The sequence below is a fragment of the Diceros bicornis genome, chromosome 6 (assembly GCF_020826845.1).
Source record: "Diceros bicornis minor isolate mBicDic1 chromosome 6, mDicBic1.mat.cur, whole genome shotgun sequence".
Classification (NCBI taxonomy): Eukaryota; Metazoa; Chordata; class Mammalia; order Perissodactyla; family Rhinocerotidae; genus Diceros; species Diceros bicornis.
This window is the reverse complement of record NC_080745.1, coordinates 7555883-7627971: the sequence shown is the minus strand read 5'-3', so window position 1 is coordinate 7627971 and position 72089 is coordinate 7555883.

Below are 72089 nucleotides of genomic sequence, written 5' to 3'. Positions count from 1 at the left end.
ACCATAAAGATAGTATTTAAAGCCATGCTAGTAGATGAAATCACCTCAGAAAAAATACAGAGAGAGAGAAGAAGTCTCAAGTTGAAACCCTGGATCATGCCAATGTTTCTAAGTCATAAAGAAGAGGAGGACGCAGCAAAGGAGCTTGGGAAGCAGTGGCCAGTGAAGCAGAAGGCAGGCTGAGGAGTTTAGGAAGGGAGGTGAAGGTCTGGAAGCCAAAGAAAGAAAGTGTTTGAAAGCAGAGAAGGTGATCAGCTGTGTCAAATGCTGCTCATAAGTCAAATAAGATGAGGACTGAGAAAGTTGGCTATAGTGTAACAAAGTGGAAATCATTGATAACCTGGGTGAGAACAGTTTCAGAGGAGGGGTGGATATGAGGGCCCAACTAGAATAGATTTTAGAGAGAAGGGGGGAGAAGAATTTAAGGTAATACAGACAGATATCACTTTGCAGGAGTTTTATTCTAAAGGAGAAGAGACAGGTGGGGCAATAGCTAAAGAGAGAGGCGCCCAAGAAAGTGTACAGTAGCGTGCACGTATGCTGACGAGAAATAGAGCAGGGAAGAAAGCAATGGGGGCACAGAAGAAAGAAGAACCTCTGCAGGGAATGGCATCTGGTGTGCAAGAGGAGAGGCTGACCTTTGGGAAGATTGTGCAAAGATCATTGACAGTAACAGGAATAAAATCCAGGTGTGCGACACAGACCCTTGTGGGTAGAAGCGGAGGTGGAAACTGTGGAAGCTCTTCTGGCTGCTCTTTTCTTGTGAAATAGGAGGCAATGTATCCGCTGAGAGTGAAGATGAGGACACGTGTGCGAATTCTTTTGTTCCCTACAATGTAATAATTTTGTAAATGCTCTGCGGGTGCTTGAAAAAGAATGTATTCTCTAAGTGTTTTCTCCACAATGTCCTATATATATCTATTTTAGCAAGTTTGCTGAGCATGTCTTATCATATATATATTTACAACTTTCTTTTGTCTCATTCATTATTCTTTACATCTGTAAAATGGGGATAATAATACATGTCGTAGAATATTGTTGTGAGGTGTGAAGTTAATTTAAATGAAAATGTATAAAAATATCTAAAATTTGGGTTGTGTGAAATAAATGAGATTTTTACTTTCTTTTTTTTTTTGCCATTGAAATCAAGAGGAGGCCTCTGCCTTAGTAAAATTCATCTTTTCTTATAAAATCTCCAGTCTGGGCTCTTGTGAGCAAATGAGGACTCACCCTGGTTCTTAATTAGTGATGCACACCAGGCTAGTTATAATTAAATGCATACTCCTCATCACTTGCGGGTTAAGCACATGGTTCATGGAGTCTGACAGGAGGAGAAGCTTTATGAATGGTGCTCTCAAGTGTAATCTGTTTCACCACATAAATTTATTGCTGGTAACAAGTTGCTCCTGGCAACATAAATATAGGTTAGAAAGAAATGAGAGGGCAAACAGTTCAGTGTATAGCATGTGCCATGGCTGACACAATCAGAGGGTGACAGCCTGGCAGGAATCTATACTTGTGCCACTGGAGTGCCATAACTTCTGATGCTAGCTTTGTCTCTCATAAATTATGTCATTCATAATATGTGATTGGGTGATTGACTTTTTTACTCATGAACAATGACCTTGCTCTTGAAATAAGGGTCCTAAGGTACAGAAGATGAATTCCCAATTCTCAGATGCATTCTAGAAAGATTGTCATCAGGTCCTCTCCCTACACCTGAAATTTAGAAGTGCTTCAGAGAACTCCCATCCTCCAGCTCAAATTTGCTTGAGAACTAGAAATTGAAGAGGAAAAATGCATGTGGCAGAGATACTTTCCCTTCTTCCTGTAGGTAATATGAGCATGAAGAGGAGGGGATCAGAAGAGGTCCCTTTTCCTGAGAGTGAGGATGTGCTGAAGAATCTCTGCAGTTGTAGGTGACATTTAAAAGAGGAGGAAACATTTAAGCATTATCTGTCCAATAAAACAGAAGAGTAATTGAACCAAAGCTTTATTTTACAATCTTATGTCAAGAGCATGCATGAGAGGAGATCTGGACATTCCACTAAGGTTCTCTTTCTGGATGGTAGGCAAGGAACTGGCATATAATCCACCCTTATGGAAACCTCAAAGTGACTCATACTCCCTCCAAAACATTATGCCCTTTTTTGTCTAATGTGAAGTTTGGGTTTTCTATCTATTCAAAGCATAGATGGTGATGCATACTAGTCTTAGAAAAAGGGATAGTCAAGATCCAAATCTGCCTCAGGTACTTGACACCAGGTAATAAATTTCAATCACTGTAAAACACATCTAATAAGATTAGATTCAAAACCAGAAAAAGACTGGAGATAGGATTTATGTAGATGGTGTACATGCTAGGTGGAACTGACGAATATGACATGTCTCAAATGATGGTGGGCAAATTCTGCCAGCTCTTGGAGAACATTCTTTCTGTATGCTTCTGTTGTATCTTTGTGGCACCTCAGCTGTATTCCAGGAGCATTATTTTGATTACTTAGCACATTTTTTATCTGACTTCTAGACTAAGTCTGGGAGAAAGGATCATTAAAAACATCTTTGACTGAAGACTTCCAGTCTCAGCTCTGATTTGTAAGGAGCTTGGAAGTCATCACTCCCATCCTTGTAAGAAAAAAGCTGAGCAAACTGAAAACCAATGACCTTTTTAGAGGCATCAGAGAACTGAGGTTGCAGGGCAGATCACAACCCTGAAATCTAGAGAGACAGTCTCACGCAGCAAGACACAGCTGAAATCTGCTTATCTAGAGCGCAAGGAGCTGGAGCCATAAACTGGTAGGAACACTTAAATGTTAGTTTTAGTGAATTGCTGGATGCTGAGTGTAAACTAACGTAAGAGTGAGAAACTCCTGGGGACTGTGGTCTTAGGAGGGGCTTGTGGGCTTTATTTCCAGGAACTTCCTGGTATTCTCACGGTGAAGATCTAGAGAAGATCCCCTCCTGGATCTGACATGGATAGGGGAAGAGTAATCAGTGTGAAATAAGCCCAGAGCATTCTCCATAACAAAGGGGTACTCTGCAGGGGAAAACCCTCCGTAGAACCTTATCCCACCTGGCTGAAGGGCATTTACCCTACTCTGTCCTCTCTAACCTTCATAGGCACCCAACAGGGAAGAGGGGAAAGACACACTTGCAAAGATCACAGCCCAGGGACATAAGCCCACTAAGAGATGGAGTTTAAATCATAAAGTTATAGAATACTTCCTCCCCCTACACACAACCACCACCACAACAAGGCCCTCGCATATTTACAGTGGATTATAGCCAAAAAGCTGCGAAGTGCAAACTAGTTAAAGAGAGTTCTCAGGGAAGTCCAAAGATAACAGGGGAGACAAAAATAAGGACACTAGGGGAATTTGAATTCTCCAGTGCCTACAGCTAGAGGAAACACTAACCACAGACTAACTCTTAAACAGATTAGTTGGAAACTTCAAGACCCATCTTTCAGTAGTTGATAGTTCAAGTGGCAGAAAATCACTAATGATATAGTTGATCTGAACAGCAATATCAATCAACAAGATCTAGTTGATATTTATAAAATAGTATATCCAACGATAGAAGAATACACATTTTTTCCAGGCTCACATAGAACGTTTACTAAGATGGACCACATTCAAAGTAGAAAAACACACCTTAATAAAATTTTGAAAATTTTATTAGGATAAAATATCTACAAAATATGCTCACAGACCACAAGGAAATTAAACTAGAAATCAATAACAGAAAGATAACTGTGAAATCCCCAATGAAACAGCACATTTATAAATAACACAAGACAAGAAAGAAATCTCAAGAGAAACTTAAAAAAGTATTTTGAGCCAAATGTAAGTGACAATGCAACTTATCAAAATTTGTAGGATGTAGCAAAAGCAATGTTTAGCAATTAACTGCATACATAGGGAAAAAAAGAAAGATTTAAAATCAATATCTTAAACTTCCATTTTAGAAAAGTAGAGAAAGAAGACAATTTAAGCATAAAGTAAACAGATGAAGAGAAATAATAAATATTATAAGAGAAATCAATGAAATTGAAAACAGGAAAACAATAGAGAAATACAATAAAACCAAAAGCTGATCCTTTGAAAATATCAATAAAATTGATAAACTTTAGCCAGGCTAACCAGGAAACAAAGAGAGAAAACACAATTACCAATATCAGAAATTAAAGAAGCATCATTATTACTGATCCTTTGAGCATCAAAATGCTAGTAAAGGGATAGCATGAACAACATTTGCCCATAAATTTGATAATTAGATTAAATGAACCAATTCCTGGAAAGATACAAGCTACCAAAACTCTAGCAAAGACAAATAAATATTTGAATAGGCTTCTATCTATTAAATAAGTCAAATCAATGAATAACCTTCCAAAAAAGAAAGCACCAGGCCCAGATTATTTCACTTGTGATTTCTATTGAATTTTTCTGGAAGAGAACAATAACATTTCTTCACAATGTTGTCCAGATAATAGAAGCAAAGGCAACACTTTCTAACTCATCAGTGAGGTCAGGGGATTATCCTAACATCAAAACCAGATAAAAGTATTACACGAAAAGAAAATACAAACAATTATTTCTCACAAACATTGACATGAAAATCTTTAACAAAATATTTCCAATAGAATCCAACAGTATTTAAAAATAATTATATACCATATCGAAGTGAAATTTATTACAGGCATGCAAAACTGGTTCAATATTAAAAAAATAAGTTGATATAATGCACCATATCAAAAGGCTAAAATCATGTGATTTAACAAGATATCAAAAAAAGGATCACATCGATTCACAATGAAAACTCTCAGTAGAGTAGGAATAGAGGGGAGCTTCCTCAACTTGATAACAAACATCTACAAAACACCTACAGCTAGCACAGACTTAATCAAGAGAAACTGGGTGCTTTCTTCATAAGATCAGGACCAAGGCAAAGCTAACCTCCTTCATCACTCTTTTTCAACACTGTGCTAAATGTCCCAGCTACAAGAAAAGGAAGTAAAAGTTATATAGACAGGGAAGGAAGTTAAAAAAAAGTCTTTGTTTACAGATGGCATGATTATCTTTGTAGAAAATTCCAAAGAATCAGCCAAAAAATCCTTGGAAATAATAAGTGACTATAGCAAAGTCACCAGATACATCATTAATTTACAAAAGTCTATTGCTTTCTCGTATACCTGTAATGAAAACCTGGAATTAGAAATTAATAAAAAATATCAATATCATTTAAAAGGGCATGAAACAATGAAATATACAGAAATAAATCTCACAAAACAGGTATAAAATCTATATTCAGAAAACCACAAAACAATGACAGAAAAATCAAAGAAAATCAAAATAAATGGAGAGATAATCTGTGTTCATGGATTGGAAGACTCAGTATTGTTAACCGTTCAGTTCTTCCCAAGTTGATCTACAAAGCAATCTCAACCAATGTCCTGTGAGCTACATTTTAGGTATTGGCCGACTAAAGTTTAGGCCTAAACTAAATTTTAAAAGTTTATTCTAAAGTTATTCTAAAGTTTATAAAGAAAGGCAAAAGACCTAGAATTGCCAACACAATACTAAAGTTGGAGGAATCACACTACCTGATTTCAAGACTTGCCCTGAAGCTACAGTAACTGAGTTGGTGTGGTACTGGCAAAAGATAGACACACAGATGAATGGAATTAAACACAGAGCCACAAATAGAGCCACACAGATACAGCAAACTAATCTTTGACAAAGGACAAAAGCAATTCAACAAAGAAAGGATAGTGTTTTTATGACTATCTATTGCTAGAATAGTTGGACTTCCAAATGAAAAAAGCAAACAAAACATTAACCTTGACACAAACCTTATATCTTCCATAATAATTAACTTAAAATATATTATAGGCATAAATACAAAACGTAAATATAAAACTTTTAGAAAAATATCACAGGATAAAATCTAGGTGACATTGTGTTTGGCAATGAGTTTTTAGATTAAAGACCAGAAGCATGATATATAAAATTAAAAAAAAAAAACTGATAAGTTGGACTTTATTAAAATTCAATACTTCTACTCAGAGAAGTTCATCATTAAGGGAATGAAACAACAAGTTACAGATAGGGAGAAAATATTTGCAAAACACATATCTGGTAAAGAACTTAAGTCCAAAATATACAAAGCGCTCTTAAAACTCAACAATAAGAAAACAAACCACCCCATTTAAAAAAATGGGCAAAAGATATGAACAGACACCTCACCAAAAAAGACATACAGATGTCAAATAACTAGATGAAAAGATTCTCAATATAATTTGTCGTTAGAGAATTGCAAATGAAACAATAATGAGATACGACTACACATCTATTAGAATGACTAAAATCCAAAAATCTAACAATACCAATTGCTGACAAGGATGAGGAGCAACAGGAACTCTCATTCATTCTGGTGGAAATGCAAAATGATACAGCAACTTTGAAAGATAGTTTGGCGGTCGCTTACATAGCAAAACACAGTACTGCCATCTGATCCACTAATTGCACTCCTTGATATTTACACAGCTGATCTGAAAAAGTATGCACACACAAAAACCTACACGTAAATGTTTATAATAGCTTTATTATAATTGCCAAAAAGTAGAAACAACCAAGATACCCTTCAAGTGATGAATAGAAAAACTGTTGTACATCCATATAGCGGAATATTATGCAACAACAAAAAAATGAGCTATCAAGGTACAAAAAGACATGGATCAACCTTTAATGTACATTGCTAAGTGAAAAAAGCCAGTCTGAATTAGCTACATACTGTATGTTTCCAATTCTATCACATTTTGGAAAACACAAAACTATGGAGACAGCAATATCAGTGGTTGCTAGACATCTGGGGGTAGGAGAGTTGAATAGGTGAAACCCAGTGGATTTTTTAGGGCAATGAAACTACTCTGTATGGTACTGTAATTATGGATACCTGATGTCATGCATTTATGAAAATCCATAGGACTATATAGTGCAAAGTGTGAACCTTAATGTATGCAAATTTGAAAAAATGATTTAGGACATCAGGGAGAATTTGACAAAATAATCCAACTGTGTTACACATTTGTGAAACAATCTCCCTGAAGAAGGTGTATGTGGGAGGGAGTTGCTGATCTAAGTAACTTTGGAAATGAGTGGAGTCTATAAAACTGCAGGCAAACGTACTGCTCATAAACACTGTACTCTAGCTGATAAAGTTGTTCTTACAAGGGTATGGGTTAACAATCTTGTTTTGTTACATGTGTGCACTGGAATTGAACAATTAAGTAGGTGGATGGATAAGGTGGGAGCCAGGATTTTCACTGTTGCAATAGCAGTCTACGGATAAGCAAGGGGGCAGGCTAGACTGATCCATTTGGTAATAGATTAGAGTTACAAATGTCAGTATGAATTTATGTCTAGATTAATATGGGTACAAAGTTACAAACAAAAATTTTATAGATATGAATATATACACAAGTTAGTATATGCAAATATATTTCCTTACTCTGTCAGCTGAGAGTTCCTTGTTGCAATGACTCCCCAGCATACCTAATGCTCAGATCTTGGTTTCTAAAACCACTGCCCAATAAAAGGAATCAAGGATCATTGGATAAATGGTTGATTCTGGCACTGAGGAAGGGAATACACAGGATAAGCCTGGAATATTTTGTAGTGCCAGAATGTAAGGAAGTGTTCAAAAAGAAAAAAAAATCCACAATGATAGGGATTTTCCAAAGGACGCAGGAGCCATATTAAAGAGTTCCCACTGGAAAAACTAGAACAATTTGAGCAACAAAATTTAAAAATAGTGTGGGATATAACCCAAAGTATAAACTATATATCCATGAGTCTATATTGGTATAAATGATTAAGTAAATAAATGGAAGAAAAGAGACAAATTTCTCATTCCAAAAAAGTCCCAAATAATTGATGTAAATATGACACCCTCTAGGAGATGGAATATAGCTCCCCATTTCTTCAGTGTGGATTGTGCATAGTGGCATCCCTCCAAAGAGCACAATGTGAAAAGGGAACAAAAAGAGTGGCTTTACAGAGAAGAAACCTGACAAACACTCTTTCAAGCTAGGTGATCAAATGTAACGTCAATATCAACAAGTTGTATTGATAATATGTACTCTTGATGTGATGGGATGAAAATGGCGCTTTACGCCTGTGGTCTTATTCACAACAAACCATGACACCCACCTAATCATGAGAAAAGCATCAGGCAAATCCCAACAGAGGGACATACTGAAAAATATCTGATCAGTAGTTCTCAAAATTTTCAAGGTAGCTAAAGGCAAGGAAAGTCTGAAAACCTGTCACAGTCTAGAGGAGCCTGAGGAGACGTGACAACTCAACGTAACGTGATATGTTGGACGGGGAATAGAAAAAGGGCATTAGGTAAAAACTAAGGAAATATGAATAACGTAGGGATTTTAGTTAATAATCACGTATCAGTATTGGCTCATTAATTGTAACACACCATACTAATGTAATACGTTAATGACAGAAGAAACTGGGCGCAGGTCACGTGAAACCTTTCTGCACTATCGTCTCAATTTTTCTGTAAATCTAAAATTCTTTGAAAAGACAAAGTCTATAGAAAATGAAATGTAACCGATTTCCACAGCAACATAAAATGTTAAGCACTCAAAATATTTCAGTATCAAAGGAGTTTGTTGTAATTTCTGACCAACAGGTTTTACAGAACACATATATAACATGTTTGGAGAAATGAAGTAGAACACATTCTAATAAATATGTCCAGAATTCATTGTATTTTTGAAAATCAAAATACGTAGAGGAAAGGTTTAAAAAAGAGGTTTTGAATCCTATGCATTTTTTTTTTAAAGAGAGAAATGAAGATTAATAAGAGCAGCTTGTTAAAACAACCGGTATATATTTTATACAGAGAGAGAGAGAAATAAAAGATAAATAAGCCTTTTTGATAACTGAGCTCCTAATTTCCTAATTCGTACCAAGGCCATGCTCGATATTTGCCTATCTTACTTCAGAGACTTGGAATTACTAGGCTCAGGGCTAGAAAGTCCCAGAAATGGGCTTTTCAGAAAGTCTGTCTTACCATAAAGCTTTTTCATTGTTGTTTTTGCTGCATCTCCTTTCCTTCCAAGGAGTATTAGAGAAATTGACCTAGATTCTGCCACTTACTGGCAGCTTAACCCTGATCAACATAGTTTCATGGCTGTTAGTGGAGAAAAGTATTTTGTGTCCTTCTACCACATAAGCTTACTTTGAGGATGAAATGAATATATATATATATATATATATATATATATATGTATGTATATGATGATCAGCAAGAACAGAATCTATCTTTGGAATCTCTCTGATTACTATTTTTCTTGAACTTCTAATCTAATTAGAATGATCTAGAAGCTGTGACCTAAAACATTGTTTCAAAATATTATTCAAATCATGGCATACCTAGAGCTAGTACTCCAGGCGCCTTAGGATAAATGCACAAGACTCCGTTGTCCTGAGGTTAGGTATAGCCTGGCTGCCCCGGGCCAAGCCCAAGTGTACCTAGACAATATCTGGGCACACCTGAGAGCCATCTCAGGTTTCCAGCATGTTGAGGCATGCTGGATAGAGAACTGCACCCTTCAACACCTTGACATTTCACTGCCCCCTGGCCTTTCATCAGTCCATTCTCTTTCCCTAGAATGTCCTCCTCCACTCAAGAGCTATCAATTTAATGTCCAGAACTCAAATCCAATTTTCACTTTTCTTTGTTTCTTCCTGAATACTTAGCCATGCGTGCTTTCTCCCTTTTCTAAATTTCCATAGTACTCTCAAATATCTCACTAATTAGCCCTCATATCTTGACTTTAGTTTTTATTTTTCTCTTTATACATATTTTTATTTTTCCCAACTAAATGAAATTCCTAGAGGAAAAGAAAGATGGTGCTTATACATCTTTGAGTTGTTCACAGGGCCTCGCCTCTAGCAGATACAAAAAATTTTTTGAGAATGTTATTTTAAATATAATGTCACTACCTTAAACTTGTAGCTGTGTGTGAAGAATACCTCAATGGATCCCAGCATCATTACCTGTAAACGGAAACATCTGGCCTATGTATCGCATATGTAGATGCCAACTGGCCCTCAGCCCTGCTCCAATAAACATCACAAGGTACCTTTTTTTCTTATCTCTGCCTGCTGAAAACTTTTAGTGTACATGAGTGATCAAAGTTTTTCCAGTATGACTTTTATCAGAACAGGTGATTTTGATAATATGTGATTTTGATTTCATGGGTGAGAGATGAACCATATGCCATAACATGTCACAAAATTGTCTTCATGTAGCAGATCAGGTAGGAAGGCCATGGCAAGTTACAGATTAGATAAAGTTATGACAAAATGGAAAGAGCAGTATGGGATATGCTTGCGACATATGTTTGTGCTTCTTTCCAAGGTCAAAAAAAAGAAAAGAAAATAGGGGAAAGCCATGGCATTTAGGAACTGGAATGTGGAAATCAGCCTTCATTAGAATGACAATCTGAAACTTCTTTGTTGACATACAAAAGAAAAAAATTAGCATTTGCAGCATGAAATGGTATTAAGACTAAACCAGATGTTACATTCATATTTAAAGTTGTGAAGTCTTCCTAGCAGTGACAGTTCATTAGCAAACAAAGTAAAATAAACAATATGATAATGTTGGAATGTTGGGTTTGCTGCCAACAAAGGTGAAACATAATCTCAAAGAAAATCACCCAGAATAAGGAAACCAGAGAAGACTGTCATTGGTATTTAACTGAGGAAATCTAGATAGATCAAATGCAGATATGGCTCCAAGGAGAATGTTCCCTAAATTCATGAAGGCAATCCAAATACAAGTGTTGTTTGTTTTCCCATATGGATGATTGGAGAATTTTTTTAAAGGCCTGGGACTCTAAATGAACCTTTACAAGCAATTAAAATTAAAGAGTGCATCTATGAGCAGAGTCAAAACACCACAATACTTTGTTTATATATCGCACGTGTTTTTTGACTATATATACTATCTGAACACACCTGGGGCAACGTGGCCTAGTGGGAAAGATGTGGACTTGGTGTCAAACCTCATTCCAAATCATGATATAAAATGTAATAATAAGATAAAATCAAGCCTCAGTGTTCTCATGCTTAAAATGGAAATAATAATTATCTTCTAGAGTAGAATGAAAGTGTCTGAAAATGATTCAACATATGAAATGTGTCAAGCCAGGTGCCTGGTACCCAACAGACATTAAGTCTTAGCCACTATTTTATTGTTTTCAGTATGAAATCATAGCCAAAGAAAGAATAGTAAAAGAACCAGTTTAGCAGACAAAGAGATGGAAACATAAAACACTTCCAAGCTGCCCTAATCACTTGATGATATCCCACTGGGAATAGCTCCTCGGAAGCTAGAGAGTCCTCAAGGGACGAAAGCTGGGTTATGTTATTTTGTGAACCAAAGCCCCACTTTGTGTGTGTTGTATTGGAAATAGTTGTCAGCATTGTGCTACATACAATATTGAATGCTTAGCAAACAAGTGTTTTAATATTCAGGATAAAATCCCCCTTATTCATGGGGCTGGTACATGAATCTGGGGGAGATTAGTGAGAGGCAAACCTGACGGTAATTGTCATGCTGTTATTCAGAATTCCCCTCTCCCCTCTAGGACTTAGTTATGTTGTCAGGTTCATCATGCCTGGCTCCCTCTACTGTTAGGTAAAGTTGTTTCTCAGGAGACTCCCCAATCTTTTACGGAAATGGACGCTTACCTGGCTTTCCCCTCCCTGAGTTCAACTGATAAATAAGAGATTAATTTAAAGTTTCTCTTTTGATCCTCCACACCAAGAATATGGTAGTCATAAAGCTTCATGTAATTAACATAATATAACAACATAGAAAGCCTAAACTGTCATATATACAAAAAGGATCATAATTATGCTAATAGTTAATATTTATTGAGTACTTACTAAATGTGGGACCCTATTCTAAATACTACATTTGTGTTAACTTATTTTAACCTCCTAACAATCCCAGGAGGTAGGTATCTTTCCTATTCCTATTTTGTACGCAGGACACAGAGATGGTAGTGTAAGTGATGACAGCAGGATTCTGATCAAGCCAATCAGACTTCGGAACCTGCCCTTTTAGCTATGTTATGCTCCAGTCATAGCATAACCCTTCAACACGCCGTGGTAGAAAGAGTGGAGCTCACCAAAGACCCCTTCTGCTCCTGTGCATCCTTAGACCTCTCGCAGTTCAGTGGAGCCATGCAACTGGCTCCAGCAAACTGGCAGCGGCAGAAGTGTTGGACATCGCTTCCAGGTGAAAGCATGGACTAGCTGATGCATCATCTTCTGGCAACGTCTTCCCCTATCCCACCATCTGGGCAGGCCGGGTGTTCCAGACAGAGCGGCAATAAGAAGGTAGGCCTTTCAGTCCCAGTCTTGAGTGGCTGCCTGGAGCTGAGACACACTCCTTCCGGTACACAGCACATATTAGACATGTGGCAGAATTGAAAAATTATTTGAATAAAACAGCACAAGCTTTATTATTATCTTTCTGTCTACTTATCTGTCAGTCAACTTTGCATCTGCAAAATCTTATAAATATCCATGGAATATCATCTGACCACAATGAAAAAATGAGTAAATGAATACCAAAGGACAACTTCACTGGCTCAATGAGAAAAACTCTTAGAGACTTAAAACCAAAAGCAAAAAACTTAATCTCAAGGATGTTGCCTGTTAAAGAGAAAGTAGAAACAAGTTGGACACAGGATTTTAGACTAGCATAAGAATAAGACTATTCTGGATCTGTCTTCCAGGTCTCTAATATTTTCTCACACATTCTCTATCCACAACATGAAAATTGTTTTGACTTTATATATCAGATCACTAATTTGATCTAAATTCAATCTATCATTATATATCTTTATCGATTTCAAAATTTTGATATTAATTTTTATAATTCTACAGAATGGTATTATATTTTGTGAATTTAATACCCTCTGTAATTTTTCTGAGGATGCTAATCAGAATTATTTAAAATTTCATTTATTCTTTGCAGAATTTCTTGTGCCCTCCATAGTCAAGTGTTAGTTTGCTCATTTTGGTTCTTCTCTTTCATTTACATTTCTTTTAAATATCAATTGATCCGTGATTGATTTTTCACTAATCAAATATCATCTGATTTATATTATCTAGAAATTCTTCAACTTTTTTTTTTTGGTCTTCTAGTATAACTTCTTCTATTTTTGACACAATTGTGAATTGGTGCTTTTTCCAGTAACATTTTTGTGATCCAGTGTGATTTTGGGAGAAAACAAAGTTAAACTTGTATGCTTAGTTTACCTTCTTGATCTAGAATTCTGCTTTTGACTCCTTGGGGGTGAAATTGATCCTATTTTGTAGCATAAGATTATACCCAACTGATTGATGATTCCAGCCCATTGGGCTAGACCTCAGGCTTGGATCACTCAATCATCATCTCTAACAGGTTAACTGCTAGATTCTAGTGAAAGGAGAGCACCCACCTATTCAGTTTAGTGACCCCACCCTGCAAATGTACCAGGATGCATTTCTCTCTGACATGACACATACATTTTCCTATAGAACTGAATAAATACTTATACAGTTAATGCTACTGCAGCAGCTCAGATTTTAATTTGAATTTTTTTTAATATCTGTCTTCATTGTGTATAATTGATTGAGAAAAATGACATTCTGATTGTGCCCTTTTTCTTGTTTTATAAATATTCATTTCTTCCCGGTGATATGAAAAACGTTGAAATGAAAGTTTCAGGTTTCCCTGGGGAAAGAAAAGAATGAAAATTTTCAATTACTGTGCTACTTATCACAAAAGCAATTTCATTTGCCTGATGGCTTCATTGCCTGGTGTCAGGATAATGCCAAGTAGAGTGCTTTGCTAGCTTACCGCCACCCACAGAGCTAGACAAAATATTGCTTTTCATGTACTTTACAAAAATAGTAGCTATTAATTGTGCTGCTCAACCATAAACTGATCAAGCTGAAGAAAACAAGAAATGTGGCATTTACAATTTAGGAAGCTACTTCCCTCAGATTTCCCATCATTAATTCACAGTTTGAATCTTGGACTTAGGAATATTTACCAAATTCTTTTAAGTCTCCTGATTTACTGAATGTTTACTTATTGCATGTCAATGAAGTAAAGTTCTAAAGAGGTTTGAGGCCACTGACTGAGATTTACTACATCATTATAACTTAATGTTGTGTTTTTCTACTCTAGTTTAATGTATTAAAAGCTAAAATAAGAATTGATATTCAATTTTTAACAATCACTGGACATAATCATAGACAGTTTTCTTCAACAAGCTTTTATTGGTGCTTATGCTATGCCAGGCACTGTTGCAGGCACTGTGGAATACAAAATGGTAGTTTCAGAGTTGTGTGTATAAATTTTAAAAACAAGACGAGAGTTTACAGTACAAGGAGTCTAATGGCAAAATTTTCTAGCAAAGTAGACTGAGACTAGACTGAAAACTCTTGAATGTGAGGCTGCGGGATGTGGATGTAGAAGAAGCCATTGTAGACATGACCCAGGAGAGCAGCAGGATAGCTTATGCTCTAGAAATGTTATTTGGGTCACAATTCTAATGATGCCCAGGTATGGGATGTAACTGGATGCAGGGGCAGCAGAAGTGCAGCTGCTACAGTGGGCACAGGACTTAAATAGTGACCACATGGATGGAAAGCAGAAAGGGATGATCACAAACATAGAGGCAATCAAGTTTTGTAACTGATTACTGGGCAAAAGAGGCACCGATGAGCAGATTATTGTTTGGAATCCTAGCAATACCTGTGACGTCTCTTGGGAAGTCCTTTCCTTCAAAACTTTTATCATCACTTGTCAGTTGACATTCACCCTTCAATACTAAGAGCTGGTTTTCCATGTGATGGAAGAGAAAAGTAGATAAGTACGGTGGTAATCTTAATAAGAAATCCTAAAAATAATTAGAGTGTGGTAGTTCAAAGCACACATTTCGAAATCCCTATTAAAATTCTGGCTCTGCCACTACAAGTCATATGACCTTAGGTGAGTTACTTGATCTTTCTAGCCTCAGTTTCTTCACTTTTTGAGAGGAAGATATGCGGGCCAGCACTGTAGAGTTGTTTTTAAATTTAACTGAAATATTATACTGAAACACTTAAGGCAGATTCTGCAAATAATCTTCAAAATTTTAGTCATTGTTATGTAGACAAATGAATTTCAAAGACATTTTATGATATCCTATCTTCAATTCAACTCATGCAGAATTGCAATATATAAAATAGATCAAAGTAAAACTTAGTATCTAATTATCTTGTAAGTTCAGCATGTTTGATATTTTTTCTTATTAGTAAATAAATTACTAGGGACAAATCCTAATCCATATAGATTCTACTATACTAATATTTGGTGTAGTCCATTTTGTTTCATGAAGCTTTTATTGAAGTTTTTAAAAATAAATAAAATATTGATAAACAAATTAGATAAAATTCCAATAAAATGTTTTCAGAATGCTGGAAGAATCTCTAAGGAATTCTAACGTTCTCTGGAAGAAAATTTAAAAAATAAACAAAATATGAATGTAGTACAAGCCTGGCCACCCTCATTTTGCAAATGGGAAACACCATGAGAAAGAAGAAATGACTTGCTCAAATTCACCTAGCCCGCCACCGGCAAAGCCAAGACTTGTTCTCTCTGTGCCTGGAAACAAGTAGAGCAGAGTAGCAGGATAACTTCAGATAACTAGGACGCACTGCTTCAAGCAGCACCTTCTCTGCATTGTCAGCTTTGCTCTCCAGACCTCTCAGCTGCTACTCCCCCCGTTTCATTTTCTTAGTAAAGCCCCGGAGGCAACTATGAGTGATGTGAGCAAAACCCACAACAACAGAAGCTCCCAAAAGGCAGGATTTTTGTCTATCTGTTCACTACTGAATCTCCAGTGCCTACAACAGAGTCTGGCTCATTACCAAGTTCACATGTGTGTGGAATGAATGCCCGTTCTATAGACCACGACTGGGACTAGTGGGTGGATATGATTTCAATGACAATAATAATGATGATAAAGATAATGATATTAATTAATAAATATTTACTATCTGCCAGGTAATATTTAAGCATTTTATATATAATAACATTTAATCATCTCAGCAGACCTACTGGGTAGGTGCTGTTGTTATCTGCATTTTACAATGAGAAGTTTAAGGAATGTAGAATTTAAATCACTTTTAAAATTTGCACAATAAATGAGTGCCAGACCCAGTATTTGAACTAAAGAGTTTGGCTCCAGAGTTCACTCCCGAAACCACTAGAAAATGGTTGTTTTCATCGCTACAAGATGAAGTCTGGAGCTTCATTTTCCCTCTGCCAGTTTTTCTTTTTTTCCAAATGAGACTATGCACGTGGTTTTATATAGATATGACCAGAGGCCAGAGGAAGAAGACTGTCCTCTTTTAGAGTAGGTGCCGGTCCCCGGAGGAGGGCTTGGTGAGCCCTTCAGGACTGCTACCAGTTGTGGGCGAGGGATGACCTGAAGTGGGTGATTATCTGGCTGTGGTGGTTTTAAGCAAATTACCACAAATCATTTGATGCTTCTCCCTCCTGGAGATGGAGCTGTATTGTGCTCACCTTGTATGTGGACTGGACTTGGTGACTCACATCTGATGAATAGAATACAGCAGACTGAGGGGATGTCACTTAAGAGGTAATTTATAAAAAGTCTATGCTCATGACTTGGGCTCTCTCTTGGTTCCCTTGCTCCGGCGGAAGTGAGCTGCCGTGTTGTCAGTAGCCCTGTGGAGAGACCTACATGCGGAGGAACTTAGGTATTCAGTCAACAGCCAGTGAGGAACTGGGCCTGCCTGCAACCACTGAGTGAGCCTGGCAGCAGGTCTTCCAGCTCCGCGTGACCGCAGGCCAGGCCAACAGCTTAAGCACGACCCAGAAGGGGCCCTGAGCCAGAACTATCCATCTAAGCTGCTCTCGGACTCCTAACCCACAGAAACAGTGAGGTAATCAACGCTGTATTAAGATGCTAAGATTTGGAGTAATTTTTACACATCTATAGATAACTAATATACTGACCTAAGTTATCCAGAGAAGGTAATGTGTAACATTGAAAGAGGCATTGAAAGAAGACAAATTCTTTGTAATATTGATTCTTTTTACCTCCTTGGTAAGTTTAGTCTAGATCATAAAGTATGAACATTCACTTCTTAGAAGGGGTCCTTATTAGGCTGCTGTTACATAAAGACCCTAAAAGGGTCTTTATCCATGCCCCATTCAGAGTTTGATATATGTTCATAAGAAGCCTTTTCTACTCCATTTACTGTATTTATTAAAAAACTGAGAAGCCCAAACCATGCTCATCTTAGTAATTATTTTCCCATTGAGCCATTAATAAAGCAAAAAAGTACTTGCTGTGGTCTGGGAGAAGACTAATTGATAGGGGGAAAAGAAATAAACAAATTAGAGTTGGTAATTCTATTTTGATAAAATGTCCTAATGCTAAAATCACGTTGTGAAGCTGGGTCATATAATTTCTGAAGGATGCTTTTTAGTGTACATTGCACATTAAAATGCATTTGTATGTGCATTTTAATTTGATGAAAGGTGACACCTTCCCATTCAAAATGCCAAGCAGTGGTTGACAAAGAGTTCAAGAGGGACTGAAACAAAGCAAAAGGAAAAAGCGTGTGTAAAAAATGTTGATCTCCCGTCAGAACACCCTGGGACCATATTCAGCAACTCTCACTAAGGTACCAACATCAGTGTCTGCCCTAAAACCATATGTTAGGCATTATGCATTCTGTGTATGCAGCCATAGAGAGAGCTTTTAAAATCTTAAAAATATTGTATCCCAAAGTGTACTGGCAAATTTAGGTCCTCGTTGATGGTAGCAGAAAGAAGAGAAAGTGTTTCTTTTTCTGTGATTCCATTTGCACGTGATGATAGTGATAGCTATGAAGGCTGTGAAAAATGAAAAATCATTGATATCAGGATGTTTTTGAAAGCAGAGTTGACAGGCTCGTGGATCATATGCGGAGTGTGAGACAGAGGGAAGAACCAAAGTTGAAATCAAAGTTTGGCCTGAGGAGCAAGACAATCAGTAGTGCTAGTAACTGTAATTGAGAAGACAGCAGATTAACAGGTTAGGAGGTAGCGATAGCGATGGGTAGTGAGTCAGCAGTTCTGTTAAACTTTTATTGTTTATTTATACCTATGTAGAGATGCCAAGTGTGCAGTTGGATTTACATATCCAGAATTCAAGGGAGAAGTCATCTTTGAAAATATAAATTTGGGTAGCATCAAATTATAGTTGTGGTAGCCAGCCTCCAAACCGGCCCCAAACGATGACTGCTTCCTGGTATTCATGGCCTTGTCTGGTCTCTTCCCTCATCTGTCAGGGTTGGTCTGTGTGACTAACAGAATATGCAAAGGGTCATATGTCACTTCTGAGATTAGGTTATTATGTTAGTCAGGGTTCTCCAGAGAAACAGAAGAAAGAGAGAGATTCATTTAAGAGATTGGCTTACGCAATTATAGAGGCTGGCAAGTCCAAAATCCAAAGAGTGAGCCAGCAAGCTGGAGACTCAGGGAGGAGCCGGTGTTGCAGTTCAAGTCCGGAGGCTGTCTGCTGGCAGAATTCCTTCTTGCTCAGGAAAGGTGAAACTTTTTGTTCTATTCACGCCTTCAACTGACTGGATGAGGCCCACCCACATTATGGAGAGCTATCTGATTTACTCAAAGTGCATCAATTTAAGTGTTAATCTCATCCCAAAACACCCTCATCCAAAAATGTTAATCTCATCCAAAAAATCTGCGATAATGTTTGATCACATATCTGGACCCTGTAGCCCAGGCAATTTGACACGTGAAGTTAATTATCACAGTTATAAAAGATATATGGCTTTTTCCTTGCTCTCTCTTGGATCACTTTCTTTTGGGGAAGCCAGCTGTCATGTTATGAAGATGCTCAGGCAGCCCTGTGGAGAAGTGCACGCGGTGAGGAACACAGCCTTCTGCCCATAAGTGAGCCATCTTGGGAGCAAGTCCTTCAGCCCTAGTCAAACCCTCAGATGACCTCAGCTGTAGTCACGATCTTGACTACAACCTCCTGAAAGAGCCTAACTAAAATCACCCAGCTAGGCTGCTCCTGGACTCCTAACCCTCAGGACATGTGTAATATAAAAAGTGTTGTTTTCAAGCTGCAAAATTTGGGGGTAATTTGTTATGCAGTGATTGATAATTGATACCGATTTTCGTGCCAGAAGTCTTTAAGTATTAACAAACACTTTAAAATGTGGGAGTGGTTTTAGAACAAGTCAGTGAGTGGAAGCGAGGAGGACCTTGATGACAGTGTTAGTAAAAACTTGAAGAGCCTTGAGGAAATTTTGTAGAAACATGGTCCTTGAGGAGGCTATGACTGATGAAAGTGAGGAAAATCTTCTTGCAAACTGGAGCAAAGGAGATCCTTTTACGTTGTGTCAGAATGTTTAGTGACACCATTCCCCACATGAATGAGAAAAGTAGAAAAGTACCTAATGAATTCAGTGATGTAGCTGAGGAGGTTTCCAGCCAGAGTGTTAGAGGTACCACTTGTTTTCATCTTGCTACTCACAGAAAAATGCGAAATAAGAGAAACAGACTAAAAGAAGGACTGTTAAACATGAAGGAGCTGGGATTTAATGGTGTTGAAAATTCTCAGGTTTTCCAGTGGGAAATGATGCTAAAATTAAGAAATGGCTTCTAAACAATGGTCAAATCCAGGGTGCTGCTAGGAAAACACGAACTGAAGATAAAGCCCAGGGTGTGACAGGAAGATCTTTTGTTAAGACTTTAGAAAAAACGAAAGTGGTGCATCAGATTATCATGCAGTCAGAGGACAGGTCCTCTAAAGGCTGTAAGAGTGTAGCTCAGCGACACTCTTGCTAAGATGATAGAGCTTCTAAGAAGCTTAAGAACATTGTTCTTCAGCTGGCTCAGCGCAAACCCAAGGTAGAGAAGAGCGGTCTCAAAGAGGTGTGGCGATATGACTTTTGCCTATTGTGTGGGGCAGATAACTTATCTTTTTAGTTTCACGGGGTCTGCAGATTTAGGGAGAAATTGCACTTGAGGAGATGTATTAGAGGAGTTAAATTCTAAGAGCTTCTTTTGTACCAGAGCCTGATCCCTGCCCCCTGGTATTCACACTCTTGTTCAGACATCTCCACACATCGTGTTGAGGTTAGTCTGTGTGAACAGTAGAAAATGGCAAAAGTCTTGATATGTCCCTTCCAAGGCTATGTTATATGACACCGTGGCTTCTGCCTAGTTCTCGTGGAATACTTTCTCTGGGGAAATCAGGTGTCATGTTGTGAGGACACTGTGGCAGCATTGTGGAGTGGTCCTTGTCAAGAGGAATAGAGGCCTTCTTCCACCATCCAGGAAGAAACTGAGGCCTCTGTCCAACAACCACCTGAAAAAGCCATCTGGGAAGCAGAACTTCCAACTTTATCTGAGGTTATCGGGAGGTTATCTGAAAACTTTAGTCAAGCTTTAGGATAACCTCCACCATAGCTCACAGCTAGACTGCAACTTCATGAAAGACCTTGAATCAAAACCATCCACTTAAGCCACTGATGAATTCTTGACCCTCAGAAACTGTGTGAGATAATAAATGTTTGTTGTTTTAAGCTGTGAAATTTGGGGTAATTTGTTACGTTGCAATAGGTAACTAATACAATGATGTTTAAAGTCCTTGGTCTGGGGAGATGCCCTAGAAAGTGAAGGTAGATAGAGAAGCCGTGTTGTCAGGGAACCACTGCCTGAGGCATGCTGGTGTTTAAGTATCAGGAGCAGGAGGAGAAGACACAGCTATATGACTTCGGCAAATTACTGGCATTTATTTTCCCAATCCATCAACTGGAGATAGAACAGCCTACAGTGATGTGGGTGAAGATTAATGAGATAACGTTTGTGATGTGTACATTATAGTGTCTGCAACATTAGAGAGTCTCATTGGTGTTTTCCTTCTTCCTTATACCCTACTTACCATAGTTTCAGGTTTCCATTCTCATTAACAGGACAGGATCTCAGATGTTCAGATGAGCATTTTGATGTGTGTAAAAATTTCAGAATTATTTTCAAATTAGGTTGACTGTGCTCTGTTTAGATATTTTCCTTTCTCTTTAAATTGGTGCATTCCAAAACTCATTTTCAAAGGTCAGGAGAAGAATCTTATCAAAATATGCATCTACACATTTAGAATTATATGCAAGAAATATTGCTGGAGAAAGGGCATATTAAGGACTTAGCTACAGAATGATTTAAGTTTTACTTTTAGTATTATTCATGTTCATTATCATTTTGAGTATCTGACTGCTGAGAAATTTCTGTTCAATAGTATATTTTTTCTGGGTATAACGTCCTGAGAATTTCTTTAAGCATTGAGAAGTTAGAAGGTATCTATTGAAAGCAGATGGGTAGAAAATGTATTTTCCTCAGAAATTATTTAATGTCACATTTAGAAGTACTGTACAGCTGAAATTTGAGATTAGCCATCAGGCTTCTGACAATTTTCCTCCTTATCTTCCAGTCAAATATTTCGAAAAGACTTAACAATCTTGCATTTTATAGCTTACTGGCAAAATTAGATTCTTGTTGATGGGAGGAGAATGCAAAGAAATTATTTATTTTTGTTTGACTGTCTTAGAATTTTGGAATGAAGTTTCCATAAAACTGTTTCTTATATTGCTGTGAAATAAACATTATGGCCAGGTTACAAATTCCATTTTAGATGATGATGCTTATATTTTCAAAAAAGTGGTCTCAAAAAATAGTTAAATATCTTTTGATACAAGCATGCATAGAGAGGGAAATGTATCCTTGTCAGGGTGGCATCCTGAGTCTTACGTGGAGACTGTGTCAGCCCCGCCAGCAGGGCGCATTTGCACTGCTGACATGGATGTTGGAATTACTTTTATTATTCTTTTTGCCTGTTGGTTTTCTAATTCGTTCTCTTCTACTCTTAACTGGTACTTTAAGCATATGGAAAATATATTATGATCATTCACTTTTTGCTTCCTAAAATATAAATTTCATTGTTAGAAAAAAACGTTGAATGAGGAAGAGAATGAATATCTTTTCAATGTTTCTACCTGACCTGGATCTAGTTCCCTGAAAACAGACACTGAGATGATTTGTGTTGCAGAAGTTTATTATAGATTTTCCATGAAAGTCCCTGTAGAGGGGAGGGAAACAAGACTGGGCAGAAAGAGAGGTGGAACTGTGAAGCAGAGGCATTCTAGGGCTGGATTTGACCTTCGTTTTTGTCCCAATGCCCCTTCATTGACTAGTCGTTGGGCGCAGGCTGCTCCCGAAGAGGTGAGTGTAAGCCTGTAAGCTAGTAGAGTGATGGAATCTGTTTGGACTGCTTCAAGAGAGCCAAATGCTAAATATCCAAGAATTGTGCAAGCTGGTTATTAAACCGTTGAAACCTGGAAATCAGCCATCGTGGGAATATTTACTTCAAGGCTTGATTTTGGAGCACCAATTTTCCAACCACAATACTGGGTATATCTTCGGGCAAAGTGGTTTCCTTCAGGAGAAAGTAATATCCAGAGAGGTACTCAGCTGTGAGCCATTTGCAGGCAATAATCCTAGAAGCCAGGGGAATGAGTGTCCCCAACATAGAAGGGGAGATTTGGGCAGTGTAGCATGACATACACTACAGTTCACACTATTTATCACCCAGATTCATTTGCTTTGTATAGTAAGTTCACCCCATCTGAGAAAGATTCCTCCAGACTTCCAGGTGGTCTCTTTTCCTTGGGTAACTTAGGAAGATGAAGATTAGTTAGTAGACCTTGAAGCCACACATTACGCTAATCGTCTTCCTTCCTCTCTCTTTTACAATCTGTTGTATGTTCCCCTTATGCATGACTAGCACATCTGCTGGTCTAGGTGGCATAATTGATGGGGTGAGCCTTGTCTTCATAACTGAGAACTCTTTTCAAGTATGGCTGCTATATTTATCCATTCACCATCAAAACTGGGTAATGGAGTGCCAAATGACTCCCAAATAGATCACCTGGTTGCTAAATTTATTTATTCCTGCCTCCATAAACCCCACTACCTACTGATGGTCAGAGTGAATTACCCGTGGCAGAATGTTGACTCCTTTCCTTGTTTCTGGTCTCTTAGCACAAAGGACCCAAAGTGAGTAGGCAGAAGCCTGAAAATGAAATTGAATGGGGCTCTAACTATGTCCCCTAGTGGAAGTGTTATCCCTCTGGGAACTAGAAGCTCTAGATCTTCATAGTCTAAAGTAATAGAGAATGGAAGTACAAATTTCCTACATGGGTTATTGCAAGTGACTAATTATTTTCTGTCCCCTCAGTTCCTGGATTCATCTATTCTACTTTTTGGAGACCTCACACGCAGCCATCTCCAAGCTGGTACCCTAACCGTCAGGGCAGCAGCTTTGGGGTTGTATCATATGTAATATGACACCCACCATCATGTGTCCACTGACATATCCCTTTTGGTGTGAGTTTGATCCCTCGGTCTATTGTGTTGTTATGAAGGATTCTGTTTTGGTGCATCAGATATTCTGAATATCTTTGGAGAGTGTGCTAGCTGAGGTCCTGGGGGCAAGAAAGGAAAATCCATACCCAGAATACGCGTATGCTGATTCCAGTCAAGATCAATAGCCGTCTTCTGAGATAGGAGAGATCCAATGTAATAAACTCATAACCAAAAAGTCTTCTTGATGGATAATATCTTATTAGAGTATAATGTTGGTTTGTGTTGTGGCAGGTTCAACATTCAGCAGAGGCTGAATGTAGCTATGTCAGTCTTAGTGACAGGGAACACATGCTATTGGGACAACGTGTAGCTTCTATTGCTAACATAATGGCTACTCCACTTGTGAGCTCCTTGCATTAGGAAAGGGGTGGTGGATGACAAGTGCTGACTGATGCCAAAATGTTGAGTGGCTCTGACTACACGGTAGTTCAGTACTTATTTCATTGAGTACGTTTTCTGGTGGGCATTGATGTACAATACAAAATCTTCAAACATTGTGACCGCTTCCACTGGTGCATCCATATGCCTCTTTCCCAGATTTCTTTGTCCTCAGTCTTCCAGCTTCGTCCTTCTAGGCCCACAGAAATCCAGCCAGTCATTTGCCATTGCTCATTAGTCCATTTGCATTCTTATCTTGGACTGCTTCCCTTTTTACACAGAAGGGATAACCAGATGTCTGAAGCTTGGCCTTTTTCTTCCTCCATTGGCTGGTCAAAATGAATTCCCTCATGTGTTCACAGGTGTGAGCTGAAGGAGAAGCATAAGTGTAACATTAGCAAATGATATGGAAGTCTGGGCTATCTGCGCATGCAGCTATGCCATCTTACTTATGTCTGGACACACCACTCTCATATTACAATGAATTGCTGTTGGACTAGTCCAACTTATGACTTCATGAGTCTGACAGAACACAACTATTGCCACATTGTTAAATGATGCCCACGATCAAACACGCTATCAGGGTGCGGTAGCAGACCAGCAGCTGTTTGTCAAATAGTATATAATTCTCCACTGCAGGCAGGAAGTTGCTAGAGATCCTGGGGATCTAATTGTAATTTTTATATTAGGGAATTTAATAAATGCCGCCTGGCACCTTTACCATCAAAGTGGTATCCTTTAGGTAATATGTATTTTCTAAGTAACATGGGCCAAGTGGGATAGTTGGACTGCAGCTCTTTTGTGCACTGGGCCTACTAAGACCTGGTAGCCTTCCAAGCATCGTGTTTGTTTCTCAGTGGCGAGAGGTACAATAACATAATCTGTCCTTTACTAAGGAGGGGATATCATGATGTGCCTCAAACCTCTCGACCTTTAAAAACTTCACTGAGGGCCGGCCCGGTGGTGTAAGCAGTTAAATGTGTGCGCTCCACTGCGGCGGCCTGGGGTTCACCGGTTCGGATCCTGGGTGCGCACCAACGCACTGCTGGTCAAGCCATGCTGTGACGGCGTCCCATATAAAGTGGAGGAAGATGGGCACGGATGTTAGCCCAGGGCCAGTCTTCCTCAGCAAAAAAAGAGGAGGATTGGCAGATGGGCTGATCTCCTCACACACACAAAAAAACTTCACTGATATGGCATGCTCCTGAAATGTTTCTAATTTATCTCTGACTCTCTGGAGCACACGAGACACACAAATGTCACCAATATACTTAGTACTTTGTGCATATCTTATCTGATTAATATGATACTATCAATGAAGTCAGCCACCAGAATGTTCTGCAGAATGTCCAGATGATCTAGGTCTCTTCAGACTATATTAAGACAGAGGGTGGGAGAGTTAACATACACTTAGGACAAGACTGTAATGTACTGTTTCCATTCCACATTCATGTGAACTACTTCTGATCCTCTACCATTAAACAGCAATTTGATGGAAATTTGATGCATCCGTTAGTCATGTCCCTGTGACTGTGTGCATCAGTTCTGGAAAAGTAGCTGAGTTGAGATTACTATTTAGTTGTGCTTTGAATAGTGCATCGTCAGTGAGCACAATCCATCTGGTTTTTGTAGGGGCCAGAATGGTGAATTAAATGGCACTCTTGCAGGGACCACCACATGTGCAACATTTAAGTCATTAAAATTGTCACTAACCTCTACCTACTCGTATGTGTAACTGGTTTTTTTTAATCCTTTATTTTGATATAATTTTAAATTTACAGAAGAGTTGGAAAATGGTATAGAAAGTTGTCATTACATTTACCTAGTTTACATAACCATGTGTATTGGAGGGCCAGCAGCTGGTGTATTAAGTTAAGAACATACAGATTATGACCTGCTGAATAAGGAGGCACAACCGCTAAGGCGGCATCGGCAGGGAGCTCCTTCAGCATCTGGGCTCCTACTTTGGGGAAGTGAAAACCCCAGGGTCATTTTGATTGAAGACACAGTTTCAATACACTCACACAAAAGACAAAGGAAGTAAAGTCACAAGATCTATTACTTACAGATCCCAGAACGGGGGTGAGGGGAGGGTGTACCTGTAATGAGACAGGAGCAGGGCAGTCCTCTGTCCCAGGTCACAAGCAAGCAGGAGGTAGAGAGCAAAGTAGCAAGCACCTGTCACTCATAAGGTGGTTGAAGGAGAGGTTACTAACTTTTCTTGGGCTCAACTCTAAGCGGTTATTTTAAAAGGTACCCTGGGAAAAGCAAAGCAGGAACTTGTGGCAGGAATCCTAAGCTCAGGTCCTTATTTAAATGTCCAGACTCTGGGTGTGAGCAGGGTTGTCATACTGTGAAATGCCTAGGTGGTAACTCAAAACAGCTGTTTTCTCATTACACCATGTTAATATTTTTCATAGCCATTAATCAAACTAAGAAATTAACATCGATACAATACTATTGTTCAACTACAGACTTTATTCAGATTTCACCAGACCTTTAAATAATGTCCTTTTTTATTGTTGTTGTTCCAAAACCCAATCCACCATAACACATTGGATTTAGTGTCATGTCACCTTATGCAAAGTGAAACCACAAGGAGGTGCATGCATGCCAAATAGAATAGTTAAAATTGGAAAAAAAAAAGCTGACAATGTCAAGTGTTGGCAAGAATGTAGAGCAACTGGAATTCCTACACAACCCTGGTGGAAATGCAAAATGGTACAACAACTTTGGAAGAAAGTTTGGCAGTTTCTTATGAAGATAAGCACATTATCAAGCCATATACCTCCTAGAAATATGAAAATACCTGACCACACAAAACCTATACTGGAATGTTTATAGCAGCCTTATTCATAATAGCCCATAATTCAAATGTCCATTAACTAGTTAATGGATAAACAAACAGTGGCACATCAATATAATAAAATACTGCTCAGTAATAAAAAAAAATAACAAACTACTAATACATGCATAAACAGGGGCGACTCTCAAAAGCTTTACACAAAAAGTACATATTATACAAGTCTGTTTAGATAGCATTCTGGAAAAGACCAAACTATTGGAACAGACATCAGAACAGTGGTTATATAAGCCAGAGGTTGGGGAAGGGGATTGACTGTGAAAGAGAGGAGGAAATTTTGGGAGGTGATGGAAAAATTTTATACTTTTACTATGATTGTGGTGTTTATATGACTGTATATATTTGCCAAACTTATCAAATTAAAACTGAGCACAAAGGTCAATTTTATGATGTAAATTATAACATAATAAACCTGACCCAAAATAAAGAAGAAAGAAAAAAAAGATGTTGTCATCCGCACCTATTGGTTAGATTTTCATCCCTTAAAATTAGAATATTTCATAAGAAAGCATAATAAGTCTTAAGAAATTAACAATCAGAACACAGCAAAACTGATTGGTCAAAAGCACAAGTTCATTCTGCTTCTCTGTCTCCCTGAGGACTACACAGACTTCTCATTAAGGTTTCCCAGGAAGCTCGTGTTCTTAGAACCAAGAATTCTAATAAGTCTTTTGCTCATGGAGGACTCAAAAGTGGCTACTAAATTGTTTTGTTAGTCAGATTTTATCCAGCTCTAAGCATTGTAGTGAAGATTTGTTAAGGCTAAGACTACTGCCCTCCTGTTCACTGTTGATCCTATTGTCAGCTGAAAGACGCTCTAAGTTCCCCCATCACTGCATAGAGTGAGCCTCCCTATCCTTACTACCCCTTGCCTGAGGCACTGAGCAAAATGGTACTTCTAAATTACAGTGACAGAAGTCCCGAAGAAGCTGGCTGCTTTATGGGGCAGTGCTCAAATGTGCCTACTGACACTGAAGTTTGAGGTATCACCTAGTATCCTCAAACAAATACTAAATCAAAAATTATTTCCTAGGGGGCGTCCAACTGCTACCTGACATTCTTTCTATGCAAGAGGCCATGCTTGTAGATGAACACCATCTGAAAGGTAATTAGAAGTTTTAAAGTCAAATGGCACATATAAGGGATTTTACAGTGTGAAATTCTGAAAGTTTTTTGATAAATAAGAAAAAAGAGATTAAAATGAACACTAATAACATAAAATGTGACTCTCATTTGAGATATGAACATTCTTGAAGGGCCAGGCTTGGACATTATTGATGTTTCATGGTGATTGCAATGTGAAGAAACTATGGGTTTCTTGGTCTTTATAGAGGAGTTAATTCCTGAAAAACTGGAAGGGAATCTCTCTGTGTTAAATTTAAGCATATTTTAATTGAGTAAAATCGCATACTGTAGTAGCTAAGAGTTTGAGATTTGGTGTGTGGCAGACCTTGATTGAAATCTTAACTCTACCATTTTCCAGTGTGACCTTGGATGAGTCATATAAGCTCTCTAAATCTCTATTATTCCCTCTGAAAATAGGGAAGACAAATATTATCTCACAATGTAAGTTAAAGATAGCATAAAACATACGCATCACATCTGGCATGGTGCTGGCTCATAGCAAATGCTGTAGAATTCAAATTTTTATAATCATCAACAATACTATCATTTTAAAATTTTACTGAAAGCCAGAAGAATGTGTCCACTCAGTTTTCAGACGTACATCTGGTGGGTCTGAATATTTGTGTTTGTTAGTAAGTGTGGATGTGTATGGATGTTTTGCATTCATAAGTAAATCTTCATCTGCATCGCCTAGATCTACTAAATGAAAAAGACTGCATCTAAGCAAGAACAAACATCAGAATATTGAGACTACAGAAAATGATATGTTCATACTATAAATATTTGATTCATAATTTATTAAAATCAATATAAAAGAGCATGAATGAATTATTTTCACACCAATAAATTAAGAGAACACAAAATAAAAATGTGAACTGTTAAAATAGCTAGGGGTACTGCTGAATCACAAGAAAATATATTTTCTATTTATTTCTCCCAGTCTATCATGTATTCAAACTACTAGCCTGCAAATGGTTATCAAAAACAGGTCCCCATGTATCATCAGTAGAAATTAGAGAAAGGTTCTAAAGGGCAATTTTCTTTCTTTCTTTTTTATTACTGTGTTTCCTTTAGCAAAATGTGAATTGTGAGTATTTAATTTTGTGTTGCCATTTGAAATGATGCTTTGAAAATTACTAGACTTACATGGTAGATATAAGAGGAAATCTCCCAATTAAAATCTATGTTATAGGATAAAAGTACAAACAAAGCATCTAAACACGTCTTCCTACTCTACCCCCATTCAACTGCACTTACAGTTAAAGGAGAAAATTTATGTCATTGTACATGCCAAGACTTCACACACTTTCCCTATATATCGCAGACATCTAATAGAGGGATAACTTTAACCCAGTGGCTAATTTACACCTTTAACTTACCAGGAATTAAATAGAGGAGATTCTCAAAGAATCTTGGTATGGTTTTTAATCTAGAGAGACAAGAGGTAAAAGAGAAGGCAGGTGGGAAGAATAGCCCTTGAAATCCTACTTGGCGCTGCTGGTGGGTGACACTGGCGAGTCTTGACTTTAGGGTAGCGTGGGGTTCGAGCTGCATCCTCAGCTGCAGGAAGCAATCCTAGAGTGGAGATTCTCTCTCGCGTTGTGGCAGCAATTGATCAGAAGAAATGAAGAGACGCTGTGTTCCTGATCAAGCAAAAACGTCACATAGACAAATCATCCCAGCTCAGAGACTTTTCCACAAGAAAAACAAAGTATAGGTGAATGCCCTACCCGGGCTGCCCACACGGCCTGCTCCCTCAGCACAGCGTTTCTGGACCTCAGAACTCCTCACCGTGTAGATTGACATCAACCAGCTGTTGAGCTTAAGGTCTCATCAAAGGATAGTATCAGAAACCAAGCAGTACTGAGAAAAAAAATAAAGGAAATGAATCCACCTAATTTACAGGCAAAGACCTAGGTGATCTGGATGGATATCCCATCCCCTTATTCAGAGAGATCATGTAAACAAAAACTGTCATAAGACCCATGGAAAAGTCCACATCAATAAGGAAGGAGAAAAATGTAACTAGCAAGATTCAGAAGAGTACATATGTGTATATGCATCTCTATTCCCATATCCATATCTATGTATATTTTTATGTAATGTATATATATGTATTATATATATATAATGTATCTATATATCTAATTACAAAAATTGCTTGCCTTATTCAGATTTTGTGTGCTGACGAGATTTGTTAAACTAGACTTTATTAGAGAAGGGTATGAATCACAATTTTAAGATTACTAATAAAAGGTACAGAGACACATGCATATTAGCATCAGACAAGATGCGTCTGGATGGCATCCCAATGGGATCTCATTAGTCATTAGAGAAGGCCAGCAGCTAGCTCTCGTGAGGAAGTAACGTCATGCATGTGTTTGTGTGCACATGTGTGTATGTGTCTATACGAATCACTACTGTTTATTGCCCAAGTCAGTAATTTGTGATTGCCTACAAACTGTAAAAGTAGATCTGAACACTGTTTTCTCCTCGACTTGTTCCCTGTTGTGGTTGAGACATATTTTAGGACAAGATATGGTTTCACCACAGGTGCCTCTTGCAGTTAGGATTTTTCTTGTGGAGATTCAAGAAAGCATTGCCCCTGACAACTGACTTTGGGACATTTTTTAGTTTCTGTTTGAAAAACAGTACAAAAAGGCCAAGTGGCCACACATGTGAGCCCCTCTCCACTGTTGTGTCCACCACATAGGGATTTTCTCAAAGCAAAATGTAAAAATGGCCAATACTTTTAAAGTAGGGCTGGCAAACTTTTTCTGTAAAGGACCAGATTGTAAATACTTTAGGCTTTGTGGGCTATATAGTTTGTCACAAGTTATCAACCCTGCCGCTGTAGGGCAAATGCAACCAATGAGCGTTGTGGTGTGACAAAAACAGGCAGCAGTCCAGATTTGTCCCTCAGGCCATAGTTTTCCAACCCTGATTTAGCGAGTATATGGACCTTACGGTACTAACTAAAAAAAAAAAAGGTAAAATAAAAGTCACAAATTTTTATGGAATTGAAGATTTTTATACTGGAGCAGATGAAGGGAAAATTTAGATGATTAAAGAAAAGAGTACTATAATCCAGTAATTGGATTAACTTAATTTTTCTTTAGAATCACTTCAGAATTGACACTTTGGGGAAGACAGCCACATTCCAGCAAGAAGGCCAACTAAGTTCTCCTGTAACAAAACTTAAAAATGCTGAATAAATTGTACTTCTTAAAATACATAAGAAAGCATTCCAAAACCAGGGGGAGGGAGAGAGAGAGAAGAGAATTTCCAGTTGCTAAAAACATAGAGAAAACAGAAAATAAAATATTAGGCATGTGACCTGATATTACAGCTGGGGCTTGTGTTGTGTTGTGTGTGTGTGTGTGTGTGTGTGTGTGTGTGTGTGTGTTAGAGGAATAGTTTGAGAAGTACCATTACTAGAAATTGGAAAATTGTTTTTCCTTTTTTTAATGCTGAGGTTTGAAAAAGTATGAAATATTTCAAACATACCAGTAGACAATAATAAAATGGCACAAGGTACATCATTGAAGTGGATGCTGTGATACACGACACAGATTTGCCTTGCAGGACCGCGGCAATGCACACATCCCCCCAACAGCAGACAGTGGTCGCAGCCAAGGGCTCAGAGCCGTGCATTGCTGCAGGAATTGCTCTTGGCTGAAGCAAACTGCCCTGCCCAAACTTTCACCTCCTTCCCAGAGTCAGCCTAAAGCCTATCACTGGTCAGGGCAGAGGTCCTAACACTCAACACCCTGGTCTCAATTTGGGAAATCTCTGAAGAGTCGTCCTAGCCCCAGAGTTGCCTGTGGGATCTGACGGTGCCCCGTTGTAACTGAATTGCAGTTCAGTTTTTCCCTCTGCCCAATCCTTCTTCCTTCATTTTTATGAATTGTTCTCAAGTGTCCACAAACTGCTGTCTCAACTTCTATTTCCAGGGAACAGGACCTAAGACAATCATCACCCAGCTTTATAAATTAGCATTATTTCTTATTTGTTTCAGATACTATTTTTATTGTCTTTGAGGAATTAAATATCATAGACACAATTAGAAACCCTTCCCTCTCATTATCTCTAGGGAAATCCATGATCTTTAATTCAGCATTTATAATTCCCATGAACATTTTTGTATTTTACTATATATTTATGAATCCATAAACGTTATACAGTGATTTTTGCAGGTATTTAAACTCTATATATGATACCACAGAATACATTCTGCAACTTGGTTTTTGTTTGTATCAGAATTATTTTTTGAGATTTATATCTGCTGATATAATTAGCTCTTTAAAATATTATCTAAAACAAATATGTCAAAATATTAAGAGTTGATAAATTTCAAATGAAGGTGCATTTTTGTCTGGTATATTGTTTCCTGTATATTTATTTATATTGAATGCTTCAGGATTAAACATTTTTATAAAGTAAACTAGTTTAATTAGAAGAAAAATAATAACACAGAAATCTGTTGTGTCCCTCCTCCACTCCTGTCTAGTCAGTAGAGTCCAAATTGTATTGCCCAAAGTCTTTGCAATGTGACTCAAATCCACATCCCTAGCTCCCTCTGCTGCTACACGCTGGCCTGCTCTCTTGCTCTGGCAATCAATTTCAAAGGCATGTTCCACAGAAGGGTAGTCCTGACAAATTTTCTATAAAAAAGGTACTCTTTGGTCAAATAATCTGTTAATAATGCCTGCTATAGACCTCTCTTGGATGTACATTTGCTTCTCCATATTAAGGGCAGCAAGAAATTCTGCAGTAAATAAAACTATTCAATTTTTAGCTAACTGGTATTTCCCAGTTTTGATTTTTCCATAAAATTTTTTGCTTACCAACTAGAAGGACATGCAACTATGACATGGAACTATCTACTGGGGCTTTGGGGGAAAAAAAGGAGGAGGATTGGCAATAGATGTTAGCTCAGGGCTGGTCTTCCTCAGCAAAAAGAGGAGGATTAGCGTGGATGTTAGCTCAGGGCTGATCTTCCCCACAAAAAAAAAAAAATTTTTTTGCTTACAGAATTCCTAATGAATTTCCCATAGAACCAGTGTACCATGGACATGTTTCACAATCACCAGTCTAGCTATAGTCTCTCTGTTCACTGTCTATCCTCAAACATATCATGAATTATTGTGTCTCCATGTTTTGCCCTATCAGTTACTCATGTTGAGTATATTTTTTTCATCCACGCAATACAATGCTTCTTGTTCTTCTAAAGCAATTTAATATGTCACCTCTACTGTGTGCACTACCCAAGGCACTCCCTTGTCCACTAGAGAAGATCCTAATTAGTTAGAATCTCAATTCGTTGAATGCTGGGTCAGTATTTGTCCTGTTCACTCTTAGTGACTGACTAGTACCTAGAACAAAGATGGAATTCAATAAATACATGTTTAGTCCCTGGTAGGTGGATAGGTGGATAAACACATGGTCTCATAGAATTAATGCAAAAATATTATATTATGTTAAATCATTTGTTTATACATCTCTCCCACTAGGCTGCAAGTTCCTCAATGGCAGGAATTGTGGCTGATTCATGATTGCGTCTACAGTGATAAACACCATGCCTGTCATGTAACAGATGCTCAAGAAATGCTATTTGAAATTCTGGGGAAAAAATGTAGAAGGAACTGAAAAAGTTGATGTGGAAGTCAAGTTTAAAATATTCTTCCAAAAATATAATGGAGGAGGAAGTGAAAATTATCAGGTTAGGTCGTTTAGCCTATTTCGAAGTAAACAGTATAAATTATCTTTAACTCTTTCATGCAATTTTCTTCATTTCCCATCCTCTCATTTTTATATTAAGAGAGCAGCTCTTAAAGATAACTTAATCAGGGGGTCCAAGTGCCAAGTGTCAGAAGACATGTTATGAAAAACGCTGAGTATGTACAACTTATAAGCAGCTTCCAAGGTGTGTAACCAGCTGGCATGGCACCAGGATCCCATTACCTCGGAAGCACAGTGTATTGAGGCCATGGATGACTTCTTCCAGAGAGGTGAAAATCCCATAGTCCAATATTGAGGAGGAGCTAATAAGTTTAGAAATTTTGTAATTGGCTAACCTGTGATGGTTCAGATTGTCATTATTCTTGTTTACTGGTCCTAGTCAAAAGTATCTTGGTTGAAATATTCTGTGTAATTACCTCAGCTTCATCATGATTGATAATTCTTTCTTCTTACCCAATTATTTCACTCATCACATTTAAATCTGGAATTCTCTATTGTGTAGCAAATACATTCTCTTGTATCTTCAATATCTTCCTTGTATCTTCAATATCTTCCTTGAATTGCCCCTCTAACTCCATGCTTTTAGAAAAGATCTTCCACGAAGATGCCATTCTTCTCCCATTCTCTCAAATAGATCACATGCATATCGCACATCTGAAATAATTCAGAGTAGACAAGTGAGTTTGGCATCTTCGTCCACTGTGCCATTTTTCTGGACCCCTTTTTTCCTCACATTATGTAATATTCTCTGCCACTTGAGGTTCATGCCAGCCTACCAGAGCAGCAACTGCCTCTCTCTATTGCAGCCATCTATTCACTCCAGTTCACTTCGCTTGGTCTTTTCTTCCTCCATCCCTGCCCCTCCATCCAGAAGCTGGAGTAGGAACTCTTCCAATGTGCTGTCATAGAACCTTATAATTTCCCAAGAGTAAATCAGCACATGATTCTGAGTTTACTTATGTGTATTCCTCAGTAGATTATGGCTCCCTGAGAGTAATCATTGTCCTTTTTTCTTTCGTTATTGTACTCTAGTATGTGGCACAATGCCTGCCCCCGAATTTTATTCTACTAAATATTTGTTGAAGAACTGGACGATTATAGGGTATAACAGGGCAAGAAGATCCAGGGCTCCATTTCAAACACATCATTAAAGTTGTTAATATTTTCCACCAATGATCCTCAAGTCTCCATACAGCTCTCTAATTACCACTGGTTGTTGTGTTTGCTGGGCTTTCCTCATATTTCTCAGACAGCTCATCATAGTACATGATTCTATTTTTTTTTTTTTTAACTAATTTCCTGAATCCTGGTTCAAGTTCTATACTCTATCTCAGGTGAATTATAGTATTCAGAATGCTAGTTGAGGGAGCATAGTTAGGTGGGTAACTGTTAATTCATCTTAGAGAAGACATGAAACCAAGTAATCTAGAAACTTTTTGCTGCCCCAGACCACTATGGGGAGACCTTCAAAGTTGTTACCTACTAACCCCACCAATCCAGTATATCATCACATCCCAACTCCAATTCTTGAGCACCTATACCATGAGTGCACAGGTCACTTCACCTTAAACTTATATTTGTAGGGTGTTTGGGTTCTAATTTGGTGCTAGATAGATAATAAACAAAGATAGTCCCGTATTAAGAACTTTGGTTCATAAAGACTGTTTGGTATCTTCCTCAATCTCATTTCTCCTGTGAGATCCTTTAAAATCCACATAACTTCTGAGATCATCCATGTTACTTTCTATAAACTTCAAACTCTTACACTAACTCCCAATTTACCCCGCTGTGTTCCCCACATCTGCTTATTGAATGCTGAATAATCTCTCTGTAAAGTCACCAGAGTCCCCATTGAAGTTTACTGTTGAAAAAGTCAACTCACTGAAACATCCCTTCCTCTCAACAGCCTATAGATCTAAAACCATATTCTCCTTATTTAAATCTTACTTTGATTTTGATGGCCCTAGATTAGGCTGAATTTCAGTTAAAATTCTATAATTAAGCATTAACTCTTGTTTATAATTTTTTCCTAAGCTGCTATGAATCAATTTAATCAAATTAAGCACTCTTAATCTGAAGCTGTTCAAATAAAGAAAAATTATAAAGACACAAGGAGTTTTACCCTCTAGTCCTTTCTATGCACTATCAACACTTGCTCCCTCTGAAGATATGGCAATAAGTGTTTCAATTCTCTTGACTTATCCCTGACCACACTGGGTCTATCCACTCATTTATCCTGGAGAAAACAAAAGAAGAAAGTAGGGTCTCAGTTTCTTTTCCAAATAAGCAGTTTTCACACCCATCTTCACAGCTGTACCTTGCTATGTGCAGCTTCCTGGCTGGACAATGGCCATTCACCATTGCCTTCAACCACTGTGCTGGATAGAGTTGATAGTTTCTATTGTGTGGTCCAAGGGGAAGAACTGTTTGCTACTCCATTGCAATATCTTCCTTTATTTTCCAACTCTGGCAGACAGAGTCTAGAGTCTCTTTAGCTTAGTTCCTTTATCACCATCTTAAGAGGGCATTTATGAATGACAGCCTCATTTGTCATCAATTGATTGAAATATTTTGTTTACAATGCCATCTGTATATGGAACACCTTTTTGCTCTCTACACGGTATTTGGCAACGCATAATATTACAGTATATATCTTTCTATACGTATCACATGAGAGAACAGTGGATATACTGAGAAACCATTCTAGCTAATAAACTTGTCCCTTTACACTCCCTGAGCCACAGATCATATTTACTTCAATCCTTTCCTGAATTACTTGGCTCTTGCTTTTTACATTCAGATGGACCCTCCTCTGGATCTCAATGGACTCAGTCACATATTCACATTTTGTTCTACCCCCTGAAATACCAAATGCTGTTCTGTAACATTGCTCCCTGAACAACTTGTTCTCTGATTCCCAGAATACCAACACAGTGACGTTTCAGAGCTGGCTACGGTATAAATATGCACCACTTATATTCTTAAAGAGCACCGCTTGTGAAATAAGGGCTTTAAATCATTGTCAGGGGAAAGGAGCTGCTATTTCAAAGCCAAACATTTGACTACTTACTACATTTAATCGTTCTATATAGCTCATGAGATGACAAAAGCGTCTATGGTAATATAAAGATGTTGATGTTTTTTAAAACCTATGTGATAAAAATGTACCTGCACAAGTCATAAAAGGAACAAACCAAAAAAGGAAAATTCTAATAGGAAGACCTTGGGCATAGGCATATATGGAGTGTGGTAAGTTTCATGCATGGCATCCCAACATAGAGAGTAAGGTCAGTGTTTTTTTGTATGACGCCAGATTAACTTGAACTCAGATCTGGTTTTGAATTCTAGCTAACTGATTAATTATGTGACCTTTGGAAAAACTTTAACTTTCTCAACCTATAAAATAAGAAGTGGTTAGTTGGTAAAACTTGTAACAGAGTTTGTATGGCTTTCAAATAAAACATTCTGTGAACGAATTTAACAGAGTAGTTAGCACAAGTCATATGATCAATCGTCATTAGCTTTCTATAATACATTAACTACGAGAAGAAAATCCTTGAATATATTTCTTAGAAGGCATCCTTATTAGAGAATGAGTCATTTAAAAGATAAAATAAGCATTTGGGAAATATAAGCAGAGACAAATGCATTTATGAAAATTACCCCTACAAATAAAGCACATTTTTCATAAGCCAGTGTAAAGGGAAATGAATTTCAAGCTCTTCCTACAAAATAGTCATTTATTCAGAAGCTATGGAGTAGTAGAACCAGCAAAACACATGGACTAGGAAGCTTGAACAAGTCCTAGACCTTCTCTGAGCCTCAATGCCTTACATATAAAATGTTGAACTCACTGTTGTCTTGAATGGGAATGAAAGATATCAAATAAAAGTTTGGTACAAACCATAGAGTACTACGCAATACATGGTACCATTCAGTCAATCCATCACCAAGCACTTAGTAAGTGCCTCCTGAAAGTTTTATTCTAGGCTTAGATTGCTGAGGATTTCAGCAAAAATCCTACCAGAATAAAAGTTCTGTGATTTCAACCTACATTGTGCATCGGGATACACGATTAATGGAAAGTTAAATAAAAGTGTAATAACTAGTGTTTATTAACCTAGCTAAATAACAGACTGACAGGTGGCACTTCAGAAGAAGGGCAGTCACTCAAGGCTGGAGTGTGTAGAGGTGTCCCTATTAGATGTTTAAACATGAAAAACTGCTCATAGTGGGCTATAGATAAAACGCCTTTTCATCTGGGATTTTTTCTTGAGTAATTCGTATTTTGCAACCTTCATTTTTTGTCTAAGCCACACTTCACCTAGAGTGAAAATGATTTTGTATAGACAGTTTTAACAATCTCGTAGTGCTTAAACAACTTTGCTTTTTCCAAATTAAAAAAAAACAACAACAACAAAAAAAACACACATTATTCAGAAGTTCCAAGAGAGAAGTCAAGATGGCAGCATAGGCAGACTCTGAAATCACCTCCTCCCATGGATACGGCAGACTTACAACTACTCTTGGAAAAATTACCCCTGAAAGAGAACTGAGAACTGCGTAAGAGGAACCCCTGCAACAAATGACAATCCTAATTGAAGTGGAAGAGGCAAGAATTCCCTTCTGGAGAGAAAAAAAATGTCTCCTTCACAAGCCGCAGTGCTTCACAACCACTCAGGAGCAACCCAAAGGTACGCAGCCTTTCCTGGAGGAGTGGGGCCCTGAGCCAGGGAGCGCTCCCACTATAGGCATTTTTCGGACCCAGCACAACCGAGACGAGTGTCATAATATATGGCTCTGCTGGCTACTAACAACACTGGGCAATACCCCCAGAAAAGCTGGGACACAAAGAAATTAAAGCAGGCTCTTAAAGGGCCCACACGTAAGTTCACCTGTTTTGGACAGCAACCTAAAATCACCAGAAAGAAAGGTGCACAGTGCTTTGGTGAAAAGAGACTCACCTAACAGGCTCTGGGTGCATCTCAGTGAGAGGTGAGACCTCTCCAGGGACTGGGACATTCACGGTGGCCTTTGTTGTGACCTAGTATGTGTGCTGACACAGACACTGGCAGACGCCATTGGAGTTCTCCCTGCAGCCTGCTAGCCCAGGATCTGCCCCCCTCAAGAAAGCACCAATTTAATCCATCTCAGCAAAGGAAAGAAGCCGGCCCTAGGGACTGGACTCACCCAACAACAAGCCCTCAAGCAACTTGTGGTCCTGCTAAGCAAGCTGCCTGGATTCTTTGCAGCATGGCAAGTGGGTCCACCTCTGTGGAGCAGGGCATGCACGAGGAGCAGGTGGAGAGTGTGGGGCATTGGTGGAGTGTGTGGTACTCCTTCCTTGGAGCAACTGGGCCCACTTCAGGGGGTCAGGGCACATGCATGGGGCAGGACTCTATTGACTGTATGTGTGGCCCTATGGGCAGTGGGGCTTGTCAGCTGCAGAAGACTTGTGCTTCACAAACAGCCACATAGAGATCAGCACCACCTTCCAAAGCCTGAAACAATTGGGTGCTCCCATGCCTGGGGCCAGCCCCACCCAGCTGCAATCCTCAGAGAGCTGACAAGAGCCTTATAGGCCAGAGGCCTCCAGCAATTGTCAGCCCCTGAGCCTAACAACGAGCCACGCTGGGGGCCTGCTGACATAGTAGAAAAGCTGCAAGAGGAATGTGCTATTAGACCTTCCAGCCAACTGTGCTGGGCCTCCCCACACCCAATAAAGTGACTGAAGGGCCGACAACAACTACACATAGCTGAGCATTACAAGCAGCTGGACAGGGGCACAGCTCAGCCTCCCTGGGCACCTACAGCAAGAACAACCCTGCCACAATAGAAGGAAACATGTAGGCCACACGGGGGTCACTCCTGGAACATTGGGAACTAGTGACAAGACGGAAGCACACTGTCGGGACTCATAAGGCATCTCTTATATATGGTCACCGCTCCAAGATCAGGAGACGTAGCTGACCTACCTAATACTTAGACACAAGCACAGGGAAAGAAGTAAAATGAGGAGGCAAAGGAATATGTTCCAAATAAGGGAACAGGGCAAAACCCCAGAAAAGGAGCTAAATGAAACAGAAATGAGCAATCTACCTGACAGAGAGTTAAAACAAAGAGTCATAAAGATGCTCACTGATCTTTGGAGAAGAATGGATGAACTCTGGGAGAACATCAACAAGGAAATCAAAGATACAAAAAAGAACCAATCATAAATGAAGAATATAATTGTTTAAAGGAAAAATTCTCTAGAGGGACTTAAAAGCAGAGAAGAGGATACAGATGAATGGATCAGTGAGCTGGATGAAAGACTAGAGAAAATCACCCAAGCTGAACAGGTAAAAGAAAAAAGAATTAAAAAGAGTGAGGACAGTCTAAGGGACCTCTGGAACAACATCAACCACACTAACATCAGTGTTATAGGTGTCCCAGAAGGAGAAAAGAGAGACAAAGGGGCAGAGAATCTATTTGAAGAAGAAATAATGGCTGAAAACTTTCCTAAACTAAGGAAGGAAACAGGCCTCTAGGTACCAGAAGCACAGAGAGCATCAAACAAGAGAAATCCAAAGAGGCCCACACCAAGACACATCATAATTAAAATGTCCAGAATTAAAGATAAAGATAATTCTAAAAGCCGCAAGAGGAAAACAAGAAGTTACATACAAAGGAAACCCCATAAGGTTATCAGCACACTTCTCAGCAGAAACCTTACAGGCTAGAAGAGAGTGGCATGGTATATTTAAAGTGCTAAAAAGAAAAAAACTAACAGCCAAGAATACTCTACCTGGCAAGGTTAGCATTCAGAATGGAAGGAGAGATAAAGAGTTTCCCAGACAAGCAAAATTTAAGGGAGTTCAAAGCCAAGAAACCAGTCCTACAAGAATGCTAATGAGGCTTATTTAAGTGGGAAAGAGAAGACCACAAACAGGAAAAATTATCTACTTCCATGATAATAGGGTAATGGATACAAATACACAAAAAAGAGATTAGATAAGATGTAAAAAACATAAAATGTGAGAGGAGGGGTGTAAAAGAGTAGAGCTTTCAGATAGAGGTCAAACAAAAGAGACTATCAACTTAATATAGATTGCTATATATGAGTGTTACTATATATGAACCTCATGGTAATCAAAAACCAGAAACCTATAATAAACACACAAAAAACTAAGAGAAAGGAACCCAAACATAATACTAAGGAAAAGCATCAAACGACAAGGGAAGAGAGCCAGAGAAGAAGAAAAGAAGAGAGAAGAACTACCAAAACATCCAGAAAAAAGTAAAAAAAAAAATGGCAGTAAGTACATACTAATCAATAGCTACTTTAAATGTCAATGGACTAAATGATCCAAGTAAAAGGCATAGGGTGGCTGATTGGATAAAAAAAAAAAACAACACCCTTATATATGCTGCTTACAAGAGACACACTTCAGACCTAAAGACACTCAGAAACTGAAAGTGAAGGGATGGAAAAAGATACTCCTTGCAAATGGCAATGAAAAGAAAGCTGGGGTAGAAATACTCAGACAAAATAGACTTAAAAACAAAAACTGTAACAAGAGACAAAGAGGGGCACTACATAATGATCAAAGGAACAACCCCACAAGAGGATATAACACTTGTAAATATCTATGCACCCAACATGGGAGCACCTAAATATATAAAGCAATTATTAACAGACATAAAAGGAGAAATAGTTAGTAACACGCTAATAGTAGGGGATTTCAACACTCCACTTACACCAATGGATAGATCATCCAAACAGAAGATCAATAAGGAAACATTGGTCTTAAATGACACCCAAGACCAGATGGACTTAGTAGATAGATACAGAACATTCCATCCAAAAACAAAAGAGTACACATTCTTTTCAAATGCACATGGAACATTCTCCAGGATTGATCACATATTAGGCCACACAGCATGTCTCCATAAATTTAAGAAGATTGAAATAATACCAAGCATCTTTTCTGGCCACAATGGTGTGAAACTAGAAATCAACTATAGGGAGAAAATCAGGAATGCCACAAACATGTGGAGATTAAACAAAATGCTACTGAACAAGGATTGGGTCAAGGAAGAAATCAAAGGAGAAATCAAAAAATACCTGGCGACAAATGAAATTGAAAAGATGACATTCCAGAATGTATGGGATACAGCAAAAGTGGTTCCGAGAGGGAGGTTTATAGCAATACAGGCCTATCTCAACAAACAAGAAAAATCTCAAATAAACAATCTTACAGTGCACCTAAAGGAACTGGAAAAAGAAGAACAAACAAAGCCCAAAATCAGTAGAAGGAGGGAAGTAATAAAAATCAGTGCAGAAATAAAGGAAATAGAGACTTAAAAAAAATAGAAAAAATTAATGAAACCAAGAGCTGGTTCTTTGAAAAGATAAACAGAATTGACAAGCCTTTAGCTAGACTCACCAAGAAAAAAAGAGAGAAGCCTCAAATAAGTAAAATCAGAAATTAAAGAGGAGAAATTCCAATGGGCAACTCAGAAATACAAAAGATTACAAGAGAATACTACAACAAGCTATATGCCAACAAATTGGGTAATCTAGAAGAAATGGATAAATTCTTAGAATCATACAACCTTCCAAAACTGAATCAAGAAGAAACAGAGAATTTGAAGAGACCAATCACCAGTAAGGAGATCAAAACAGTCATCAAAAACCTCCCCCAAAACAGAAGTCCAGGACCAGATGTCTTCCCTGGTGAATTCTACCAAACATTCAAAGAACACTTAATACCTATCCTTCTAAAACTCAAACTCTTCCAAAAAATTGAAGAGGAGGGGAAGCTTCCTAACTCATTCTATGAAGCCAACATTACCCTGATACCAAAACCAGACAAGGACAACACAAAAAAAGAAAATTACAGGCCAATATCACTGGTGAACATCAATGCAAAAAACCTCAACAAAATAATAGCAAATCACATATGACAATACACTAAGAGGATCATACAGCATGATCAAGCGGGATTTATTCCAGGGATGCACGGATGGTTCAACATCCACAAATCAATCAACATGATACACTACATTATAAAATGAAAAATAAATATCACACGATCATCTCAATAGATGCAGAGACAGCATTTGATAAGATACTATATCCATTTACGATAAAAACTCTGAATAAAATGGGTATAGAAGGAAAGTACCTCAACATAATCAAGGCTGTATATGACAAGCCCATAGTGAATATCATCCTCAATGGTGAAAGACTGAAAGCCATCCCTCTAAGAACAGGAACCAGACAAGGATGCCCACTTTCACCACTCCTATTTAACATAGTATTGGAAGTCCTAGCCAGAGCAATCAGGCAAGAAAAAGCAATAAAAGGGATTCAAATTGGAAAGGAAGAAGTGAAACTGTCACTATTTGCAGATGACATGATTTTATATATAGAAAACCCTAAAGAATCCACCAAAAAACTATTAGAAATAATAAATGAATACAGCAAAGTTGCAGAATACAAAATCAACATACAAAAATCAGTTGCACTTCTATACACTAACAACGAAGCAGCAGAAAGAGAAATTAAGAATACAATCCCATTTACAATTGGAACAAAAACAATCAAATACATAGGAATAAACTTAACCAAAGAGACGGAAGATCTGTGCACTGAAAACTATAAGACATTGCTGAAAGAAATTGAAGAGACACAAAGAAATGGAAAGATATTCCGTGCTCTTGGATTGGAAGAATTAACATAGTTAAGATGTCCTTACTTCCTAAAACAATCTACAGATTCAATGCAATCCCTATCAAAGTCCCAACAACATTTTTCATGGAAATAGAACAAAGAATCCTAAAATTTATATGGAACAACAAAAGACCACGAATAGCCAAAGGAATCTTGAGCAAAAAGAACAAAGCTGGAGGTATCACACTCCCTGATTTCAAAATATACTACAAAGCTATAGTAACAAAAACAGCATGGTACTGGCACAAAAACAGACACACAGATCAATGGAACAGAATCGAGCGCCCAGAAATAAACCCACATGTCTATGGACTGCTAATTTTCAACACAGGAACCAAGAACACACAATGGAGAAAGGAAAGACCCTTCAACAAATGGTGTTGGGAAAACTGGACAGCCACATGCAAAAAAAAAAAAAAATGAAAGTAGACCATTATCTTACACCATACACAAAAATGAACTCAAAATGGATGACAGACTTGAATGTAAGACTTGAAACCATGAAACTTCTAGAAGAAAACATAGGCAGTACTCTCTTCAACACTGGACTTAGCAACATATTTTCAAGTACCCTGTCTGACCACGCAAGGGAAACCATAGAAAAAATAAACAAGGGGCCGGCCCCATGGCGTAGTTGTTAAGTGCGTGTGCTCTGCTGCTGGCAGCCTGGGGTTCGGATCCGGGCACGCACCAAGGCATCGCTTGTCGGGCCATGCTGTGGCGGCATCCCATATAAAGTGGAGGAACATGGGCACAAATGTTAGCCCAGGGCCAGTCTTCCTCAGCAAAAGGAGGAGTATTGGCATGGATGTTAGCTCAGGGCTGATCTTCCTCACAAAAAAAAAAAAGAAAAAAGAAACAAATAGGATTACATCAAACTCAAAAGCTCCCGCACAGCAAAGGAAACCATCAAGAAAGCAAAAAGTCAACCTAACAATTGGAAGAAGATTTTGCAAACCATATATCTGATAAGGGGTTAATCTCCAAAATATGTAAAGAACTCATACATCTCAGCAATAAAAGAAACTAACAACCCAATTAAAAATGCCAAAAGACCTGAACAGACATTTCTCCAAAGAAGATATACAGATGGCCAACAGACACATGAAAAGATGTTCAACATCATTATCTATCAGGGAAGTGTAAATCAGAACTACAATGAGATATTACCTCATACTTGTTCAGAAGGGCTATAATTAACAAGACAGGAAACAACGAGTATGGGAGAGGATGTGGAGAGAAGGGAACTCTCATACACTGCTGGTGGGAGTGCAAACTGGTGCAGCCACTATGTAAGGTGGTATGGAGAGTCCTCAAAAAATTAAAGATAGAACCACCATATGATCCAGCTATTCCACTCCCGCGTGTTTATACAAAGAACATGAAAACATGAACTCATAGAGACACATGCACCCCTGTGTTCATTGCAGCACTATTCACAATAGCCAAGAATTGGAAGCAACCTAAGTGCCCATCGAGGGACGAATGGATAAAGAAGCTGTGGTATATATACACAATGGAACACTACTCAGCCATAAGAGATGATGAAATCCAGCCATTTGTGACAACATAGATGGACATTGAGGGTATTATGCTAAGCAAAATAAGTCAGTGGGAGAAGGTCAAATACTGTATGATCTCACGAATAAGTAGAAGATAAAAACAACAACAAACAAACACATAGAGACAGAGACTGGATTGTGGTTACCAGAGGGGAAGCGGGGAGGGAGGAGGATGAAAGGGATGATTAGGCACATGTGTGTGGTGATGGATTGTAATTAGTATTTGGGTGGTGAACATGATGTACTCTGCAGAAATAGAAGTATAATGATGCACACCTGAAATTTATACAATGTTATAAACCAATGTGACCACAAGAACAACAAAAAAAGAAATGTATTATGGATGATAGGTGAAAGACATAGATCATTTCCATAGATATTGAAAGGCCTTTGATAAATTTAGTATCTATTTTTGATTAAAAAACAATAAAATGAGGATACATGGATGTTCTTTAAACATGATGAAATATAGCTTTCTCAAGCCCAAATTCATTTTTTTACCAATGAAATATTAGAAGCATTCTCATTAGAATTCTAAGACAAGGATGGCCACTGTTACCATTTTTATGATATCGTTTTGAAAGTATTAGCCATCGTAGACAAATGAAAGAAATTAGACATATGAAAATGAGAAAAGGAATAATAATTTTCACTATTTACCACTTATGTGAATGTATACTTGGAAAATCTATGATTCAACTGATAGAAGTGGTTACAATAAAGAAATTCATATAGATTTCTAGATACAAAATCCATATGTAGAAATCAATAACTGTCCTATTTACAATCAACAACAAAAATTAATGGAAAAATATCCCATTTAGAGTAATTTAAAAAGTGATATAATACCTCAATCAACTTAACAAAAACATACTCTCTGGATATGAAGAATATTTTAAAACTTTTCTTTAAAAAAATTTTTCTTTGTTGAGGTCACATTGGTTTATAACATTATACACATTTTCGGCGTATGCCATTCTATTTTGACTTCTGTGTAGATCGCATCATGTTCACTATCACAAGTCTAGTTGCCATCCGTCACCATACACAGATGGCCCTTTACTCCTTTCACCATCTTTCCACTCACTTCCCCTCTGGTAACCACCAATCTGTTCTCTGTATCTATGTGTTTGTTTGTTGAAACATTCTTGAAAGGCTCAAAGAAAGACTGGAACATATAGAAAGTAATTACTGTAATTTGGGATGGGAAGACTCATATTATTACAAATGTCAATTCTCCCTAACTTAATGTGACTCCAGTAATAATAGTTGATTTTTTTAAACTGAACAAACATAAACTAAATTTCATATGGAAAAATAAATAAGAAAATAACCAGAAAAAATATGAAAAAGATAAGTAACATGAGGGGTACCTAATTAGCATATTAAAATATATTGTAAAACCAGACGTTAAAAGAGTATGATACAAAGTCATAAATGGAAATAAATTAATGGAAGAAGTAAAACCAAATACATACAAAATATTAGTATTAGATAAAGGTAGAATTTTAAATAAATGAGGAAATGAAGAATTAAAGGTGGGTTTTTTTTAGTTCAAAGTAATCATCTAGAGAAAAAAAGATTTATATATAACTAACATCTTATACAAACATAAGTTTCAGATGAATCAAAGATGCAAATGTAAAAAAATCATCTGAAAGTGTGCTTAAAGGCAAAGGATACTGTACAGGGGAAAATGTTTTATAATACAGGAGTGGGAGAGGCCTGTCCAATTATGACAACAAAACCCAGAAGACTTAAAAACTTGATGTTTTATTACATTAAAAACAAATTAATTAATGCAAAAACATAAGAAAATCAAAGCATAAATTATCAACTGCAAAGCATTTCACAAATCATATTACAAAGAGTTAATTGCCTAATTATGAAAAGAATTTCTATTAATCAATAAGAAAAAATGAACAACTAAATGGAAAAATGGACAAAATTTAACGTTTCACTGAAAGTAAAATTTAAGCGCCTTAATCTCAATGATAATACAAGAAAAGTAAAGGAAAGACTCAAAAATGATGGGACTCTGTTAAAAGGCCACAAGGACTAGCATGAAGAAGCTCCAAAAAGCCAAATCTGGGCTATTTGAGCAACCAAATAAATAATGGAAACAATGACTTGCTAACCTTAAAATATTACAAGATTCCATGGGTCCAAACTGACATGAACAAACGAGTCAATCAATCAATAAGCAATAAATAAGTAAACAGGAGAGGAAGGACAACTCTTCCTTAGAGTAGAATTCCATCTAAAAATATCTGCACAGTCTCAAATTATCCCCAGATGATATTCGACAATTACAAAGAGTAAAGGACGATCCGGTGGAAAGCCTTCAAGGTACCATCTGAACAAGTGATCCAATTTGCCAGCATAAGAGGTGGAACCAAATCCACACCTGGGGCCTTGTGATACAATGAAAGACACACCGTTACTTCTGTGGTGTGCTTATCAGAGAATTCAGTCACGAAGAGACATTAGGCAAGCCAAAACTAAAGACGTTCTAAAAAATAACTGTCTGGCCCTCTTCAAAATGTCAAGGTGATGAAAGAGGGGGAGAAAAGATCTAGAAACTATTCCAGATTAAAGGATACTAAGGCATCATGCATCTAAGTACAATATATGACCCTGAATTTAATCCTAGATCTGTACAGGGACATTAGTAGGGTATGTGGTGAAATCTTTTTTTTCTTTTTGTGAGGAAGATCAGCCCTGAGTTAACATCCATGCTAATCCGCCTTTTTTTCTTTGCTGAGGAAGACCGGCTCTGAGCTAACATCTATTGCCAATCCTCCTCCTCTTTATTTTTTCCCCCCCAAAGCCCCAGTAGATAGTTGTATGTCACAGTTGCACATCCTTCTAGTTGCTGTGTGTGGGATGCGGCCTCAGCATGGCGGGAGAAGCAGTGCGTCGGTGCGCGCCCGGGATCCGAACCCGGGCCACCAGTAGCGAAGCATGCGCACTTAATCACTAAGCCACGGGGCCAGCCCTGAAATTTTGATAAGGTATGTAAGGTATAATTTTGTGTCAATGTTAATTTCCTGGTTTTAGTAAAGGCACTGTGTTTATGTAAGATGTTAATGTTTGAGGGATATTGTTGATGTATATACCAAATTTTTAGTAATTTTTTGCAACTTTTTTATGTCTGAAATCTTTTCAAATGAAAAGTTAAATTTTAATAATTAAAAATGCCATAAAATATATTTTTATCATAATACTGGTAAGGAACCAATAGTATTATAACACAGTGCTGTTCAGTGTGTGAGAAAACAGAAACCTTAATATGTTGTTAGTTGGGGTAAAAATTGGTGCAATCTCTAAGGGGTACATCAAAATTTAAATCTCTATGGAATGCAAATCAAAATTTAAACATCATATACATTTTGACTCAGCCTTTCTACGTATGGGATCTTATCCTCTGGTTGCACTTGCACGTGTGCAAAGTGGTAAATGTACAGGGATGGTCACTTCAGCATCATGTGTAATAGGAAAAGACTAGGGACCACATCACGTCCATCCACAGAGGACTGGTTGATTCAAACAATAAAATAAATAAAATTTACAAAATCATATTCAGTTGATACTTAAAAAGTAAAAGTATAAGGAATTATTTGAGGCAATAATATTGAATAATATCTAAAAATATGTAGGGACATGGAAAAGGCAAGGTTCATAAAATTTTACCATTTGTAACTACTCCTATATATATTTCTTTGACAGAAAAGGTAAGAAATATTGTTTAGGTTGACAGTATGTTAATAGTTAAGAGGTAGGTAGTTAAGAACATGGGCATTATACCCAGATTTCCTGAGTTCCAATCCCAACTCTGTCACTACTAGTTGTAGTACTTGAGTAAATTACTTAACTTCACAGAGCCTCTGTTTCCTCATCTGTGAAATGGGAGAATAACAGTTGCTACCTAAAGGGTTGTGTTAAGGATTAACTGAGCCAATTCATTTAAAGGGTTTAGAACAGTGCCCAGTACTTAAAAACAGTTCAACAAATGCTATTTTTATCAATGCCTTTAGGGAGAGGAAGTTTGTGAGTGTGATGTCAGGGTGTAGACCTTTCACTGTACCCATGTGTACATTTTGAATTTTGAGCAATGTAGCTATATTACCTATTTAAATATAGAAGAGAAGAGATGAGAAAAAATACATTCAAATAAAAAATGAAATTTTATTATTCTATAATGAGAAAAAAATCTCAACGATCTCATACTTGTTATCCAGTTGTGTCCCACTGGTAACATCAGTACAAATATCTATTCTGCTGGAGATGAATTTATACCTTAATGTTATATAAAATTATTTCTGTCAATATTTATCATTTTATTTATTGGCTTTATGTTTTCATTATAGCTATTCTGACACTTATTGTCTTCACTGAATCGTCTAAATTTTGGACACATTGATCATGTTCTTTAAAAATGAAATGCATTGCTATTTTTTTTTCTATAACAAGTGCTTTATTCCAAAACACTTGCTTTTATAGGCAAAAATACAGAGCATTTTTATTAATTAACAAAAATAAGATTTTGTTTCAGTATTCATACTAGTTTAACCACATAGGCTTAATAAGTACATTAATGGTTACAGATAAGATACAGGCTCAAAATTTTATTAAAATTCTGTCATTTTAATTTAGAACCATATCTCCATATTATCTGTACAAACAAATTTCATGAAATTATTATTTCATGAATAATTATTTAAAGTGGAGAGAATTTGCCAGTATGGCCTATGATAAAGTGTGGCTTTATGTAATAAAGTGCATTTAACTAATTTAGCTAAGTTAAAAAGCTTTATTACCCTTAATCTTTGATTCCAGGGATGGAAAATGAAGCAGGAATTTCAATTTGCATAAAAAGCTATAAGAGAATGTACATTTACTCATGGGGCTTTAATCTCATAAATTCCGCACTCTCTGCCAAGACCAACACTATTACTGAAAATTAATTTGATATCAAAAGCTCTAATTGTGTTGCAATTAAAACCCATCATTACCTCCCTTTTTAGAAAGGGAAAGTATCCAAGCTCTTTTTGCCAAAGTCTGAGTTCTACAAGGCTATGTATTAGATTGACTACTAGAGACACTTAATGAAATTTGAAAATGAGAGTTGTAGCCCAAAGCAACATATGTCTTCTTCGTTGTATTTTAATAGCCTCTCCTTGCTGCTGGACTCTAAAGCCACTAGATAGGCTCCTACACTTTCACAGTTAGGGAAAGGGAAATGGCGTTAATGAGCTCTGATCTCCTACACCTCACACGTGGCTGCATGTTTACCATATATTATCTCATTTAATGCTCAAAATTTTCATAAGATCTAGGGACTGTTAACCCCATTTGCAAATAAGGAAACTGTCAAAAGAGTTATATAACCCAGGCTAGGTTCCAGGTGTAACCCAAGTCCCATCTGACTGCATTTATATTTGCCCAGTTCTATATGGGACACCCTCTTTGTTCCAAGTCTTTCCTCCATATGGTTCCTCAAACTCAATCAATGACTTGATGCAAGTAGAGTCTATGCTCTACTCTAGGGAGTGATTTTCAAACCGTAATATGCTTACGAAACACATACAGATCTTATTAAAATGCAGATTCCGAGTTGGTAGAGCTGAGTTCAGAAATCCTGCATTTCTTACCAAGTTCTTGGGTAATGCCCATGCTGCTATCCCGTGGACCACACCTTGAGCAGCAAAGCACTAGTGTCTTCTCTCCTCTCCATGGAACATTCCAGCTCTAAATAAAAGTCTTATTAAACATCTGTCACACAAATTGCTTTTCCAAAATTTCATACTGTAGCCTCATTGGGCTGGCCAGTCTAAAATGATTTTAAACTTTGCTAATATTATAGGTGATAAAAAATACCATATCCAAATATGTTTTGTCTTCCTCCGTTATACAAGTAATGTACGTTTATTATTGACAGAAAATAACAAGCAAAATTGAACAATAAATTATAAAATATTTACCTGAAAGCTACGTTCAGAAGGAAAAAGGACTCAGCAGTAGATTTTGGTATATATCTTTCCAGAATTACAATGAACATGCTGCTTAATATCTTTATAAATTATTTTTATGTTAATAAATACACACTGACACCATCATAAAACAACCAGAGGAACTTGCTATTTTCCATGTAAGCCCACAACCTGTAAGTCACTTTCTTTCTCTGGTCCTCAGTTTTCTCACCTGTTAAATGAGTTGAACCAGGTGAGCTGACAGGTCCTTTTCTAGACCACAAGCAGAAACCACCGTTTTTACATCTTGATCTCAGTGTTCTGAATTGCTGCACACCAATGACTCTATCCTCAGTTCTCATGAGCTTCTACAAGAATAGGGTTGAGAAAATAGCAGGTATGCAATCTTTGCCCATCTGGAAGGGTCTAGCCTTGAAATCTGCATACAGTAGCAATCTGCATTTAAACCTCCAGAGCATGAACAGGTGTGCAGGATTTTCCTGTGTCTCTCCCCGCTGCTGCCTCAGCAGTTGAAGGTCAGCTATGCCTTCCACCGAAGAAAACTTTTGCTTGGATTTACATGGGTTTTACATGTAAGGACATATTATAGAAGGACATATAAAATGTAGAAAATACCATGATGAGCTTTAACTTCTGCAAAAACAATGTCTCTGGGGATTCATGTACTCTTTTTGAGTTATTTAAATGGTATTTTGCTTGTAAATGTAGAGCCTGCCATTTCATTTCCTGCCAAGTTATTCTTATTAAGTACTATTAAAACTCCACTTAATGAAAAAGTGACATGTTCTCATGTGCACTTGAACGAAGCTAAGGTCAACAACAGAGAGGAAATTAAATTTGAGAATGAGTGGGTGGGGAACAATTAGCTGAGAGGATCTCTGCCTCTCTCTCTGGATACTAAGTGACTCTCCTGTTTAAAGTGTACATGTAAGGGAATTTAGATTTCTAGGGTCTCACTTGAGAAGATAGCCTTTTTACCTGACTGAGTGGTAGATTGATTGATCTTTAATTTAATTTCTTTAATTTAGAGTCTCTTTCCATCATGTGCATGACTGATACTCTGGACTCTTGTCTGCCAATTGAACACTGACTACTCCAGTCAGCCTCATCTTGAACTAACTCCTGATAGGGCACATTTTTGTTGTTGTTGTTAAACATTCAGATTTGCATCTCCAAGTTCCTCTATACATACAACAGTTGCGTCCTGGACACTTGGGACTCCAGAAGGAGGGAATTCCCTTTTCTTTCCTCCTTCCTTCCTTCCTTCCTGCCTGCCTGGAAGGGTTCTTCTTCTCCTGCTTTGGTTTTGTTTTCAGAGAATCCCCCATCATTCCTAGGGCAATCTCTTTTGCTCATCATTGGTATTTATCACTTTCTATCTCTAAAAAATTCCTTTCTATCTCTTCATTTCTTTTTAATTTAAAAAATTTTCCCTTTTCATCTTCCATTTCTTAAGACATTATCTTCTGTTTTTTCTTTCTTTCGTTTTGTTCCTTCCCGTTTCCTCTTAATTTCTGATATTTTTATTTGTTTATTCTTCTTTCTCAAGTTCAGTAACTCTGAGTTTTGCTAATTCTTATTCATGTTTTCCTTTCATGTCCTGCATCTTCTCAAGGTCTTTTAGCTCATATTGAAACAGTCAGTGACAGTTTGTCGGTGGGGACATCTTTGTGGCATGTTCTGTGGTCCGTATGGAGGTTAGTCTGCTCCTGATTCTCTCTTTTGTCTTATACAAACTTTGACTGAGATTTAATCTTGCCCCTTTTGTAGCTCCAAATGCAAATGTGTTTCCTGTTGTTGTTTTCCTTATTATTTTATAAAAGACAGAAATAAACTTCTATTTGGTTTATGGTGATTTGGGGCTTTTCTGTTTTTTTATGTGGAATTAGTTTTGCTGTTCTTTTAGAACGAGGCAATGTTCAGGAAAGCTTTTCTAACTTCACGGAGCTCCCTCTTCTGAGCCTTGCTTTCTGGGATTTCCCGGCTGTGTTTCCCTTTCCCATTTTTATGCAGATCTTCTCCAGTTTTCCTCTTTCTTGTCCTGTCCTGCTCATCTTCAATTCAATTCTCAAAAGTTTCTTCTAGGTGAGCGACCCATCCAAAAAGGGGATCCCTGGAGAGTCTATTTTGAAAGTTCTTGGGGGCTGGGCTACTGCAGTTCTTCAGTGTTTCTTACCCTGGGGCCCCTGGCACTCACCCTGTTTGTGGACAGCAAACCTTGTCCCAGTTTCAGCTGTAGCTCTCAGATTGGCCCATTATATTTGACAGAGAACATCTGTTGGCTCTTTGAGGCTACTTCTGTTCTCAGTTCCAAAGGACGCCACCCTCGTTGCTTCCCTTGTCTCCTCCCCACATGAACAGTGGTGCAATGCCTGTGTTGTGGCTTTTGGTGGATTTTGCCGTTCATGGAGATACCTTGAAACCTAGTCTTGTTTTAAACGTTGTCTATATGTTTTTGGTTTCACTATGTACTTGCTGTTTATGTCTGCTTTAATTCAAGAAGATTGAAAAATTTTGCAAAGTTCTGATGACATTAGAAGAACATTTGTAGGTTCTTTTACAAAGCATTGAAATGAAAACATGACTTAGCTTTATCAAGTAGCCTTTTAGGATCAATATAAGAGCCAAATTTGGCCAAATTTATCCCATTCCTGGATGGTTCTTTTGCTATCACTTGCATTAATAACAAACAGTGGATTTTAATAGAGAAGAAATATCACTAAGCCTTTTTTTTGGAACTTTTTTTAAATTTTTATTACAGTAACATTGGTTTAACATGGTATAAATTTCAGGTGTACGTCATTATACTTCTATGTCTGCATAGAGTACATCATGCTGACCACCCAAATACTACTTACAATCCATAACCACACACATGTGCCTAATCATCCCTTTCATCCACCTCCCTCCCCTCTTCCCCTCTGGTAACCACCAATCCAATCTCTGTCTCTATGTGTTTGTTTGTTGTTGTTTTTATCTTCTACTTATGCGTGAGATCATACAATATTTGATCTTCTCCCACTGACTTATTTTGCTTAGCATAATACCCTCAATGTCCATCCATGTTGTCACAAATCTCTGGATTTCATGTTTCCTATGGCTGAGTAGTATTCCATTGTGTGTATATACCACATCTTCTTTATCCATTCATCCCTTGATGGGCACTTAGGTTGCTTCCAAGTCTTGGCTATTGTGAATAATGCTGCAATGAACGCAAGGGTGCATGTATCTTTATGCTTTCAGGTTTTCATGTTCTTTGGATAAATAACCAGCAGTGGAATAGCTGGATCATATGGTAGTTCTATTCTTAATTTTTTGAGGTAGATCCATACTGTTTTCCACAGTGGTTGCACCAGTTTGCACTCCCATCACAGTGTATGAGAGTTCTCTTCTCTCCAACACGTGCTGTTGCCTGAATTGTTAATTATAGCCATTCTGAACAGGCATTAGGTGATATCTCATTGTAGTTTTGATTTGCATTTCCCTGATAGTTAATGCTGTTGAACATCTTTTCATGTGCCTGTTGGCCATCTGTATATCTTCTTTGGAGAAATATCTGTTCAGGTCGTTTGCCCATTTATTTTTTTTCTTCTTCTTTTTTTTTGTGAGATCAGCCCTGTGCCAACAACTGCCAATCCACTTCTTTTTTTGCTGAGGAAGACTGGCCCTGGGCACACATCCGTGCTCATCTTCCTCTACTTTATATGGGACGCTGCCACAGCATAGCTTGCCAAGCAGTGCATCAGTGCGTGCCCGGGGATCCGAACCAGCGAACCCCAGGCTGCCACAGCAGAGCGCATGCACTTAACCGCTTGCACCACTGGGCCGGCCCCTTATGACCATTTTTTAATTGGGTTGTTAGTTTTTTTGTTGTTGAGATTTATGAGTTCTTTATATATTTTGGAGATTAACCCCTTATCAGATGTATAGTTTGCAAATATCTTCTCCCAATTGTGAGGTTGATGTTTTGTTTTGTTGAGTTTTCCTTTGGTGTGCAGATGGTTTTTAGTTTGATGTAGTCCCATTTGTTTATTTTTTCTATTGTTTCTCTTGCCCAGTCAGACAAGGTACTTGAAAATATGTTGCTAAGACCGATATCAAAGAGCGCGTACTGCCTATGTTTTCTTCTAGAAGTTTCATGGTTTCAAGTCTTACATTCAAGTCTGTAACCCATTTTGAGTTAATTTTTGTGTTTGGTGTAAGATAAGGGTCTACTTTCATTTTTTTGGCATGTGGCTATCCAGTTTTCCCAGCACCATTTGTTGAAGACACTTTCCTTTCTCTATGGTATGTTCTTGGCTCCTGTGTTGAAAATTAGCTGTCCATAGATGTGTGGGTTTATTTCAGGGGTCTCGATTCCGTTCCATTGATCTGTGTGTCTGTTTTTGTGCCAGTACCATGCTGTTTTGGTTACTACAGCTTTGTAGTATATTTTGAAATCAGGGAGTGTGATACCTCCAGCTTTGTTCTTTTTTCTCAGGATTCCTTTTGGCTATTCACGGGCTTTAGTTGTTCCATATAAATTTTAGGATTCTTTGTTCTATTTCTGTGAAAAATATTGTAGGGACTTTGATAGGGATTGCATTGAATCTGTAGATGGCTTTAGGAAGTATGGACATCTTAACTATGTTAATTCTTCCAATCCAAGAGCACGGAATATCTTTCCATTTCTTTATGTCTCTTCAATTTCTTTCAGCAATGTCTTATAGTTTTCAGTGCACAGATCTTCCGCCTCTTTTATTAAGTTTATTCCTAGGTATTTTATTCTTTGTGTTGCAATTGTAAATGGGATGGTATTCTTAATTTCTCTTTCTGCTGCTTCGTTGTTAGTGTATAGAAGTGCAACTGATTTTTGTATGTTGATTTTGTATCCTGCAACTTTGCTGTATTCATTTATTATTTCTAAAAGTTTTCTGGTGGATTCTTTAGGGTTTTCTATATATAAAATCATGTCATCTGCAAACAGTGACAGTTTCACTTCTTCCTTTCCAATTTGAATCCCTTTTATTGCTTTCTCTTGCCTCATTGCTCTTGCTGGGACTTCCAGTACTATGTTAAATAGGAGTGGTGAAAGTGGGCATCCTTTTCTGGTTCCTGTTCTTACAGGGATGGCTTTCAGTCTTTCACCATTGAGGATGATATTCACTATGGGTTTGTCATATATGGCCTTGATTATGTTGAGGTACTTTCCTTCCATACCCATTTTATTCAGTTTTCATTGTAAATGGATACTGTATCTTATCAAATGCTTTCTCTGCATCTATTGAGATGATCCTGTGATTTTTATTCTTCATTTTATAATGTGGTGTATCACATTGATTGATTTGCACATGTTGAACCATCCCTGCATCTCTGGAATAAATCTCACTTGATCATGGTGTATGATCCTCTTAATGTATTGTTGTGTGTGACTTGCTAGTATTTTGTTGAGGATTATTGCATTGATGTTCATTAGTGATATTGGGCTGTAATTTTCTTTTTTTGTGTTGTCCTTGTCTGGTTTTGGTATCAGGGTAATGTTGGCTTCATAGAATGAGTTAGGAAGCTTCCCCTCCTCTTCAATTTTTTGGAAGAGTTTGAGTTTTAGAAGGATAGGTATTAAGTCTTCTTTGAATGTTTGGTAGAATTCACCAGGGAAGACATCTGGTCCTGGACTTCTGTTTTGGGGGAGGTTTTTGATGACTGTTTTGATCTCCTTACTGGTGATTGGTCTCTTCAAATTCTCTATTTCTTCTTGATTCAGTTTTGGAAGGTTGTATGATTCTAAGAATTTATCCATTTCTTCTAGATTACCCAGTTTGTTGGCATATAGCTTGTTGTGGTATTGTCTTGTAATCTTTTGTATTTCTGAGGTGCCCATTGGAATTTCTCCTCTTTAATTTCTGATTTTACTTATTTGAGCCTTCTCTCTTTTTTTCTTGGTGAGTCTAGCTAAAGGCTTGTCAATTTTGTTTATCTTTTCAAAGAACCAGCTCTTGTTTTCATTAATTTTTTCTATTTTTTTTAAGTCTCTATTTCCTTTATTTCTGCACTGATTTTTATTACTTCCCTCCTTCTACTGATTTTGGGCTCTGTTTGTTCTTCTTTTTCCAGTTCCTTTAGGTGCACTGTAAGATTGTTTATTTGAGATTTTTCTTGTTTGTTGAGATAGGCCTGTATTGCTATAAACCTCCCTCTTGGAACCGCTTTTGCTGTATCCCATACATTCTGGCATGTCATCTTTTCAATTTCATTTGTCGCCAGGTATTTTTTGATATCTCCTTTGATTTCTTCCTTGACCCAATCCTTGTTCAGTAGCATTTTGTTTAATCTCCACATATTTGTGGCATTCCTGATTTTCTCCCTATAGTTGATTTCTAGTTTCATACCATTGTGGCCAGAAAAGATGCTTGGTATTATTTCAATCTTCTTAAATTTATGAAGACATGTTGTGTGGCCTAACATGTGATCAATCCTGGAGAATATTCCATGTGCATTTGAAAAGAATGTGTACTCTTTTGTTTTTGGATGGAATGTTCTGTATCTATCTACTAAGTCCATCTGGTCTTGGGTGTCATTTAAGACCAATGTTTCCTTATTGATCTTCTGTTTGGATGATCTATCCATTGGTGTAAGTGGAGTATTGAAGTCCCGTACTATTAGCATGTTACTGACTATTTCTCCTTTTATGTCTATTAATAATTGCTTTATATATTTAGGTGCTCCTATGTTGGGTGCATAGATATTTACAAGTGTTATATCCTCTTGTGGGATTCTTCCCTTGATCATTATGTAGTGCCCTTCTTTGTCTCTTGTTATAGTTTTTGTTTTTAAGTCTATTTTGTCTGAGTATTTCTACCCCAGCTTTCTTTTCATTGCCATTTGCAAGGAGTATCTTTTTCCATCCCTTCACTTTCAGTTTCTGAGTGTCTTTAGGTCTGAAGAGTGTCTCTTGTATGCAGCATACATATGGGTGTTGTTTTTTTTATCCAATCAGCCACTCTATGCCTTTTAATAATCATTTAGTCCATTGACATTCAAAGTAGCTATTGATAAGTATGTACTTACTGCCATTTTTTTACCTTTTTTCTGGATGTTTTAGTTTCTCTATTTAGTTTCTCTATTCCTTTCTTCTTCTCTGGCTCTCTTCCCTTGTGGTTTGATGGCCTTCTTTAGTATTAAGTTTGGGTTCCTTTCTCTCAGTTTTTTGTGTATTTATTATAAGTTTCTGGTTTGTGATTACCATGAGGTTCATATATAGTAACCTGCATATATAGGAATCGATATTAAGTTGATAGTCTCTTTTGTTTGACCTCTATCTGAAACCTCTACTCTTTTACTCCCCTCATCCCACATTTTGTGTTTTTGATATCATATCAAATCTCTTTTTGTGCATTTGTATCTGTTGCCCTCTTATGGAAGTAGATAATTTTTCCTGTTTGTGGTCTTCTCTTACCCACTTAAATAAGTCCCTTTAGCATTCCTTGTAGGACTGGTTTCTTGATGTTAAACTCCTTTAATTTTTGCTTGTCTGGGAAGCTCTTTATCTCTCCTTCCGTTCTGGATGATAACCTTGCCGGGTAGAGTATTCTTCGCTGTGGGTTTTTTTTCCATTTAGCACTTTAAATATACTGTGCCACTCTCTTCTAGCCTGTAAGGTTTCTGCTGAGAAGTCTGCTGATAGCCTTACAGGGTCTCCTTTGTATGTAACTTCTTGTCTTTCTCTTGTGGCTTTTAGAATTATCTTTATCTTTAATTCTGGACATTTTAATTATCTCGTGTCTTGGTGTGGGCCTCTTTGGGTTTCTCTTGTTTGGTGCTCTCTGTGCTTCCTGTACCTAGAGGCCTGTTTCCTTCCTTAGTTTAGGAAAGTTTTCAGCCATTATTTCTTCAAATAGATTCTCTGCCCCTTTGTCTCTCTTTTCTCCTTCTGGGACACCTATAACACTGATGTTAGTGTGGTTGATGTTGTTCCAGAGGTCCCTTAGACTGTCCTCACTCTTTTTAATTCTTTTTTCTTTTATCTGTTCAGCTTGGGTGATTTTCTCTAGTCTTTCATCCAGCTCACTGATCCATTCTTCTGTTTTTAAGTCCCTCTAGTGAGTTTTTCATTTCCATAATTGTATTCTTCATTTCTGATTTGTTCTTTTTTATATCTTCCATTTCCTTGTTGACGTTCTCCCAGAGTTCATCCATTCTTCTCCCAAGATCAGTGAGCAACCTTATGACTCTGTTTGAACCTCTGGCAGGTAGATTGCTCATTTCTGTTTCATTTAGTTCCTTTTCTGGGGTTTTGCCCTGTTCCCTTATTTGGAACATATTCCTTTGCCTCCTCATTTTACTTCTTTCCCTGTGCTTGTGTCTAAGTATTAGGTAGGTCTGCTATCGCTCCTGATCTTGGAGAGGTGACCTTATGTAAGTGATGCCTTATGAGGCCCAGCAATGTGCTTCACTTTCATCATGAGGTCCAAATGTTCCAGGAGTGACCCCTTCCATGGGCTACGTGTGTCCTTATGTTGTGGCAAGTTTGCTCTTCCCATAGGTGCCCAGGGAGGCTAAGCTGTCCCCCTGTCCAGTTGGTTGTAATGTTCAGCTACATGTAGTTGTTTTGGCCCCTCAGTCTCTTTATTTGGTGTGGGGAGCCCCAGCACAGTTGGCTGCAAGTTCTAATAGCACATTCCTCTTGCAGTTTTTCTATTATGTGAGCAGGCCCCTAGCATGGCTGGTTGTTATGCTCTCTGGCTGACAATTGCTATAAGCCTCTGGCATACAAGGCTCTTGTTAGCTCTCTGAGGATTGCAGCTGGGTGGGGCTGGCCCCAGGTATGGGAGCACCCAATTGTTTCAGGCATTCAAGGTGGTGCTGATCCCTATGTGGCTGTTTGAGAAACACAAGTCATCTGCAGCTGTGAAGCCCCACCACCCACAGGGCCACACACACAGTCAACACAGTCCTGCTCTGTGCATGTGCCCTGACCCCCTGAAGTGGGCCCAGTCGCTCCAAGGCAGGAGCCCCACACACTCCACGAATGCCCCACACTCTCCACCCGCTCCTCGTGCATGCCCTGCCCCACAGAGGTGGACCCACTTGCCAGGCTGCAGAGAATCCAGGCAGCTTGCTTAGCATGCCCTTAAGTTTCCTGAGGGCTTGTTGTTACCCAACAACAAGGGTGGGTCCAGTCCCTAGGTGCCAGCTGCTTTCCTTGGCTGAGATGGATTAAATTGGTGCTTTATTGGGTGGGGCAGACCCTGGGCTAGCAGGCCGCAGAAAGAACTCCAATGCCATCTGCCAGCATCTGTGTCAGCATGCCCATACTAGGTCACAACCAAGGCCACTGCCAATGTCCCAGTCCCTGGAGAGGTCTCACCTCTCACCGAGATGCACCCAGAGCCTATTAGGTGAGTCTCTTTTCACCAAAGCACTGTGCACCTTACTTTCTGGTGATTTAAGGTTGCTGTCCAAAAGAGGTGAATTTATGCATGGGCCCTTTAAGAACTGGCTTTAATTTCTCTGTGTGCTATCTTTTCTGAGGGTATTGCCCAGTGTTGTTACTAGCAAGGAAATCCAGATATTATGCCACTCATCTCAGTTGTACTGTGTCCAAAAATTGCCTATAGTGGGACCGCTCCCTCCCTCAGGTCCCCCGCTCCTCCAAGGGCTACTGCGTAACTTTGCGTTGCTCCTAGGCGGCTGTGAAGCCTTGCGGCTTGTTAAGGTGGCATTTTTTTCTCTCCAGAAGGGAATTTCTGCCTCTTCCACCTCAATTAGGACTATCGTTTGTTGCAGGGGTTCCTCTTATCCAGTTTTCAGTTCTCTTTCAGGGGTAATTTTTCCAAGAGTAGTTGTAAATCAGCTGTGTCCATGGGAGGAGGTGAATTCAGAGTCCACCTGTGTCACCATCTTGACTTTTCACCCAAAATTAATTGGTTTCTTAATGCCGAAACATTCTTACTGTAATGGAATAAATTTCATTTAGTCATATTATAGTGTTATTGTTGTAATGTGTGCCTGAATTGTGTTTAATAATATTTATTTAGTATTGTCATCAATAATCATAACAACGTTTGTTTGGTCTTTTTTTAAATTCTTTGCTGTATTTTCATGTCATCATATGACAAGCTTCATAAAAGAGACATACTTGGTTTCTTTCTTTAAGTTATTAAACATTTTAAATAGTTTTGTTATTTTCTGACATATAAAAGTTTTGGTAAAATTTCTCTGAATAAATGTCTGAGTTTGGTGATTTTGGACAAAGGGGTAGCAATTTTAAAACTCTATGTTTTCCATAGTAAGTCATCTATAGATATTCTGTCTGTGTAGGTATCAATTTAATGTAGTGGAAATTCTTTAAAAATATTTCTTTTTTTTCCTGGATTTTCAATTGTTTTTGCAGAGTTGAACAACATAGTATGTTTAATTCCCTCCAAATATGGTGATTTACCCCTCATCATTTATTATTTTATGTATTTGTGCTTTCTGCTTCTTCATTATCCAGTTGATGGGTTTGCTCAAAGATCGGGGTTTGGTTTATTATTAGTTCTGCCATTTTTCTTATTTCTAATTGATTACATTCTGCTTTTCTCTTTATTAAAACCATCCACTGCCTTCTTTTGGTTGGTTGTTGTTTTCTTTTTTTCCTATCTTCAATTAAAACTTCATGCCTTTATCGGATAGTTTCTAATATGAATGGATTTTATGATTTATAATTTTTAGGCATTCTACAATTTGGGTTTGGATTTTTTCTTAAATTGTTTCAGAAATATTTCCTTTTGAAATTTTCAGATTTTAGGGATGTTTTTGTATTTTGTTTTGTTATTACATTCTTATTCCAGTTCTGTGTGATCAGAGAATACTGCATTATTTCTACTTTGAATGCACAGAGGCTTTATTTGTGGCTTATTATTGGGTCAAATTTATGAATATTCCATACACATTTCATAAAAAAGTGTAGTCACTGATTTTGTGAAATAAAGTTTTAACGGTTACACTATTTGAGGTTTTAAATGAAACTTAGACTCATTTTGTTAAACTCCAAAAATACACATTGTAATATTTTAGAGACATTATATGAGAGATAATTGCAAGATCAATTGGTGGATAATTTATTTTTTACAAAGTTTAATTTTTTAAAATTCAGAAACATTACCTATTTCTCTTTGTTCAAAATTTGTTTCAGGTTTCTTAGTGAAAACTTCTTTTGTTTGGTTTAGGTGTTTTCATACAGTTCCTATTTGTTTTCTTTTAAATATTAGCTATTAATTATATATAATGTGTATATATAAGATTACCAAAAGTTTCATAACATTTTTAAATGAATAAGTAAAATGACAAACTATAATCTTAACATTATATGATATAGTAACTTTTCGTCATTTTTCATGCACACACACAGATACGCATACACCGGTATAGTTATTTTCATTTGTTACATATAATTCCTTTATATGATTTTATAATAAATTTGTTAAATTGATCCCCAGTTGATTTCCATTTAGGTTGTTTACAACATTTTGCTATTATGAACATTGTAGCCAGATAGAAATGTTTGTATGTGCGAATATGTAAATATGTGTATGAGCACACTCACATATATAGAAAGTGCCAATTTAATTGCAGGACTCATTTCTATAAGAAAAAATGCTTCTTTTCAAAATGTACATTTAAAATAGATGGCATTAAGGACATGAAAACTTAGTGCCACATTGCTTCCAAGAAATATTGTATTTTGAAGCTAATCTGATCTGTTTATACATTAGTCCAGTTTCTTTTACATCCTTCACTTAATCTGTTGGAATGAGAGTGGGTGAGGGAATGGAGTTTAGAACAGTGATAAAGACCATGTCTTTAATCCTAAAATTTATATAGAACAATGAAAGACCCCGAATAGCCAAAGGAATCCTGAGAAAAAAGAACAAAGCTGGAGGTATCACACTCCCTGATTTCAAAATATAATACAAAGCTATAGTAACCAAAACAGCATGGCACTGGCAGAAAAACAGACACACAGATCAATGGTATGGAATCGAGAGCCCAGAAATAAACCCACACATCTATGGACAGCTAATTTTTGACAAAAGGAGCCAAGAACATACAATGGAGAAAGGAAAGTCTCTTCAACAAATGGTGTTGGGAAAACTGGACATCCACATGTAAAAGAATGAAAATAGACCATTATCTTACACCATACACAAAAATTAACTCAAAATGGATTACAGACTTTAATGTAAGACTTGAAACCATAGAACTCCTAGAAGAAAACAAAAGTAGTATGCTCTTCGACATCAGTCTTAGCAGGGTCTTTTTGAAAATCATGTCTCCCCAAGCAAAGGATACAAAAGAAAATAAACAAATGAGACTACATTCAACTAAAAACTTTCTGCATAACAAAGGAACCATCAAGAAAATGAAAAGACCACCTAAAAACTGGGAGCAGATATTTGCAAATCATATATCTGTTAAGGAGTTAATATTCAAAATATATAAAGAACTCATACAACTCAACAACAAAAAAACAAACAACCCATTTAAAAAATGAGCAGAGGATCTGAACAGACATTTTCCCAAAGAAGATACACATTTGCACATCAAAAGACACACATAGGCACATCAAAAGATGTTCACCATTACTAATTATTAGGGAAATGCAAATCAAAACTACAATGAGATATCACTTCATGCCCATCAGAATGGCTATTAATAAAAAGACAAGAAATAACAAATGTTGGAGAGGATGTGGAGAAAAGGGAACACTTCTACACTGCTGGTGGGAATGTAAACTGGTGCAGCCACTGTGGAAAACAGTATGGAGATTTCTCAAAAAATTAAGAATAGAAATACCGTATGACCCAGCTGTCTCACTACTGGATATTTATCCAAGGAACACAAAAACACTAATTTGAAAAGATACATGCACTCTGATGTTCATTGCAGCATTATTCACAATAGCCAAGGCTTGGAAACAACCTAAGCTCCCATCAACAGAAGAATGGCTAAAGAAGATGTGGTATGTATATACAATGGAATACTACTCAGCCATAAAAAAAGATGAAGTCTTGCCATTTGTGACAACGTGGATGGACTTTGAGGGCATTATACTAAGTGAAATAAGTCAGATGGAGAAAGCCAAATGCCATATGATTTCACTCATATGTGGGAAATAAAGACAACAACAACAACAAAGAAACACAAAGATATAGAGAATAGATTGGTGGCTACCAGAGGATTAGGAGTAGGGGCAGGGCAAAAGAAGTAAAAGAGCACATGTGTAGAGTGACAGACGGTAATTAGACTTTGGGTGGTGAACATGATATAGTCTACACAGAAATCGAAATATAATGATGTACACCTGAAATTTAAATGTTATTATAAACCAATGTTACCTCAGTAAAAAAAAACAATAATAAAATTTAAAAAATAAATTAAAAAAATTTCTTCCATGCACTATTAATAATGGGAGGGAGAGGAAATGAAAACAACCACAATGTTCATCAGAGGAATAGTGGTTAAATAAATTAAAGTATAGCCATATAATGAACGAATATATAGGCTTAAAAATGGGTAATCTATTCATTGACGTGGAGAGGTCTAAAGATCACTGAGTATAAATTCTAATTACAGAGCAGGACGTAGACAACGTTCTTCGATTTTAGCTGTCATAGATCATGAGAGCTTTTACACAGTCCACAATTAAAAGTGGCTCACTGATGGGGCTGGCCCTGGTGGCCTAGTGGTTAAGTTCACTGTGCTCTGCTTCAGTGGCCTGGGTTTGGTTGCTGGGTGTGGGCCTACACCAATCCTCACTGGCCGTACTGTGGTGGCCACCCACACATAAAATAAAGGAAGATTGGCAACAGATGATAGCTCAGGGCTAATCTTCCTCAGCTAAATAAATAAATAAATAAATAAATTGGCTCACTGAGTCACTGATTCTCAGTTGGATAGTTGAGGGGAGCATAGTCCCCAGTTATGAACCATTGATGTATAGTATGAAGATATATGTAGATAAAGATATATGTATATATTTATGCTTTATATATACACAACTCGGTGTGTGGATGTTTGCCGAAAAAACCCTGAATGAATCCTCACAAAAACTTAAATGATGAATATCAACCTAAATAACTGTATTGAGAGCTATTTGTATTTCCCTCTTTATATTTTCTATTTTGTTTGAATTTTCTATACAATTGTATATTATCTATCAAATCAGAGAATAAAATAAAGCTACTTTTCATCTGGGAAAAAAAAAAAGACCACATCTCTCTATGGCACTATTTATGGCACACATGACTTTCACATTTTAAGGCAGCTGTTTTTGTGAGGTTCCAGCAAAACCCTTGCATCACGAGGGCTTCTTCACAAAGTCTCCGGCAGTAAAAAAGTCCTGCAAAAATGACTGCATCAGGGCCTGCCTGGTGGCATAGTGGTTAAGTTCATGCACTCTGCTTCGGTGGCCCAGGGTTCGCGGATTCAGATCCCAGGTGCAGACATATGCACCACTTGTCAAGCCATGCTGTGGCAGCGTCCCACGTATCAAGTAGAGGAAGATGGGCACGGATGTTAGCTCAGGGCTAATCTTCCTCACACACACAAAAATGACTGCATCAAATCAGCTACATCAAAATGTCCTAATTTGTCAATGTAAACCATCACCATTGTTGGTATGGGCATTATTAGTATGGATTTCCTTTCCTCTCTGACGTACTGTGTTTTACAATTTTTCTGCTTTCATCATGTATTATTCTCATAATTAGAAAAATGTACTACAATAAAAATGCAAGATAGAAAGGATAGAGTTTAGAGACGTGGATGAGGAGCCACTGCCTGGCTCCGATCTCTGCAGCCTCCACTACCCATCAGTACTCTGGAGGGTGACCTGCTTAAGTAAATTAGAGGCAGATCTGGCTCTACTCCGCTCAATATCTCTATGGGATAGAACTGCCTGTTGCGGCATTTGTAAATACTTCAGATTGACTAGCTGGTACACAGGCTCGTATTTGTTACCCCCAATGCCCAACCTTTGCAAACAGTTGATATGATCTTTATAATTTGGTCTAGTCTGTGATTCAAAACTTATTGCCTCAACCACAGAATTTCCCAGCCAGTTCTCAAACTGGACAGATGGCCACTGCTCAGACCTGAGAAGAAGGTCACAGGTCAGCTTCTCCTATAATTGCTCATTCGGGCTCCACAGAGAGCTCCCAGGAGGAAGAGTTGTGAGAATTGGATGTAAGCAATACACATAAAATTTCACTGAGTGGGGTGCGTTGCAGGTAACATGAAAGTTCAAGACATTTTAGGGGCTTGTTCAATGACAGTCAAAGGGTGTCTTAGGTACTTAGAAGAGCTTATTATTTACATTCTGGACAATGACTCCCCTGTCTTATATTTATATCCAGTACTTTGGATTTGTCTCACGGACATGCATGTTACTATCAGACACCAGTGTCAGAATGATCTGGGCAAACGGTGAAGGAGAGTGGTGTGTTGGTTCTGAGTTGTGCGCGTGACAAAAAAGCTGATGACCCCTTTGGCCTTAGGATACCATAATAGGCTGTAACCCTGTGACTGTTGCAGTTACGCACTGACACCCACACATGAAAGAACGAAAAACACAGGGAATCACCAGGAAGGGAGGATTTAGCTCTTACGTAAGGTGTTTGGATTAGCTGCAACTCCAGACTCCAGCACAGGCCTCTGTGGGCTTCTACGGAGCACGAGGCCCCTCACAAACCACTGGAGCCCATCTTTACAGACTTGCCTCTCCTCAGGACCCTGCTTCCTGCCCTCCCTCCATTTAACACTGTAAGTTCCAAATGGTACCTTCCTGAGCGTGGAAGCTTTAGGCTTTTTTTTTTTTTTGGCTCTGAACTTATACATCTGCTGTTTCTTTACACAAAATGTTTTTCTCCACCTTGTTCTTCTTAAAATCCCTACTCATCTTGAACATACAGCATGCTAACTCTAGTTGCCTAGAACTGGAGCCCGAGAAAGGGATTGGTTGCACATCATTTATTAAAGGGGTATTTTTTAGGGAAAATCTGTTCGGGAGTGAGAAAAGTGGTGGAGGGAAGGGGAAAGATTTGAGCAAGGGTATGGTCTCAGGTAATCTAGAAAATCCTGATACACAGGGACCTCTGGATCTGGGTCTCCACTTGAGGCAAAAGGTCCAGCATTTTGTATTCTCAGAGCAGGCAACCTTTAGCTGTGGGACGCCTCCTGCACAATTCGGGGCCCAGAGGTGGGGGAGGTGGGGGGAGGTGCTCCAGAGAAAGGAGACAGTTGTGAGTCCTCAGCAACCAGGACTTATGGCAGCTGTCAGATGGGTGCAGCCTGGTCCACAGGCTCTGGTGGGATACCAACAGCATCTTCCATGTCGCTCTGATCTGTCACTTGTGTGGTGCTGCAGCAAGCACAGACAGGAAAATAATTAATGCAGAAACAGAAAAGGAGCAGAAATCAATTTTGGAAGCAGTTTCATTTTCTTTTTGTTGTTCTATAAAGATGCTCAAATACAGCTACTTAGCCATTACTGGAAAGTACTTATTTATTCACAGATCAACATATGTCTTATTTGTGCTTTAGAAAAAAATACCTATTTTCTCAATTTGTACCTTCCAAATAAACAGAATTCTGCTTTTTCTAGTGCTTTGGACACATTACATTTTGTTTTCCAACTAAAAATGAATAATCCATTTATAGCATTTTTCAAGAAATGGTAGTTGTATTTTCACCAGATATCTCAAAGCAGTTACTGAGAAAATTGAGCCAAGACTGAATAGGACAAAAGTAACTCCAGTTTCACTAGACGGTATCTCTTTTTAAAGACAGACCTGAGGGACTAGACTAAGAGGAGATGAATCATCTTCCTCAAGCATCTATTGGATGATGAAAACAAAATTTCTATGGATTTCCCTGAAGCCTGTCCTGGGGTTTCACAATCACATTAACTGCTGAAAGGTTTAGAGAAATGGGTCAATATCTACACATTCAGTGTCTACCCCCATCTTCAAGAAAATCTTTACTTATGTGGTGAATACTCTCTTTGAGTAATAAAGGAACAATACCCTAAAGCAAAGAAAGATCTTAACTCTGTCACTGTCCCCGTAGGACAAACAACACTTATGTGCCCAGTGCAAACACAACTTGGATCAGACAGATAAAAGGGAGCAATTTCAGAATTCAGAAATGGAATTCTTAAAGTGTTATTCATTAAAATATCGACCTCTGAACATAATTTCCAAACAGAACCCTTCTTTTTTGTGCCTTTTTCACCAGTCTAATAATTAGCTGACACTAGGTACAGTGTTTTCTTCACGAGATGTGCATGCACAGTCTTCTGTTGGCAGGAAACTCCGATAGCCACTTGTAGGGAAAAGGAAGACGGGCAGTAACATCTGCTTTTAATGAGTTTTCTACCTTTTACGTGTGAAACAGCTTCACAAAATAATTTAGTTATGATTCCGAGCTCCCTCTACATATCACTAAACAAATGCAGGTTAACTGTTTTGTCATTATTGGGACCCAAAATCCTCCCAAGACCTGACAATGCCCTGGGGTCTAGTAGAGCATCAATAGTTTGGAGAATTCCCTCTCTTTGGTGGTTACCAGTGCTCATTGGAAATTCTTGAGGTAGATATTGTTCCAGTCTGTGTCACTTCAACATTGCCACCTGGGCCATTTTGAACCATGTTTGTGTCACAGGATCCTTTGGAGATGCCAGGATCCCCTGTGCCTCTGGTCCACCTCTCCTTGACCGTTATGTATTCATTGCCTCTGAAATCTTGCTTTCTTGCCAAAGAGCTGCCACCAAGGAGCTGTGGTGTCTTCCCCTTCAGTTTGATGCCCCCTGTAGCACTCTCCTTTCATTGCACAAAGAGCCACTTTCTCCTTATTTCTCTCAGAAGGACTGTCTTCTCAACAAACATCAATCTCTTCAATGAGTGCAGGTTTTCACAAAGGTAGGAATCTGTATCGACTTCAAAATGCATTTCCACTTCCACTCTGAATAAAAGGGCCAGATAAGAATAATAAAAAAAATTAAAACCCACTTTAAAAAGTGTGAAGATAGGGCATGAGTGGGGAAGGAGGTGGAGGTAGATAGATTGGGAAGGGAAAACACAGAGCAAGGACACAAATTGTTCCTTCACACATCCTCTTCTCTTGACAGAAAACAAAATACAACAGGAAACTTTTAAAAAGTATCAGTTATCCAATTAGGGGAGGAAAAAGTGTAATACTAATTTGGTTTTACACCCTTCCAACCATTTTTTTCCATTGGTGGTGTGAGCATGTGTTGATATAACCCAAAATGGAAAGCAATTTGGCAAATATCTGATACTTATTATTGGTCTGTTCAGATTTTGTATTTCTTCTTGAGTCAGTCTTGGCAGATTGTATGTTTCTAGGAAGTTTTCAATTTCTTCTAGGTTTTCAATTTGTTGGCTATAATTATTCATAGTAGTCATGATCCTATGTATTTCTGTAGCATCAGTTGTATTGTCCTCCTCTTTCATTTCCAAATTTATGTATTTAAGTCTCTTCTCTTTTTTCTTAGTTAACCTAGCTAAAGGTCTGTCAATTTTTTTATCCCACTATGGCAATTTTTGCCTTTAATTGGTGTATTTATGCCCTTTACATTAACTACCATTATCAATATATTAAGGCTTAAGTCTGCCATTTTTTTTCATTAGTTATTTTAGTCTTTTCTTCCTCTTTTTTCTTTGTCCTGCCTCCTTGAATGTTTGAGTGTATGTTTTGTATAGCTTTTTAGCTGGTTGTTCTAGGTATTACATTATGTATACATAACTTATCACAGTCTACTGATATTATCATTTTGCCAGTTGGAATTAAATATAGAAAACTTATCTCCTTTTTCGTCTCTTTCCCTTTGTCCATTTATAATATTATTGCCTTAATAACCTCCTCTACATATAGTTAGAACTGCATCAGACAGATTTTACTTAACTGTCAAACATAATTTAGAAACTCAAGAAAAGGAAAGCCAGTTGTATTTGCCCATATTTTGTTTATCTTGTTTTTTGTTTCTTCCTGATTTCCAAGTTTTCTTCTTTTATCATTTCCTTTTTGTTTAGGAAATTTCCTTTAGCTATTAATTTAGGAAAGGTATGCTGGCAACAAATTCTCTTACTTTTCCTTCACCTAAAAATGTCTTGATTTTGTCATCATTCCTGAAGGATATTTTTGCTGGGTAGAAGTATCTGGGTGGACAGGTTTTTTTTTTTTTTTCTTTCTTTCAGTACTCAAAAATTTTGTTCCACTTCCTCTGGGTCCTATGGTTTCTAATGAAAAATCTGCCTTTATTTCAATTGTTTTTCCTCTATGGGTATGTACCATTTTCTCTAACTGTTGTTAAGATTTTTTCTCTGTGTTTAATTTTTAGAAGTTTAATTATGAGTGTCATGGTGTATATTCTGGGGAGATTACCCTGCTTAGATTTTGCTTAGCTACTTGAATCTGTATATTTACATTTCTTGCCGAATTTGGGAAGTTTTCTGCCATTATATCTTCTAGTACTTTTTCAGACCCACTTTCTTTCTCCTCTCCTTCCAGGGCTATGGGGTATGAATCTTAGATTCTCTGTTATATTCCCACAGGTCTCTGAGGCTCTGTTAATTTTTTCCAGTCTATTTTCTCTCAATTGGTCAGATTTGGTCATTTCTATTGTTTTATCTTCCAGTTCACTTATCCTTTCCTTTCTCTCCTCCATTCTACTCTTAGGTCTATCCATAGAGATTTTTATTTTGATTATTTTATTTTTCAGTTCTAAAATTTCTATTCAGTTCCTCTTTATCTCTTTTATTTCTGTACTGAGATTTTAAGTTTCTTTGATGAAACATTCTATTTGTTTAATTTGTCTCAAACATATTCATAATTCTCGTTGAAGCATTTTTATCATGACTGCTTTAAAATTTTTGTCCAATAGTTCTAACATCTCTATCATGTTGCTGTTGACATCTATTGATTGTCTTTTTCATTCAGGTTGAGATCTCCCTGGTTGTTGGTAGGACAAGTGATTTCCAATTGAAATTTGGACATTTTTGCATTAACTCATGAGACATTGTATCTTATTTGAATTTTTTGTTTTAGCTGATTTTTTTTCAGACACTATGCTGGCAGAAGGAAGTGTGCCTCCTCATTACTTCCACATGGAGGTAGAAGTCTAGGGTCCCCACTCAACCTCCATTGCCACTCAAGGTGTCCCCACTGACACTGCATGGAAGATGGCCTTCTTACCCTTTGGGTGATGGTGAAAGTTCTGACTCTCCACTCTGCCTCCTCTGACATCATCATAGTTTGCAGGGACAGGGGCACCTTCTTACTGCCAGATATGGTAGAAGCCCAGTGTCCTCACATAGTCTCCATTGACACTATGGAGGAGCAGTTATTTGAAGCTGATGGAGATAAATGTACCAGATACCTATTTGGTCTTCTCTGATTCCACACAGAGTTATTGGAGTGCCTCATTAGAGCTTCGCAATGGTGGAAGTGTAAGCTCTCCACTTGGCCTTGGCTGGTGTGGGTGGAGAATAGGTTATGTGGGTTTTGGCTGGAGCACATCAGTTGTCTAAAAAGGGTTAGGCTGCCTCTTTCTTGTTTTTTGGCTAGAGAGAGCAGGCTTTAGGTGAGGCTTTTTTTTCCACATTACCATTTCTAGGTTGTTGTCTTTTTCAGCTCCAAGTTTGGGATATATGAGGCAAAAAGAATACTCAAGGAATTCACCACCATGTCATTCCTCATGTACTGAGGTCTCTACCTGGTCTGCCTTCTTCTCTTGACCTTTCTGAGTCAATTGTCTTTATCAGGAGGAATATGGAAAAGTATGTCTATACCATCTTGAAAGCAGAAGTCTCATATATTTTTAAAATATCTTCATCGATCTATTTCTTATTATTGTAAATCTTGAGTAATTTACATTTATGGTGCTACTTTGATTAGGCTAATTTTCCACTGTAGTACATGATTAATTATTCTGGTGAATGGGAAAACTATTGACATGTGTATGTACAGAATGTATATTCAATCATCATACTCAATTCTGATAGTTACAATAGAATTTCCTTAACTTTCTCAAATATTCTGGGTAGGTAATAATTTTTTCTGTTGAG